The 72,089-nt window shown below is 37.9% G+C and overlaps 1 protein-coding gene across 1 annotated transcript; it reads right to left on the bottom strand.

Annotated features, from left to right (window-relative positions):
• Window positions 1-41,327: 41,327 nt before the first annotated feature.
• LOC145777488 (uncharacterized) lies at window positions 41,328-67,167 on the bottom strand. The gene is made up of 15 exons (XM_082588868.1): window positions 67,100-67,167; window positions 66,024-66,368; window positions 63,276-63,470; window positions 62,065-62,181; window positions 61,657-61,725; window positions 50,576-50,783; window positions 48,861-49,057; window positions 48,682-48,748; window positions 48,215-48,478; window positions 47,701-47,832; window positions 46,414-46,578; window positions 44,581-44,883; window positions 43,663-44,012; window positions 43,259-43,476; window positions 41,328-42,053 (listed from the first exon to the last, which is right to left on the bottom strand). Exons 1-15 carry the CDS (start codon window positions 67,165-67,167, stop codon window positions 41,722-41,724), a joined length of 3,030 nt encoding a protein of 1,009 aa, XP_082444994.1. The 3' UTR covers window positions 41,328-41,721.
• Between the last annotated feature and the right edge of the window lie 4,922 nt (window positions 67,168-72,089).

Raw genomic sequence — 72,089 nt, 5'->3', positions numbered from 1 at the left:
GATTAAAATCATGGGAAACAATGCAAAAGGCTAAAACATTTGAAAATATTAGACTTTTGAACAGGTCTAGCAACTTTTGCACATGTAGCTGTGATACTTCTTGGCATCTTGTTTATTCATTTTAGGCATTTACAGTATCTTTTTTAACAGTATAAAGTAGCATAAGAGTTGTAGCTTATGAAGTAATGACAAACACATTTGTATTTGACAAAGCACATTTATACACTGCACTACTGATTTTAAACTTTCTGTGAACTGCACTGCCTTGTGGTTTCAACACAGTTTACCAATACGGAAAAAACATTTTAAAACCTGGCTACATGTGTATCTGTGTAGCTTCATTAAGTAGCTTCGTATCTGAATGTGTAGCTTCATGTGTAAAAATGTCACACGAAACTACTGTTCAGTGAGAAGTTGCAAGTATTGTATGATAAGTCACAGAATTTATAAGGGCACAGTTGGTTATATTTGGGAAATTTTTTATTTGCACATCCCCTAAAACATAATATTCCCTTACACGTATAGTTCAGTATATTGGTGGCATTGTTACCTCTAAAATATCGTATTTTTCTTCTGTTTGGAATGACTGAATCGTTAATTTGACTTGAAACTCGTTTGGGGCATTTAAAATCCACTGACATTCCTGATCGGGTGGATATTGAAGTGGCCATCCAGGGGATGTTAAAAGTTGAGCCCCATCACTTGCAGTTGCATTGAATCCACACGTTGCTAAAAGAAAGATAACAATAATTGAGTGAATATGAGCAAAATCAATTCTCGTTGAGCTTCTTAGCTTCGATTGTGATAAAGAGACCAATAGTAATTTGGCCGAAACATACACAAACTTGTCTATAAACGAAGTTATTGATACAGGTAGCATTCAGATATTTGTGCAATCCTCACGTCATAATACATATGGCTCAATCTTAGAATTAGATAATCACTGGTCAACAACCAATCTGTTTTTTAAACGAATTGAGTCAATCTTATCTAGTTTCGTTGCACTGAACACAAATATTAGGTTGAAATTTGTTGATTAGCTCTGGTTTTCGACATATGGCACCATGCCAAAACGTGCATTACTTGCCGATGAGGTAAGCAGCTTGCATTATTTCTCTTGGAGTTTTCCTTGGTCTGTTGGAATTGGGCACTTAATATATTTGGTAAAGATAGATGAAGCACCTGCTCGTATTGTTTTTGTTTTGATATATGTTTGAGTTGGGTTGTTGGCTTGTTTGTCTTGTTAAAACTTCAAAATAGGCTTATTGTGTTTAGCCGTTTCTGCACTTTCCGTAGGTTACTCGAAACGGTATAAATAAAACGGATAATTTCCACTACTTTTGTAGCACAATAACGTTTCTTCATAAAAGCATGGTATGACACCGGTTGACTAAAAAGCATTATGCTACCCCAGTTATATTTTCTTTGCAAATTCGGTGATTAGGATAGGAGTTGAGCCCTTCACATATACTGTAATTCTTTTGGGGCAAATCTTCAGCAATGGCTCAAATGGAAAATGTATAATAATGTTCCAATGGTTTGAAATGAACCCACTGACCACATTAGCAATTGTTAGTTCAGTTCAGTTTTTTTTTTTTTTTCTGACTATCACAGCGTAAACAATACACGTCAACATAAAAACAAACAAGAACAAACACTGTATTTTATTTTCTGGTGAAGTTGTAAAGCTCAATACAGAGAATAAGAAACACTACTTTGAAAAAAGATAGCAAACAAAAGTTTATTTTTTATCGTTTTGAATCAAGCCGAAGTCGGATTCGGCCTTTTTTTTAATGAGGTTGGTATTTTTTAACGACTCCGACATGCCGAAATTCTTCCGACTCCACTGATTTTTTTCCACCAAAATATAGTGATGTTAGTGATGAACATGGTGATCGATTTTACCAAGAGTATCTACACTAAAAAAGGGATACAAAAAAGCCTATCTGCAATAATGAAGGGATAACAGAAGAAACAGTACCAACTAATTCTTACTGACTTCTGCTGGATGATGACTGAAGGAATACTCTATTAACCGCATAGAAACAATAGGTCAAAAAGCGAAGAATAAATAAAATAATAAATTAAAAATTTCTATATAAACATGATCATCCCTTGCCGCATATGCTTTTCTGAAATCGAAACACATGTAACAGTGAGGTTATAGTTGCAAATTGTTACTGTTGTGTTTAATAAAGTGCATCAAGGCTTGCGATTATGTAGGCTATACCTATAAATCAGCATGCAAAAATGATAAGTTGCTTATCTTTTAAACGAGAGCTAATCAGCTATTTTAACCAACATTTTTGGATTCAGCGTCCAAAAATACATAGAAATTGATTCTTTTCATTTCAGAAGCAAACAACTTTTGAAAAATTGTTAACCATAGATAGCATAGGTTTAGACTTTAGAAAATAGATATTGAACAATGAACATGTCAAGAGCCAAGAGCTCCTGCGTCAAGAGCCTCTATAAGTATGCAAAATTACCAGGAATAACCTATTAAGGCTTTGTCAGTCCGAGGATAAAGGTTCAAAACTAAAACCAAACAAACCAAACCAAAACGTAGTTCATTGATGCTAAGGAAGGTAAAAGTAGAAGAAAGAAGAAGTATTTCAATGTGCCAAATTGAAGTTTTAGGTATAATATGATGCGTTTTTTTCCACGGACAGTCGCAAGGAAAGTACAGACTTGATTGGGGCAAGTCAGTCAAATGCGATTATTTTGGCGTTAGAGGTAACCACCAGACCTTTGTTTCTTGTCCACTTACACGTGAAACCTGAAAATAAAATTTAAACGTTGAAGTAGGTGTTTTCAAATAAAATATTACAAAAGAGTATAGCTTTGGTAGAGAGAAAAATTTTAAATAGCATTGACAGATAGCAAATTGATAGGATTGAATTGCATAATTCATAAACAATAAATAAAGTAAGAAGATATCTACAGAAATTCGAACGTTTTTGGCAAATCCTTCTGATTTCGTCAGAGAAATAAATTAATTCATTTAACCCTATCTTTAAACGAACTGTTTTCGTACGCGGAAAGTACGTCATGGGCTATCTTAGTATCTTAGTCCCGTGCTAATTAATCGCTAATAACGGGAGCTATGAAAATCACAGAGCCAAAATATTTTACAAGATAATAGCCATGTGTATTGTGCGTATAGAAATTAAATTTTTACCTAACAAATTTATTGAAATAAATTGTTTGAGATGAAAAAACGTCAGAAAGTCGGTTTTTAATCTAATTTCCCGAAAACAGCTTCAAAATTGAAAGTTTTGAATTAAAACATAGAGTAATGCTAAACTGAATAAAAAATTACTTTTGCTCAGAAATATAAACCATTTTTAGGCGTTTTTACATTTCAAAGTAATTGCACTAACATTTATATTGCACTAGCATTAACATATATATAACTAGCATTGCAAGAAAATGTCTAGTCACCTGAGACGAAATGCTTATTGTGAAGGGCAGGAAGGTAGAAAAATTACCAGTTTAGGTTTAAAAAATTCTCAAAGAATAAATACTAAATGTCAAGAAATTTCACATTTCTGGCATATTTCCTTCTGTAAAATATTTCACTGCTAGAGTGGGGCGTCCTCATAAAGCTCCGTGTCGCTACAGATAGGGTTAAACAAAACAACAGATATTTGTGAAATGTTAATTACAAATGACTGAAATTAATTACAATATGAACTAAGCTACGTACAAACACAACTGGAGAACAAACTCAAAAGTTGTCAACATTCTATTGTAAACGATGCGGGAGAGTGATTACAAGACAAGATAGCTAGCGGGAACAACATTAAGGCGGTTAAGGAAAACTAATGAACAACATAAAAGAAACGCAATTTATTACAAAGTAATTTAATTCAAAAGAATACATATAAATTAACAAAAATAAAAACTTTGCAGAATTGGATATATTGTTGTTAATGTAGGCTACTGTGACTAATCTAGCCTAATCATTACTTGCAAATGATGCATTTATTCTTGCTTGTTCTTCAAAGTTTTTCGTAGAGTAAAACTTTATTCTCATCACATCAGTAGCATAATATATTTGAGGGTTTGAAAATGATTCAAGACGAATCGGACCCAAATATTCATCATATATCTACATAGAGAATAAATTGTGAAATAAGTAGCCTATTGTTTTGCCACCACAGCTCTTTCATCACCAATTAGCAGAATACTATTGCTTTCTGAGTTGCTCCTGTCTTCTGGAGTTGAAAATCTTTACTTTGCTATTCTAAAGGAAAGGTAATAACCGGATTACGTTAAGAGACTGCTGATAGAGAGTATCCAATTTTTGGCAGCTAAAATAATAGCAAAGCAAGCAGATTATTGAACGTTTGACAATATACGACCTGTAACATTTGGGCAGTCCTATATGCCAGGTGTTCATAGAATTTTGGGCTGCTCTCTCTTTGCCGTCACTTTTGAAACTTGTATTCCCTTTTTTCTCGTTTAAGCTATCAATAAAAGTCAAGCTACATAACTTTTACATGTTTTGGATTTTCAAACAAAATTTATTTTCTATTTTCCATTATATAGTAATTAAAAAATCAAGTGGATCATGATCTACTTTTTCTCTCTTTTAATGTGAAAGAGATAAATGCTGTAGCTGTTATTTCGAAGGTAGCAGTTTAATTCGTCGCTAAGTGAAAGACTACGCACATTGCATGTCAGGTTCACAGTGGAGTTTGTTTCGAGCTTAAGTGTCTTCACACTTGCAAGGGCAGAAAAGAAACTTTACACAAAAAAACGTTAAAAACAACCAGTGTTACCGAACAATGGACTAAACAACAACCGCAAAACTAGGCACTGAAAAATAAAGTTAAAAATATGATCACATTTCCAGTCAATAATCGTGACACAAAGTAAGGTGGTGCGTTACATAACATTTACCACTTGTACAATCAGGGCCGTTGACAGGATTTCTCGGGCCCGGCACCAATTTATTTTCGGGCCCCTTTCATCGACAATGTTATGAATATAAAGGTTGCTCTTAAAATGAGGATGACACATGCCGTTCAAAGTAAAAAAATTAAGAGGAATAGATCTAACCCGATATGCCAAAAGCATGGTTGTTTAACAGATCTTGCGCAATCTTAAAATTTCCCGAACCGCGAAACTTACTATCTCTATTTAGAGATTGTTTTTTTAAACTTTTATTTGTCACATGGCGCTAGATTATTACTTTCCGATTCCATTGATGTTTCACTGGTCATTCTAGGCTCACCAGAAGACAATTTACAGCAAAGTTAATGCAGATGGTCAGAAAGTTTTCAAGTTGATTTGGGAAAGGTTAGGCCTAACTCAAACATTTGATGATTGCTGCAATCTGAAAAGCGGGTTTGGTCTAATTTTAATTCAGAAAGAGGGATAGAAATTTTCTTACCTGTGCCATTTCAGCTTTTGAGTTTAAACAAACATTAATATTACTCGTGGTTAGGGAAATTTTTGTGGTTGGGGAAATCACTATACAGTACCGTACTAGACTAAATTAAATTCTTATTTTACTGTTTGGTGGCTGAAGTGGCTATTTTAGCACCACAGAGCTAAAGTGGTCCCGGTGCCCAGAAGAGGGGCCGGTACTTTACCATCTGACGGCTTAAGGGGCTGTTTTAACCTCTGATGGCAATTCCTTTAGATCTGATTATGTTAAGATCTTGATAATGTTTAAAGTCGCGGCAAATATATTAAATCTGCGCCCCTTAAATATTCCTGGCCCTGGTCTAAAAGTACCACCTAGACCCCCTGTCAACGCCCCTGTGTACAATGCAGTAGTATCCTAGTGCAATAGCCTACCACCTTCGCGCCCATTTGGAGAATCTTTATGCCACAAGGTAGGAACGCCCACCAGTTTAAGAACTGTTGCGCTATGCATTGCTGCTTGTTTAACCCTCTGTCTACCGAAAAAAAAATCTACAAGTTTTACCGTTGGGGTCCATTGGACCCCAAATTTCCAAGCACTTGTTTTGGACAAAAAAATCAGCTCCGATGATGAAATTAAAGCTCAATAGGAAAGGACGTAACAGACTTAAAAAATCATAACTTATAAACACTGTAGAAAAACTAAAAATACTCGAAATTTAACAAACAAGTCATACAGTAATCCATGCACAAACCAAACTGATAAGGAATTGGTCTATTCTTGAGCAATGGTCAAAGCATTGAGAGATTTGGCTTTTGGATTTGGCTAAAAAACACATATTAGGCCTACATATTAGGTCACAAGAAATATTGTGAGTTTATGTATTATCGCATTCATTGCAAATGAATTGCGAATGTTCTTGGCAAACGTTGAGTTTGCAAGTAGTACAGAATTGTTTGCATTTTTGGCTTTGTATCTTTCCCAAAAATAGCATCTAGCCTTCTTTGATTTTGGCGTCTGATCTTCAACAGCTGTTTCTTTTATTTTGTTGCGGATTTAGATGTCCTGTTGATATTGAAGCCAAAGCTGGTAATCCAGCAAGCTCTTTTCCTAGTTGGATCTAAAATTTTCTTCTCTTTCATGCATGCATGCTTCAATGTTTTGCTGCTATTTTCGCCTTGCAATTGATGCATATCACAACAGCATTGACAGCAGTGACATCGATTATATTGTAAAATAGAGCTATCGGTCATCTTCTCGTCATTCTTTTGGAACTGTATTTCCTAAAAATTATGTCAATAGTGTCGACTACTCTGTTAGTGCTGTTGTGATACAAGATTACTTCGAATGCAGCAGGCTTGGGGTCCGTTGGACCCCATGGTACAAGATGCTATTATTTTTTTCTATGCTACCAAATTTTGTTTGAGATCAATAATTATTACATCGTCCTAAAGATCAAGCAAAGCTGTGAAAAGTCAAGGTATATCAATATCGCATCTGCTATATGTCCTGAGAAATCGCAGAGCGAAATTTGTTTTGGGGTCCATTGGACCCCACGGTAGACAGAGGGTTAAAAAATTGTTCCTGTGGAATCATATTTAAATCACTTTTTCGTCAATATGATGAATTATTTCTTGGCAGATTGAATGAAAGCAAAGAAATCGGATGGCACCAGATAAAACTGTATTATGTTGCACACCCAGAATGAATGATGTGTAGGTTGTTCATCAATTACGTGATATTACTGCAATTACAAAGGTTGTTATGGCGCTGCAGAAACCCTGGTAAACCTAGCCTACATTGATCTGGTCAACGGCAAGTTGTGACAGGCTTTTGGTTAAGAGCATATTGTATGTAGATTGATAAAAGGCACTTATAATCGATTGATTTTATTGGCTGTTGCATTTCCACTATTTTGTTGGTCCTTTCAGGATTGATGCTACAATTTTTGAAGCTATAGTGCGTATTCTATTTTGGCAAGTAGGCTATTTTAGAAACTTTTTCATAAGTTTAATAAGAAGCAGTCGTGTGCCGTTATTAAGAAAAAGTAAATGTCTGCCACGTTTGTTTTCTATGGATTTAACATTTTTCAAATGAAATTTTATCAGCATTTTATGTAATTTTTTACATTACCACGCTACGGTACGTTATCGCTTTAGCAAAGGCTGTCGTGTGCCGATATTAGGAAAGTTTAAGTAAGGGTCTGCCTTGTTTGTTTGCCATAGATTTGGCATTTCTCAATTGAAATTTTATCAGCATTTTATTTTATTTTTTACATTGCCACATTGTGTTATCGCTTTTGCAATAGCGTGCCAACTTTAATAACTCACAGATTGAGATTAAAAACATAATAAAGAGTTTGGTTATAAGTTTTGTTTTCATTCCGCCTATTTTATCTTGTTTTTTTCTTGTCTGAAATGACATAAGTAAAATTACCGTAAATGAGTCTTGATCGTCGTTGATGTTCAGAAAGTCAATCATAAGTTTAATTTCGAAACCCTCTTGAGCTGTCAGAGTCCACAAACACAGCAATTCATGTTCATATGGTTCTGGCCAACCAAGCGGTGTAAGAGCTTGTGATTCGTTGTTTACAGTAGTGTTGAAACCGCAAGTTACTAGGAACAAATCATATCACAAATGAAAGTATCAGAAACTCAAAGGTTAATAAAGGTTTGATAATTTGAATTGATTTGATTAGTTAAATTTTAGGTTTTTTTAAAGTAGGCTATCATACATTAACTCTTAGCTGAAAAAAAAATTAAGTTGAAATACTGCTATGTGATACATTGCCATTGGCTCCTACTTGCAAACAAACCCTAACATTAAAGTTACGGTAGTTTCCGTTTTATTTGAAATAAAATGATTGATCTTAATTATAACTTTATTAAAATATTTAAGCCAAATAGTAGATAGACAAGTTAGAAGTTAGTAAAATAAATTATTCGTTGTTTAACAACGGCTAAGTATCGTATGACCAGCAACCCACCATTACGTCACGAGGAAAAAAATAGTCAAGATAAAGAGACATGTAGGCCTAAGATTCAGCAAGGTTCTTTTATGAGTCCTGAATGTCGTATACAAGAATTTTCATTTGTACTCACCAGCCACTTCTGAAATATAAACATCAAGAAATTGAAAGTCTTATCAACTGTAATCATCTCGTAATTGTACTGTATGCAATTCAGCCAAACATGTTATCCAAACATCAAATAAAATTTGTATAAAATTGAACCGAATATACAAAAAAAAAGACAAGTCAGTTGTTATATTAGGCATGACTAACTAACTAATAAATCTAAACAATTGTGAAGAAAGGGGGCGTTCTTCCCGGCTATCAGCACAAGGCTGAGCACTCACTAGTACAGCGAGCAGCTGCGATTCGCCAACCATAACGGTGTAGCTTCCACGCTAGCCATTCAGACCATCCAATCAACAATATGTTTCTCGGCAGCCGATTTGTAGCAAGAATTGACAGCGATAGACACGTGTTTCGCCCATGAGGCTGGGCTTATCAGTATCGCACCGTATTCTGCCACAAATTTATTCGACCACCGCTTTACCAGTCAGTTTAACTCTTATCTTTGTGGAAACAAAGAAATCGGCTGCCGAGAAACATATTGTTGATTGGATGGTCTGAATGGCTAGCGTGGAAGCTACACCGTTATGGTTGGCGAATCGCAGCTGCTCGCTGTACTAGTGAGTGCTCAGCCTTGTGCTGATAGCCGGGAAGAACGCCCCCTTTCTTCACAATGTCCTCTGCCCTGGCGCCTGCTGGTTTTGTTGGCTCTTTCTTTGTTTCCACAAAGATAAGAGTTAAACTGACTGGTAAAGCGGTGGTCGAATAAATTTGTGGCAGAATACGGTGCGATACTGATGAGCCCAGCCTCATGGGCGAAACACGTGTCTATCGCTGTCAATTCTTGCTACAAATCGGCTGCCGAGAAACAAATCTTAACAATGTAATGAAACTGTATGCTTGTGTGGTTCTCGGATTAACTTCTACAACTGATCGAAGATTCGGTCTGTAATATTTGCGACAATTTTTTTTCTATAAGCCCAAAGATCTTTGGAGTCAATTTTGTTTAAATTTTATGTTAGTCATTGTCACTTACTTGCAAAAAATGCCTTGAATCCACGTTGTTGCATATTATGATCTGACGTAAACTTTACCATGAGGAATCCGTTCAAAGAATGAAACATCTTCTGCTTAATTTTGTTTCCACTCATTTTGATTGAAAAATTTATATTTTCAAATATCTGTAAAGTAAACAATTAATAATTAGTAAAAATCTAGTATTTGTCTAATCATAGTTGACTGCATAGCCGAGTGCCCTGGTTCAACGATCGATAGGGCAACGGTTCGACACCGCTCAAACGCATGTGGCTTTGTCTTAACAAGACACTTAATAGCATATCCTCGATTGCGAAGTGGCGCATCTTCGAATATAGCCCATGATTTCTCTCATGAATATAAACCGGTAGCTTAATATTTTGTTTAAACATAACCCCATCATTGCGTTGTTGAGTAGACCATAAATATATTAAATCCTAGGCTTCGCTGGCGCAAAGCATGATGCTTCGCCTTCATGTGTTATACATTATCCTAGGCGTCTTACAAGACATTGAGTGTAATTGTGGAACCAGCAACAGCTCTCTGAATAGTTTTCAAGCCAATTTTATACGTGACGCTGTTGTGTATTCACAACCTCCAACTGCAGAAAGTAAGCCTCCAAGATAACAAAACGAGCTTACAACTTGCAATTTTTCTTGACCGACTTGAACGTCAGTTTGGCTTCTGACGATTGGGCGGCTGTTTCCAGACATCGCAATTGTCCAAAATCAGTGTCCTCAGACAAGTGTATCTAATTAACTGTTTTTCTTATGTACCCATTGCAACGAATATTGTTAGAGGCAGCACCCAAATTATTTTCACGTTTCGAGATGCAGCTGTCATTATGAAAAAACAGATAAGTTTTCTGAACTTTTGCTAAAATAAGTTTAGTTTTTGTGTTTTGGTCTTTTCGTATTCTAGTCAAGTTGATCAACCAAACTTTTTTTCCAACAAAATATCGACTAGCAGTTGGCCAATTAACTTCAACTTAATTTTGCTATTGGTCTTTATTTTGTAGACGTGCTTGGAAACGAATGACGACACCGAGTGGAATCATCATCATCGTTTCAGCCCAGTGCTAAGCAAAGACCTTTACCATTTTCTTGTCAATTCGGTCGATCATGTGTTTTTGTAGGTTTGTTGTTCCATATTCTTTGTTAATCTCGTCTCTCCATCTCATTTTTGGCTCTCCTCATTTGCGTTTGTTTTCCAAGGATGTCCAAGTGATTACTTTGTTAGTCCGTCTGTTGTCCTGATATCTTGCTATATGACGTGCTCATGACCATTTTATTGTTTTTGATCGTTATTATAATATCTCGTAATGTTGTGTGATGTCGAATCGATGCAGCATTTTTTTGTCTCGTCACGTTAAACCCATCATAACTTGTTCATGATCTCGAATCAAGATTGCTAAAACAAGTTTTTTTATAATGCTGGTGAGACGTTGCAACAATATGTAAGGTTTTTAATACAGTAGAATTCGCCTATAGTAACTTTGGCTATAGTGACACTTCGCCTATAGTGACACCTGTTGCAAAGTCCCGTTTGCATACGCAACAGTTGAGTAGAATTCTTCTATAGTGACACTTCGGTTATAGTGACACTTTTTCCGCGGTCCCTTTAGGTGTCACGATAGGCGAAGTCTACTGTATATTCAGAGAGTTTTTAACTTTGTAGTAAGTTAATTTTATTTTGTCTTTGCCGGCATACGTTTTTCAGTCGTAGAGTGAAAGCAATCTCTGCAATCAGCATTTAAAGCAGCTTGACAGCACGAGAGAAAATCCTTTCCGCTGGTAAGACCTCCCGCAAATGTGCAACTCGAGTGCTTTGCGTTCACAACCTCAGCCTATGTTTACAATAATATTGATGGGACAAATATTATAATGTATAATTGTTGTTTATTTGTTTGAAGAATGTAGCCACTGAATGAAACGTCTGTCAAACATTTATGAAACGTCATCCAGCATGTAATACAATGTCATTAAATCGTTGTAATAGTGTTAAAAACATTTTAAGTATCAATAGCATTAACACATTTTTGGGCACAATCGCTCCCCCTAGTACACCCCCTTTTGTGGTTACGTCCCTAACGAAAGACATTGGGTTGTACTTCAAAATGGCGTGTTCGGTTGTCTGATACTCAGCATCATCGATGCACTGTGGTGAGGTTCGTGTGGTTTCCCAACATCACATTCACGTCGGTTTAACGTTATCCGAAGTTTTCTCGGGAGATCTAATCTGTGATGTAGCCTGGTACGTGGACGTCTATGTAATAGCATCATGGACTGGAAGCCAAACGCTGCCGGGCAAGGTGGGCTCAAGCAGGACTACAATCTTGACACTTTAATTATTCTTAGCACTTAAAATAGAAGTTTAACCAGTCTTGTCTTATCAATTCCCAGTATTATAAAACATCAAGTTTGAAAAGGCGACCTTTTCCGAATCCTGATGTTGTTCATAATCTAATGCATTTTGGACTGATATTGTCAACACCATGATTACTACTATTTTTTAATTGTTTTACTACCAGAATTGTTTAAACTTCTATTTAAAATTCTAAAAAAAAGTTGAAAATGCTAAAAAATTTGGCATTAAATCCACCACTGTTGCAATCCTGTTTGAGCCTGATCTTGCACGGCAGCATTTGGCTTCCTGTCCATGATGCTATTATAAAGACGTCTACGGTTGGTAGGCTAGTTAATTAAGCAGGTAAGGCAGGAATCTGTTTCCAATCAGCTCATCACTTATTGATAATGGAAACTTATGATCTATTGAGCTGAGAAGGGTATTGCAAAGTTGGAGGACGTGATTTTAAATGGTTACAAGGATAATTTTTATCTTGTGGCACAATAGATTCCAAGAGTAAAAGAGAATCTTTTTGGATATGGTGGAAGACCTGTTAGGATTGTTTGCCAGACAATGCTAATAATTGCGAATCCCTGATTCATTGCATTCTTACCTCCAACATATCGTATGCTTCTTCCGTTTCGAATGACTGAATTAGTAATTTGACTTGAAACTCGTTTGGGGCTCTTAAAATCCACTGACAAGTTTGATCGGGTGGATATTGAAGTGGCCATCCAGGAGATGTTAAAAGTTGAGGTTCATCACTTGCAGTTGCATTGAACCCACACGTTGCTTAAAGAAGGTAATGAAACATTGCTAAAACAATTCATAAGAAGTGTTTGCTTCTATGGAAATAAATGAAACAGTACTGCAATTAAAAATAAGCCAAAGGCCAAATGACTGATGAAACGAGATAGAGTAATATGATTGGCTATCGTGTTTCGGGAGCATCACAAGAAGGCTGAATTTCTTTTAGTCCAAAATATTAATTTACTCATTTGTTTTTTCAATTAATACACATTAAGAAGAACAGGCGATACAAAATTTTCTTGTGCGCTTAACCTCCCGTTAGTTGAGAGGTTAAGCGCCTGACTCAAAATGGAGGGAGCCGGTTCTGCTCTCGGGGTGTGCGCTTGAGCAAGCAATTTCAGAACTGCTCTCCATTCAGAGGCATCCAGTAAATGGAATAGTTCCCCGGCAGCAAGACTTCAACAATCTGAAATTTAACTCAACTTTAACACACTTTTGACACACACTTTTAACACTTTCAAGTTGACTACGATTACAAAGGTTACCTATTTCTCCATTGGTTGTCCAGCATTTTGTGTAATAGAACAGCAGAAAGAATACAATCGAAGTTCTCATTATCTTGTAAGCATTTGATCAAATTATATTTTTGAATACAAACGGAACTCTGCAATTACAATTTCAACCTGAGCTTTGAAACAGGCAACTAAATATCTCCAGAAATAAAACAAAATCAACCAATGATATTTCAATAACAATTTTGATAGTTAGAATAATACTTATCCGGTTATATTGTATATTCTACTCTGCCTGAGTTAAAACTGAGCTTGTCTCCCATGCGTGATGCTTTATGCTTATCTAGGTCTGAGATCGATTCCAGGTCGGGTGATACCAAAGACTTTAAAAACGGTACTGATGGTGTTCTTTCTTGAAAAACGCAGTGAGAAAAAAACAGTAGGGGAATATTGTGATGACATCGTAAATCTGATATAAAATTAAAAATGAGTCCTGCCGCTGAAAGATCTTAGCTTATTGTAGAGCGACAATAAATAAAACCATAACATTATTATTATGCTTGTCTATCACTAACCTCGAACCAAATTTAACATGGGTATTGAAATCAAGACGTCAGTTTCATCCTTCACATCAACACATTGTTTTTACAAAACTTTTGGATGTTTCAATTTATAATGGAGAAGCTAATAACTTACCCTAACTCATCACATCCCGTAATATGTAACTTACATAACAAAATATTTAAACCTGTATATTACAGTAGAATTCGCCTATAGTGACTTTGGCTATAGTGACACTTGCCTATAGTGACACCTGTTGCAAAGTCCCGTTTGCATACGCAACAGTTGAGTAGAAATCTTCTATAGTGACACTTCGGTTATATGACACTTTTTCCGCGGTCCCTTCAGGTGTCACTATAGGCAAGTTCTACTGTGGTTTGTTGTACGGAAATGATGTTAAAAAACACGACATTACTATATAATGCACCATTCTTCGAGCAAAACAAAATTATCAGAAATTATTGGCCCGCGGGTAGGCTACTTTCGTATTATCAAATTTAGCCTGACTGGAGAAAAGTTTGGAGACCCCTGGGCTTTGCTTGCTGTTGTGTATGCATTTCCAAATCTTTATGCAGTGACTTGAATTTCTTCACCCACACGTCTGAGGCCTTGATGTCAGCAAGTTCTAACTCAAAATCTCTGACGGCGACATCAGTGATGTGACGTAAGTTGTTTTTATCCACAACACATTCGTGGATGAGTAATCGAGTGCACTCACGCAATTTGCCAAATCGTGCTTTAAATGATTGCAGAAGATCAGATGTGAAGTTACTCGCTGTCGGAGATTAAAATGTAGATTGGGATTACTTGCTGTGTAGTCATCTGTAAATTTTTTCAACCTTTCAAAATGTAAGAGACGACCTATTTTAATATCTCCATTAAATAATTTCAACTTTTTTTAAATGCAAACACTGCTTGTTGTCGTCGTGTGAGTCTCTGGGGCTGAGGATCTATCCTTTTACCGATCCAGATTCACGATATTCCCGGACTACACTGGAAGGCTACAAGAGAGCAGCTAATTTTTTGCATAGCCGTAGGAGAGTAAAACATTTTTAAGAGAGGCGAACATAATTGCCAAAATTTTTCAATATTTGGCTTTGCATATACCTTTTCAAAAACGCAAAATTACTCACAATCTCTAAGGTAGAGCAGTCTAATAACTCCACTGTAATCAAGTTGGACGTGTACAAACACAGTCAACAAAACGTAGGCTACAACAGCAAAAATCTACATTCATAGACTTGCGTGTGTCCCAATTAAATAAATCATTAAATTGAAACATTCTTGTGTGGTACAAAAAAATATATACAGTATATTGCCTAACTGGATTTAACAACAATTTGAACTGAGACTTCATTAATAACTGGATAACAATTGCTGTATATCCATGTCGCCGTGTGATTCGGCATTGACGTACATCGGTATGTCCACCAGACATTTGACCACGAGAGTACGGGAGCATCTGAACTTTAGAGACTTAAAGAAAAGTGCCATCAAGGACCATGTCATGGATTGTTCTTTTTGCACAGATCAAAAATTCTCTGCTGACTCATTTAAAATTTTACGCAAAGGCAAATCCCAATTTGACACAAAAATTCAGGAAGCGTTGTTAATCAAACGCTACAATCCAAATCTAAACAAACAATTATTTGCCAGTGGCGCCTCCATTCTCCTTAATATTTATTAGCCTAGTTGTATCACGTACTCCGTGGTGCAAATGCGTTTGTAACTTAATCATGCAGTTGCCTTTTCTTAATGTAATTTTTCGTCTGTCTGTATGTTTTCCACTCCAGTGCTTTCAATCGTGCGTGTTTCTCGATGCTTTTAGTTAGTTACCGTAGTCACTGTCAAGAAGTGAAATTTATTGTAGTTTATAATTATTTACAGATTCCTGATGAGGACTTAAGTTAAGTCGAAAACGTTTGATATGTTGAACTATTTGTAAATATGTAATATACTGTTGTAATGCTCAACCCTGTGTTATTGTTGTGTCTTGCCTGTCTTTGGTATAAAAAAGCAAACTCTCTCCCGAAACTATATATTTGAAAATCTCCTGCCCAACCTCAATAAAAGGCCAGACCAAACGTAGCTCAATCTTTTCATGATAAAGATAATCTAAAGACTCAATATTTTTAAATGTGAATTAAAAAAAACTAAAATGACAATCTATTTACTTATCAAATCGGTAACATAACTAATATAGCTCTTCTCCAAATTTTTGGGATTGTGATGTGATGCAGGCAGGAACAAAGGAATCTAAGTAACCAGGACTTGAAAGCAGTGCCAGCTTGGAGCACAAGCTCAGTTAAGATTTTATCCGGTCCTGAAACTTATCTGGTTTCACTAGGCGGTGGCGAACTCCTCTGGAGTGAAATCTCCAAAGATTCTTTCTTCTTGTAGTGTTTCCACTCGCCACAAGGCATATACTTCCTTGGCGACAAGCCGGGATACCTTGCAATCTTTTCTTGTTGACGCCGTTCTGCACTAGCGGGGAAACGATAGCATTTGCAGAAACGAGGCACTGGCGAGGGGAGTTTTCTGAGCGCCCAGTGAGATTGTTGATGATGCTCCAATCTTTGCGGCTTGGGTGTGAGAAGTCGATGGTTTGGACGGCTTCCTTCTATCGCTCAAGCTTGTTTGCGTCCAGTCGCTGGGGACAAACCCTGAGTTGGCCTTAGCGAGTGTCAGCAAGTCTCTTCCAGACAGACGTATGCTTGATACGTTCCCGCGGTACCAACACCGTCTGTCCCTCATCATAGCCCCAAAACTTGTGGCTCTTGTCCCGAGTTCAACGGTGAAGCGATGGAACTTCAATAAAGCCGATTGGAATCAATACAGCCTCTTGACCAGTCAGCAGTAGTAGAATGTGCATAGTAGAACAAGTAAAAGAGGCCTATCCTCAGAGGATCCCAGAGGACCAGAGGTAATCTGCCTGTTTTTCAAGCCTTCGTGGGATTGGAAATAAGCAGCGCTGGTAAACAATGACGTCAGAGACAATGCATGGAAAGAACTAAAGGAAGCTTCCCATTGGGGTAGGCACTTTAACATCACCCACTCGTCGAAGAGTGCCTGCTTTTCAATGTGAAATTGCTTTGTGTTTTAGTCAGAATTTTCCTTATAAACTCCATTGATTGCAGTCATTAAGATCCTTCTTGCACTCAGTTCAGTTGCAGAAGAAAAAATAGTATTAGCAGAGGGTGGGAATCGAACCCAAGAAATCGAAATTACTACTCCTCTGCCCTAACCATTAGGCAACGCTGGTTGTAGCGAAGCATTCAGTTAAATTTCTTTGTATCAAAATTTTTCGATCAGAATATCACGTCACGAGTCACATGACTGAAGTCACCTGAATCGCGAGTACGCTTTTCGACGAGTGGGTAATGTTAAAGTGCCTACCTCCCATTGGCGACAGTCTTCAGCGCTGTCAAGGAAGTTTACTGCAATCACGTTTAGCAATTTAATTCTGTGTAGACTATGCTTTGTAAGTGGACTTGAATGGGAGGCAAAATTTGATACAAGACTCTTTGTAGCAGAAAAACGTTTGCTGGACTCCTTTCATTGTTTACATTCTATGTTTTTTAAGTCTCGCTACATTGTTTTGTACAAGGCGATGCTCATGCAAAGCGAAATAATTGATAAAGTAGCCTGTTTGTTTGTTGTCAAGATCTGCTTTTGCACGCAGTTTTAACTTGCTCACTAGAGAAGGCTATCCCAGCTCAAACCTTTTCAATATTCTGCAGGAAATGTGTACGTAATGTTTAAAACTGCACAGTGGTGCGATTTAAATAAATCCGTGATTGTTTTATACATTTGCATTGACATAACCAACTATCAGAATGAAATACTAATTTGCCTTTTGAAGATAGGCCAGGCTTTTCAACAAGTTGCACAAGGTTTTCGACGCTGCATTTCTAGATAAATTATACTATTGTCTCTGTGAAATTGATTGATCTGTCTTACGTAATTTTCGATTGGAACTATACATGTCAACATAGCAGAGGTCTAGAAAAAAAGTAGACTAGAATTGAACCACCTCTTTTTAGTCCACTAGTTAACTACCGAAATAGCTCACAGAAAATAGGGTCACCTTAAACATGCCTTAACCAGATCTCAATAGTATTTTTTTGCCGTCATTCTCTTCTTGTTCCGTGAGCGGAAGCAAAAATAATGTGCCGCTTTTTTGCCGGCTTTCCCGATTTCCGCCATTCCGTGTTGATGCGCGTTGATTTGTGATTTAGCTAAATATTTATTGGAAGGAATTGTTGTTCATTTTGGTTTGAATCACCTTATTGCTATTTACACGTGTTTTAGTTGTAACATATAGTCTTTAATGACTTCAAAGATTTGACTCCATTTATAGCTTAATTAATACAAACAAACAATTTATGGACGCAATAACGAGAGATGACATCGAAGCTGTGATTTATGCAATGCAAATGCGTCATAATTTTGTTAGAGATAAAGCGGCTCTGTTTGTTGTCCCATAAATTGAGACTGGAATGACATTCACGCAACGTGTTTTGTGTTGTGGTTTTTGTTCCTCTCTGTAAAAAAAAAGCTAGTTATGTTTCTTATTTTTATTCCTGTGAGATGTGGTTGTGTGTTTGTTATCATAGGTAACGGTTCGCTTTTAGACCATTTCAAATACTGGTTATAAATTTCATTCTAATTCTTTGTAGGCATGTGGGGTTTCATTGGTTTATCCATTAGTATAGAGCAGTGGATCAGTGGCTTTCTCAAGTTTATTTGGTGGTTTTTATTGTGAAATCAATGGATTCGTGTCATAATTATAGACTAGAAGGTTTTCTTATGATTAAATCTTTTAATCAATGAGTGGATTTTAGCTTATTGTAATCAATAGATTTAAGTGTTTCTTAATTTCTTATTAGATTGTTGTTGGATGAAATGCTCTATGTGTTAAGTTTTTGGTTCGCTTCCATGCCACTGAACAGAAGACATAACGAGTGATACATTATTTCCTCTTCGTTTCGATAGGCAATCAATTTAGTTGATCTTCGTTTCGGTTTATTAAATCTTTCTTTTGCTAAGTCTCTACTTCATGATGGTCAGTGTAACAAACAGTTTTAGCTAAAGATTGAAAGTTATCTTCCAAACCTGTGACGTCACAAATTTGCTACCTGACTGCAAACGTAATATGATGAATGTTTTGTGGTTAAATAAGTATCTGAAACTTCTGCGCCATAACTCTGAGGTTCCGGTAAAAGGAAATGAATTGATGCTGACCTAACGTAATTTGCGCCTTCATCGTGGTGTAAGCTGTTAAGATAAGTTTACTATGTGCGATATACATAAGATTTGCCTGCTTACTTGTGATGCAATTGAGGGGAGAAGTTATCCTTTGAGCCTGGGTAAAACTGTCTAGAGCGGCGTTTGTGTCTAACTGGTGGTTGATTTGCCAACTTATACCATTTTTACCAACAAATTTGTTTTGAGTTCCGTCAGTTTCATTTGCATCTACTTGTACGGTTGTAGGCTACCACTTCGCCTTAGCCTCAGTCTTGTACATGACTATCACGGTTTATTTTTCAACTACTCTGATCTTCATCATCAATCATGGTAGAAAGATCACGGTTTACATCTTTCCAGTCACTGTAACCAGATAATTCAGATATGCAATAGGGTGGCTCGTTTTTGAACTTTTTTTTTAAATTCTTTCGGGGTAGTGGGGAAATGGTGCCAATGAGTGAGAAAACGCTCATGACAAAATTTGAGATTCGTAAAAAATTGTCTTCAGCCTCCTCATGGGGCCCAAAAATCGAAAAATGGGGTCAAAAACGCAATTTTTTTCAAAAATATTTTTAGTTTGGGTAGATACAATATTGTTTAGATATACCTAATTAGCCTAAGAAAAAAAATTGGAGTCATTTGAACTATTCCTTCAGCTTCCTCACAGCTTCTGAAAATTTCCATTTTGCTGAAAATTTCGCATTTTTGTGGGTGGTTACATGATACATAATTGCGTTAGACATTTTGCCAGCTATAAAACGTCATTGTATTTCTCTTTATAGACCTGCCCTGAGCTGTTGCGTCATTTTTTAATGAAATTGGGTTAATTGGTAGGAAAAAGTGACGTATTTTATTTGAATTTACGTCACTGACGAAGTTTGTAGTTATGTAACCACAAATAAAAATGCGAAATTTTCAGCAAAATGAAAATTTTCAAAAGCTGTGAGGAAGCTGAAGAAATAGTTCAAATGACTTCAAGTTTTAGGTTATTTAGATATATCTAAACAATATTGTAACTACCCAAACTAAAAATATTTTTGAAAAAAATTGCTTTTTTGACCCCATTTTTCGATTTTTGGGCCCCATGAGGAGGCTGAAGACAAATTGCTACGAATCTCAAATTTTGTCATGATTGTTTTCTCACTCATTGGCACCATTTCCCTACTACCCCGAGAGAATTAAAAAAAAAGTTTATAAACGAGCCACCCTAATATGCAATCTTCCTCCTCATTTGAAATGTCAGAATCTTTTACAGCAGTCTACTTCTGAGCGTTGTTCCGAGTCCTCTACCCCTCGAAAGATAACATTTAGTACATTGGAAGCAACATCTTGTGCATGTCTATTTCTCATCATCATCATTTTGTTCCTTCCTCGTCTGGAGGGTTGGATACAATGCGCCATTGTTCTCGATCATGAGCTGTGCGTACTGCACATTCATAAGTTAATTTTGTCCATTTTGTGATGTTTGTTGTCCAAATCATTCTTGGTCTGCCTTTACTTCTTTTACCGTTTATCTTCCCTTCTATTAATGATCTTTGTAATGAATTTTGCCTTATTGTGTGTCCGAAATACTTCAATTTTCTTCTTTTGACTGTTTGTAAGAGCATTTTGCTTGAATTGAATTTGGAGAGTACTTCATCGTTAGTGATTTTTTGTTTCCATGAAATTTTTAACATTTGCCTGTATGTCCAGAGCTCGAAGGCATCGATCCGTTTCTCGTTTAAACCCGATCGGACAACCAACGGTAAATCAAGATGGGACAAAAGCGTGCGATTCACACGAACTAGAACGTCATTGAAACGTCATAATCGTGGAATTCGTAGAAAAGATCATCAAGCAGCTACAACCAACAAACAAAGTTAACATGGTTTAAAAACCTATTCAATTGATGAAGTTTTGGCGTAAAGTGTCTGTCTATTTCTATTAGCCCTTTTATAGTTCAAAGCAATTTAAGATACTTGTAATAAAATTAAACATATAGCGGAAAAAATGCTAAAATGTACAATAATACTAGCTGGGGTCCAAGCGGACCTAAATCAAAAACATATCTCAGGGTTTTATGACAGCTTTCAATCTGAAACCAGCACAAAGACTAGAAAGGGCTTGCATACCGGTAGTCAAACAAACTCCTGGGGTCCCTAACTCTTGGAAGCATAGTAATTAATTTTTTAGCGTGCATTAATATATTGCTGGGATACGACAGGACCTCACTTGGTAGGATGAAAGTTATATTTGCTACACTCAACAGTCACCCAAACTGTTGTAAACTGATGCTAGATTTTTGTCAACATCATTAATACTAAATCTGAATATTCCGGCTAAACCGTTTCAATGTAAAACACATGGCTAAAAGCGCTGTAATTTTGATATGTTTTCTTTATCAACTGGATATTTTTAAATTTTGACAGCCAGATGGTTTTATGTCAATTATTATGACGTGGATCAAAACAATAAAATACAGTTTATTTTAAAAGAAGCTATGATTGATAGGATAGACATTTATAGTTTGTATTTAGTAAAGTCTACAGCGTAAGTTACAGAAATAGACGCACATCATAGCTGCTGTACTGTACAGTACATATCTTAAATTTTTCTGAAGGTGTTGCGACCGTGCCAAATTTCTTTCTATTTAATAACGTATTGCTTGTTGAAACATTTAAGTCAGTGGTTTCCAACTTATTTTGTTACGTTCTTCTCTTTGCCCAATGCCCATGTTGGACGTATTCATTCCTCCACATATGACAAAAAAACAAATAGAACATAAAAATTTGTAGTAATTTAAAAAGTCAATTTATTTCACATTACAATTCAATGCGAACTTTGCTTTTGTTTTCGCTCTGAAAGTAGTTGTATATGTGGCACAGTTCGTGACAGTGCACAACGCAAGTCATCCTCAACATCAAGTTTATTTCTTTGTTTGCTCTTAATTTGCAACAGAGCAGAAAATCCTGACTCACATATATAAGTCGGGACAAAAGGAATAGGAATAAGGAATCCTTTAAGCAATTAAGTAACAACCCGATTGTCAAAAAAAATACTTATGAAATTGTTAAAATGATGGACTTTGTTACGATAACAATCGATTAATTTAAAGCGTCTGAAACGTAGCATATGGTCGTACATACAAGTAGCCTAGACCATACAACTAAGGATGTCCATTTCAGAATCCTTTACAACCGGTTTCAAATTTGAATCGGATCCAAATTATAATGGAGATCCATGATGTATAATTACAAAAAATGTTGTAACATTTTCAATGTGATAACGGACATTTGTCATACAAACGAATTTATTTTCACACAAGTCAATTTAATCATAAATTTTATTTCATCATAAAGTTTGGATTTTTGGCAACATCACTAAATCAGAACATTCCGGTTAAACTGTTTCAATATAAAACACATGGTTAAAAGCACGATAATTTTAGTAATATTTTTTCTCTATTAGTTTGATATTTTTAAATCTCGACAACCAGATGGTTTTATGTCAACTATTGTGACGTGGATCAAAATAATAAAACTACAGTTCACCAATTACCAATATTTACTAAATACAGTGATTTTGTATTTACTAAAGTCTACAGAGATAAACAAACATCATAGCTGCAGTATAACCAGATATCTAAATTCTTGAACATATAAATCACAACCAAGCGGCATATACCTAAACGTGTATTGTTAAAACTTACACTTCCTGAAGCATTCCACCCAAGATATTAGTCATTTTTTACACTGATTTAACGTTTGCAGAAGTTGAATCAACGTAAAAAAATTAATAATTTTCTTTCTGGGTTATTGAAACATCCAAGCAATGAAAACCATCTGTCTATGTGTAAATATAAACAATTTCATATTGATTTCCAGAGCTTGAATTTGACATTTAGATCAAATTTGAAAAAAAAATCAAATATTTGAAAAATATATAAAATCAAACTTGTGTCACTGGTTTAGTGTAGGCTATATACTTATACAAGTTGCATAATTCGAATATGTAGGCTACTCTTGCTGTTTCTAGAAAATAAACCACTGGTTGAATAATTGCTTGATTGATTGAATAGCTTCTACGGAAAGATTTTATACATAAGTTACAAACATTATCTGACAAAAATTTAAACTGGTCATTTGCAATCCACCAAATAGCATTGATAACTATATCGCATAGCAATAAAAATCTAACAATTTTTCTAACGTGCTTTAAACTGTGTCTTCACACCCAGCAGCAGGGCTGGCCTGTAGTAATCGTAACCTGTAGGTCTGCCTACAGTGCGGTCGAAGGGTTACAACTTTTTCAGAGGCTCACTCATTTTTAATACGGTATGCGCAATATTTTTCCGCTGTTTCGACAAAGATGAAATGCTGCTATAGTTGTTTGATATTTAATAACTTACATTACGCAAGTTAAACGGTTCCCACGCCCTCTAGCTTGGAGACTGATCAATGTCTAAAGCAGTGGGTCTCAAACTTTTTCATTCTTGGCCCATTTTTATTGCAAAAAATCTGTGGCCCATTAACTTTTTATGCAAGAAAACGACTACTAAATAGTCCTTAAAAGTATGAAAACTTCAAGTTATAAATTCCTCCTTACGGAGCCAAGTGATTTCCCATGAGAACCACACTGTTGTAGCAGCTTAAAATCATCGCCTGTAGGCCTACAGTATAATTATGGTGCAATAGAAGGCATTGATTGATTCACATCCCTACAGTAAAACTATCATTTCAATAATTAGAATGAAAATGACCGCTCTGTAGCAGAAAAGCACCATCGTTCATTGTTACTACCCAGCCACTTCATCTGGTCCAGATCTTTAGCAGATCGGGTACGGATCTGACCAGATCTTTGTCACATCTGGTTCAGATAAAGTGGCTGTCTGGGTACAATCAAAACCAATAAACAAACACACAAGAGTAGACTAAAATTGATTACTGTGACAGACATGAAACTACAATTTTCAATAAATATAGCATTTTTTTAATTAGGTCTGTGGCCCACTTCAAAATGTTTTCATGGCCCACCAGTGAGTTATGGCGCAATGGTTGAAAACCGCTGATCTAGAGACCAGTAATGCGTACTGTGACCATTTTTTGGGTGTTCACATTTTTTCAGCATAATTTAAACACACACTGAGTTTACAGTTTGCTCAATAGCTGTTCAGATCATATCAAAATAAACAGATATGACATCATATAGTCCGGGAGCCTGTGACGTATTTGTAACATCATAAAATGCAAAAGGTGTGAGTGTTTAATCAAAATTAAACCACTGTAGGATTTTCAGAAACCCTCATCCGAGGTTTCACTGCTGGGGCGTTTGGGGGCTACGGCCCGATGAAAAACGCGTTTTGGAGCTCAGAAAACATCATAAGGTACGAGAACAAAACATTCGCCAAAATTTATGCCTTTACTTGTAGACTTTGAAATTTGACAAATTGTGTGCCCCATGCAGGTGGAGCTTTTCCAAATAAGGGGCACCCAAATTTGGCCCAAAATTCGTAAATATAATATCATAAGGTACAAAGATAGAAATTGTATCATTAGTTCGAACATGTTCCATTGAATTCAAAACAACTTTTTTATGGTCCAAAGGTGGAGCTTAACCTCATTTTCAGCAGTTTAAACCTCCCAACAAAACCACGAAATTATCATCATAAGGTACATAAGTGAAACTAAGTGTTGGTGATAGTGCTTCACTTACAGATTTCAGAACATCCAAAGTTGGTCGCCAAGGCGGGGCACACCAGAGTGAGAAGTAAATGACGTCAAATGACATCATAAGCAAACAAAACAAAGTAACCTTAGCCGGTTTAACATGATGTATTACACACAAAAAATATATAACATAGTAACTCAAACGTTTTCGACACGTTCGTGTGTCCTCATCAGGAGTTACTTAAATCTGCAATATACATAAAATGAAAATTGTAAGGTAAGTTTGACTTTACACTATAATTGTAGCGACACTCCGGACTGAAAAGCAAACACTAAACAAGTGATACAAATATGATTACGAGTAAATTATACGGTGGAAAGCGGATCACATAAGGTGCAAACTACAGGCATGTAACAAACAATTAGAACACACACGAAAGGATTGATGAGCCACAGGCGAATAACTGCCGATTTTGAGACGGATTATTACGTTTGATTCTGGCTTCCATGATCTTAGTCTGAAATTCAGATCTGCCTCGAGAGATGATTCTAAATTGGTCGATCGAGACATTGTCAGTGCACGTTTCACAAGAAGCGATGTGCTCTTTAATTGGACTTTTGGTTGTTAAGTTTTGGCTTAAGTGCTCCCCGGTCCTTGTCAACAAATTTCTGGTTGATATACCAATGTATGTCTGGTTTGCGTCACACAAACAACTAAATTTATACACAACATTTGAAGAAAGAGCATTCGAAGAAAGAGCTTCAGTTGAAACTAATGGTGCACTTTAAATGTGTTTATATACAGGATGAATGTCATATGAAAATTTCTTTTTTTTTTATAAGTTTACTGTAGCTAGTTTTTTTGCAAAATTTGTTGAATCTTTTCCTAAAAAGGGTATACTGGTAAAATAACTAAAATCTACTTCTTCAGGCGTGTCCTTTGGTTTATTAGCCACGAAGGTGTTTAAAACTTGGTTGAGAAAATGAAAAGGATATCCATTAAAGTAAAACATGTTTTTCAATTTCTTGATTCCTTCTGAAACAACTGATCATCCGAAAACACCAAACGAGCAAAAGATGACAGACAGACAATAACAGACTTTCTGTTTTAATCTTGTGTCTGTTATCTCGTGCTCGTTTGGTGTGTTTTTCTTTTAACCCATTTATGCTTAGCGTCCTACATGTAAGACACTTACTCAAATTAAAATTTTTCTTCGCACGTTCAGTTTTTAGATTTAGATGAAGTCAAAATATGTTTATGAGTATTTTTGCAGCATATATCACAACTTTTTTCAAAAATTGCTTGTTTTGTTGAGACTTGACATCATTATCAATTTTCCCGATTTTGCTAAGTCTGAAACTTTGAAGATGCATGTCGAATTATATCAATAAATCCGCATGTGCAAATAAGCTTCCAAAATTATTTGTCATTGTCTTTATTCGTTATGTATCAACATATTTTACAGCAAATGTTTAAATTTAATTGGCAGCAAAATTTTCAAGAAAATTGGTTCAAAACATTAATGTCCTATATGTAGGTCGCCAGGCACACGTGTTAGCAAAATGAAGCAAAAGCGCCAATCAATTCCCACGCATCAAGTGGTATCAAACAGCAATTCCCTATGATATCTACGCTGTATAACAAAGTAGTTTGTGTTTGTTTTTAGAACAATAACATAATTATCGCAATTTACTGAAATTTTTGACAATTTTTTAGTTTTCTCTTGGCATTTTTAGATGGAGGGCATCTTGACGTAGGCGAATTCGGCCTCAAAGCAATTTCGATCCGCTAAATGACTTATTTCAGTGATGTGTTAGTTTGCTAATTTTCATTTTCGTATTTTGTGAACTTTCCTTTCAATAAAATGCTCGATGACAAGAGATTTCCTATTTATCACTTTGAGCGATAACGATTAGGCCTACGCATTACGCATAAGAAACTTGCGAAATTTGATAGCGGATTTGCCTAGCGTCCTATATGTAGAACGGTCTTTTTCTCGACCGGTACTAACATAATTCAGAAAAAATTAATTGTGAAATGTTTTTTAGGTCATGATTATGCAATACTTAAATTTTCAAATTTTTTTTTTAAGTACTTTCACTTTCGGCACAAATGGGTTAAAATTTCAAAAATTTGAAATTTAGAAATTTTGAAAATAATACTTGAAAATTGCGCATTCAGAGAGTACTTTCAGCCTAAATCAATAGTCAAACTTTGTCAAATGATGCTGTAACAGAGTGTGAAATTTTTATTGAAAAACAAAAGCAATGAAACTCACAGAACCAAAATATTTTACAAGATAATAGCCACGTGTATTGTGCGTATAGAAATTAAATTTTTACTCAACAATTTTTTTGAAGTAAAGTATTTGAGATGAAAAAACGTCAGAAAGTCGGTTTTTATTCTAATTTCTCAAAAATAGCTTTCAAATTGAAATTTTTGCATTATAACTGAACTATACAAAAAAAATACTGGTGCTCAATAATATAAGGCATTTTTAGGCGTTTCTACATTTCAAAGTAATTGCACTACCATTTATATTGCAGTAACATTAATATATATACAACTTTCATTCCACGAAAATGTCTAACCACCTGAGACGAAATGCTTATTGTGATGGGCAAGAAGGTAGAAAAATGACCAGTTTAGTTTTAGAAAATTCGCAAAGAATAAAAACTAAAAGTCAAGAAATTTCACATTTCTAGCATATTTCCTTCTGAGAAATATTTCACTATTGGAGTGGGGCGTCCTCATAAAACCCCGAGTCGCTATAGATAGGGTTGAGGGTGAGGGCAATTGCCTCTGATTGTGTCTTTACAAAATGGATGTTTTAAGGAGAGGCAGATTAGCCAAACGGGAATTTGAGAACTTTCCAGGTTGGCCGGTAAGGCGATCACTGTCCTGTACGAACGAAAATTTTATTTGAAGTACAGTACGATAGTCCTTTCGCTATATCCTTATTCTCTGTTTGAACAACACTGACAATAATTTAACACTAGAATGGCCGAAAAAAAAGTATACCTCCAACGGCCGCTGGTGTCGAAATCGACACTTTTCACAAAACCTTATTTTTCCGCAAAATTAACAGTTAAAGTTCGTTTTATTTTACAGTGATAAAATTATCTGAAGCACTTATTACTTTTGTCACCAATTTGCGCTGTTCATTTTTTGGTTTTAGACAAAAATTATCACGTAGGCTACCAGGTTTTGATCAGTTCGAAGCTTGACTGTATCTGTATCTTGACTCTAGTCTGTACGATGATTTAAAAATTCAACAGAGCGAAGACATAATTATCATAAAAATAGCACAAAGTTTTCTTATTCAGGAGGAAAAAATTCAAACAATCCAACAAACACTTTACACAGTGCAGCCTTTGCACTCTGTGACTTTCCAGTCACCATTATCACACTTCCCACAAGTTGGCTTTCGACAGTGGCGGCAAATGGTCACTGTATTGTTTTTGCAATAATGTCCAGCACATTTTCTGCGTTTTCTAGATGGTCGTCCCTGCTCTTCTTCTCTCTGCAGTGTCAACTTTCGTTTCAGCACATGAGCAGTTCTCAAGCTCTCAATGAGCTTGAGGATAAAATCACTTCGGTTGATGTTGCTGCCGGAACGTTTTCTAAAAATAAACCAAGAGTTCAAAGCTGCAATATCTAGCCTATTTGTCCAAACTGCAAGAGGCCATCTTCTGCTTGCTGCATGTGTGGTGTATTTTCTTGCCGTTTGGTCACACACATCAACTGCTACTTTGTTCTCGCTATAAAAATGGATCACAGAGGGTTTCTTTTTCTCTGTTGCATCGATACTGGGGCTGTCATGCATAGTGGAAAGGACATTTGCATTTTTCTTTTGTTTGCACTGATAGTTTACAAGCATGCAGCTATTCGTTGATTTGTAAAAGAATTTACTGGAAAAGCTTTCTCCTTTACCCTTGTTCATCTCCTTTGTCAGTCCTTTACTGTTAGCTCAAACAGTTCCAACAATGGTTATATTTCTTTCTTGTAGCAAACCAGCAAGATTCACCCTAGTATAAAATTAACTGTTGTGACGTTGTACCCACCTTGTTTGTGTAAATTGGTGGTGATCCTCATCAGTACATCCTCGGGGTGAAGCCTTCCATTTCGTTGTTCTTTCTCAATAGCTCCGAGGTACGATAAGTACGGTACGGTATTGCATACGTATTTGGAATAAACCTCGGCTAACACCCAGAATTTCATGCCAAATTTGTCTGGTTTGTTTGGCATGAACACGATAAAAGGACATTTGTTTTTCATTGGAAATAGCTGTTCTTCGATTGGTAGGCTCCAATCCGGAGTGTAATTGTTGATGCAATTAGCAACAAGTCCTTTCACTTTTACTTTCACTGCAATAAGTCCTTTCACTCGAATATAAATAAACTTATCTGTTGCAAATCGCTGATAGATTTGTGGAAGGTATCTGTAAACTCAGTAGGATGACCTAAAATCAAGCCGAGCGATGACACGCATCAAGCCGAGCGTTGGACAATTACCATGAGAAACGCTATAAGTAATTGGGAAAACTATTGAAATAGTTTTTTTCACACAGGAAATCTTTTACCTACTTTACTAATCTTTCTATACAATTAAATTTGTATGAGGTGTCGATTTCGACACCTCGGCCGTTGGATTTATATCCGCACATTGTAGATAACATAAAAAGATTTTTTAGAAAAATAATACTGAACTGTAAAGTGTAAGCATAATTGGGAAGCTACTGAAAGTTTGAAAACGTTGCGATAACAATGAAGGCCCAAAATAGTGCACTAAATTTCTAAAAGTGTCGATTTCGAAACCTCGGCCGTTCGTTTTAGTGTAAATTCATAAATGCTCAACTTTACACATAATATTCCGTTAGCTTAGTGGTTACGCTCCCGACGCAAGATCACGCGGCGCTGGTTCGACTCTCGGGGAGTGCGCTTGAGCAACGCACGTTAAGGACTGCTCTCCATTCAGCGGCACCTAATGAATGGAATAATTCCGCGGCAACAAGACTTCAACAATCGGAAAGCTACACTCTGCCCATCTCGGTAACCGGCCTTGCATCAAGAGCCTCTACAAGTATGCGAAACTACCAGGAATAACCTATCAAGGCTTTGTCAGTCCGAGGATAAAGATTCAAATCCAACCAACCAATATTACCGGTGAAAGATTTTTTCTAAAATGGGCTAAATAGTTTGTGAAATGAGCATCTTTCTTGCACAAAATATACGTATATAGTTTGATAAAAGTGGGACGTTATTATTTCTAAATTCCCGGGTTAGCTGGGTTTGCTATATCGTCTCTGATTGTACGTGCCCAACTTTACATCACAATTCTCAGACTGAACACTGAACAGAAACAAATCACACCTTGTGGTCTCATTTAAACAACTAAAAAGACTTAGACTACTCAAATAACTTGTGATTTACGTTTATTGAGGACTGAACACTGAAAACAAATCACACCTTGTGGTCTCATTTAAACAACTGAAAAGACTTAGACTACTCAAATAACATGTGATTTACGTTTATTGAGTTCCATTAAGGATAGGAGATCTCCTGACTAAGAAGCAGCAGGCCAGCGATTCTCCATCAAGTATCAATTCAGTATTTTTTTTATTATTAAATGAGCTTCAGTAATTTAATTTCCGCAACTACAATAAAAATATTGTTGCTTGGACCCGAGTCCAAGGAACAATCTAAGCATAGTGTAATCAAACTACGGCAAGACATTAATTGTAGCGACTACGGCTATATGTTGCCTCCTGCAAACTTTGCGCGGAACAACATGTTGGCCAAACCTCCAATCGATTTTAGACCAGGTGGTCCGGCCATAGGTCCATATGGAACACTTTTGACACTAGTCCGGGGCTATCGCAGACTGTTTTACAGTGACATTTGTTGAAAAGCCACCCGCTGCAGATTTGGACATGTACTAAGACAAATGGGCTTCATTGATCAAATCTTCTACATCAAGAGAATGATTTTACCTCTTGTCAAGTAGAGGTTTCGGTTCGCTGGTCCTGCTTTTCCATTTTCATTTAATTGTGAATTTACCGCTGCTCTATCTTATTGATTTGCATATTCCAGCTCACCTCGTTATCACCTCAGTAGAGCTTGTCTGACCACTTAACACTTAGGTCCTGGGCTCATTTCCTTTTGCCTTGTTCTGTTGCTTAGTTCTATCATGACGTGCTGTCTTTACACATTCATTTTATACGTATTACATTTTAGCTATTCGACTCTCAACTTTGCTTTTGCGCATTGTCTCTCATCATTATTTTGTCGTAGTAGTTAGGTTCGTGTAGCTTAGTTTCAATTTTCCGTAGCCTGTAATGTTTTACGCGGTATTGTATCAGTTAGTCTTTGACAGTATCTTAGTTAGGCTACTGCAGATTCTTTTATTTATATATTCAGTAATAGTTTTAGATAATGCTTTCGTATCTTTGCATTTTAGGCACTAATGATGCTCTACAGTAGTAGAGCGAAATGCACATGCCATAAATAGAGCTCTGCATATTTTTCATGCATTTTTAATAATAAAAACAAACTGAACATGTGATTAATGTTAAAAAGAAGGGAAAAAGTGTTTACTACAAAAGCGAAATCTGGCAAGGTGTGCAAAAGTAACGTTAAATTACAATATAAAACGAATACGTGCACATTGAACTATTTGAAAACGCATGGCATGTTCATTAGGCTTTTTGAAAAAGCATGCCTTCTTCATAATTTCTCTCGAGTACGCATTATTGGCCCCGGTTTGGCAGCCATGTGAAAACATCAAGCCTAACACTTTGTTCCATGTTTTTTTTTTAGTTTTGGTGGAAACCGTAAAGTTCACATCCTTGACTTCATCGTTTCCTTCATATGGCACAATGACAGTGATACAGGTGTGACAGGGTAAGGCAGCGTCAATTCTTTGTCTACCTTGTGATCTACGTACCGCTAAACATATAGAAGCCTTCCAATCAAACTGCGTTCCTTTTTCAAATGAAAAAATTAGCTTTTGTAGGTTATGCTTTTCACAAAAGCAGCTTCAGAATCTACAGTAAGTTGCAGATTTTGTTTCTGCGTATTGGCTTGTTGAGAAAATGGCACAGGAAAAAAGGCAAATGTAAAAGTGAAAAAATGGTGCAATGACATTTTCTTGCTCAGTTTGGAGTTCAAGGAAGCACATCATTGAGTTCAGACATTTCTGTAGTGAGATGGACTTTTTTGCTCTACTTCTAAGAATGGACCAACTGCTTTGGCCGTTGACGTCATCCAGAGCAGGGGTCCGCAAATAGTGGGTCGCGACCCAAATTTGGGTCGCGAGACCATCCACAGTGGGTCGCAAAACGGTTTAAACTTACTATAAATATAACTTGTATGGCAAAAATAAGTATAATCATATAGTCTTTGATGCTTTTCGTGTTGAGTTTCGTACAATTTACAAAAAAATTTATACTTTCGATTGCAGTACAGTAGTTAAGCCCACGGTTATAAAGCCTGGAAGACACCTTGAGCCAGGGCATGAAAAATTTCTCAGCTTAATACCAAAACTGGCGACTGAAACTCAGCGAAACCAAAACTGTGGCAGCAGCTTTCCACCTCCACAATCGGGAAGCTGGTCGTGAGCTGCATGTTCAGAACAATGGAAAACCTCTGTCTTTCTGCCCCGAACCAAAATATCTTGGGGTGACACTGGACAGATCGCTCACATACCGCCACCATTTGGTGTCACTGCGCAAGAAACTGACATCGCTCGCTGCGCAACAAGCGTCTGGCAGGCTCCAGCTGGGGGGCGAGGGCTGACAGTGCGTACGGCAGCCTTAGCCCTTGTCTACTCTTCAGCAGAGTACTGTGGACCTTTTGGTGCTGCAGTGCTCACTGCCACAATATCGACACTGCCATAAACAGCGCCCTCCGCACAGTCACCGGATGCCTGCGTCCCACACCATTGGACAATCTCCCCATTCTCGCTGGCATCCAACCAGACTCCATTCGTTCATCCCCGACGCCGACACACGCCCCATGGGCCTGACACTACAAAGACAGGCATGGGTGCGTCTCAACCGACTTCGTACGGGCGTCGGGCTTTTCCGCTCAACCATGCATCAATCGGGAATGGCCTCTTCCTGTTCTTGTGAATGTGGTGCCGAGGAACAGACCGCAGACCACAGCATCAATGACTGTACCATCTTCAAGCCACCTAATGGAGTTGAAGGTCTACCCGTCATGGATGATGAAATCAAAGACTGGCTGCTCTCTAGTAGCCTTCCAGTGTAGTCCGGAAACATCGTGAGTCTGGTGTGGTAAAAGGATAGAATAGACCTTCGGCCCCAGAGGCTTGCACGACGCCCACGGTTAATAAGTCCACCCGCTTAAGCACAATTTGGTCCGTTTCGGAATTACTGAAGGTATAGCCTAGGAGTGGTAGAAAACTGTCCCACGCTTAATACGCCAAAATCGTCCGGTCCCGATGTTGGCCTAATAAGCGGGGACGACCGTATTGAAATTGATATTAATCTGCCAAGTGTTTAGCACAAAATTACTTACTTCCGAAACGTTTGAGTCGCGAAGATTTCGAACGATTGCTTTTTGGGTCGCGTCAAAAAGTATTTGCGGACCCCTGATTTAGAGGATGCTTGGGTCAACGTGGGCCTCATACTTCCTCATTATCCTCCTGAGTGCATCAGGCAACTGTCAACGATTGCTCCAGAACTAACCCCCAATGTGAGGGATGGAAGTGCCATTTCTTCCATCTCGTTGGCCACCATCACCCTTCCATCTAATTGTTTTTACCGATTCATTTTTTTGCGCGGTTTTCAAAGTTAGCAGCCAATTTTCGCCCTCCAGGTCCAAACCTAAACATGCAGTACCCTTGGTCAAGACACACAATGTAGCTTACCGTATAAGCTATACCTGTTGGTTGTGACACTGAGTTAAACTAAAGAAAAGTAATAAGATTTTGGCAAAGTGGTGATTTATACCAACTACTGAAAATGATACACTGCAATTGCAACTACACTACACTGCAACTACTGAAAATGATACACTGCAATTGCCAATCGTGTGCACCTCACTGTAGTTGCCGAAGATATGGGCTACCATGCCATGCTGGATGTGGACCATGCCAAACTGGTTCATGTGTCATCCCATACAGCAATCACATAATTACAAAAGATGACATCGAGAATGACAACGATGAGCTTTAGTAGCCTAGTACTTGATCTATGTGCTTTCTTTACACTGATTATGTCAAGAGTCTACGGTACATGACCACGTCGTATGGACTCTTTATGCCTGCTTAATTTACCTAAATATATATAGAAATTTAATGGGTTCTTTAATAAGCAATACATTGCTATTGTTTATTTTTAATTGTTTTGGCAGCCATCTTGGATTGCCATATTGAATTTATAAGGTATCAGAGAATTCAACAATTATAAGAATGGTCTCATTGTCTTAACAGGGTATAAAAACCTAGATATAGACACCAAAACAACATGTTTTGGTCATATGATGACCGAGTTATGGTCAATTTACTGTTATTTTAATGGTTTGGCGGCCATCTTTGAAGCCATCTTGAAAATAACCACCTTCCGGAAGTTGGATCCCTTAACCCTATCTTAATACAAGCTGTTTTCGTACGCGGTAGGCATGTCACGGGTTATTTTAGCCCCGTGATAATTAATCGCTAATAACAGGAGCTATGAAAATCACAGAGGCAAAATATTTTACAAGATAATAGCCATGTGTATTATGCGTATGGAAATTAAATTTTTACCCAACAAATTTGTTTAAATAAAGTATTTGAGATTTTTTAGAAAGTCTTTTTCAGAAAGTCGGTTTTTATTCTACGTTCCCAAAAATAGCTTTAAAAATCCTTCCGCATGATAACTTTATAGCGACAGCTGTAGCAAGTTTAGTTTCCCAAAGTCGATATTTGCGGGGGCGACCACGTGGAGGTACTTGCTTTCGTCCCCCAAAATTCCGCAAATTGGAAACAGTGCAGAACACCTTGACTAAGGATATGGATATTCTATCTTCTTATCTGCACCAATGGCGCCTCAAGTTGAGTGAAGCGAAGACCATGACTTCTGCCTTCCACCTACAGTATGTAATAGAGACTCAAACAGGGAAATTAACATCCAATATAACGGCCGGACACTTCCTTTTGAAGCCACACCCACATACCTTGGGGTTCGACTTGATCGGTCTCTTGCATACCGCAAACACCTAGAACACTTACGCGGAACAGTGACAGCTCGCTCTGCTCTCTTGAAACGTCTTGCTGGTACAAGGTGGGGTGCTAGCCCCTCAGTGCTGAGAACAAGTGGTTTAGCCTTAGTCTACGCCCCTGCTGAATACTGTGCTGCTAAGTGGTGCAGAAGCGCCCATACTGACCTTGTCGATGTGCCAATCAACAACTGCCTGCGAACTGACACAGGTTGCCTCCGTCCAACTCCAACAGACTGCTTGGCTGTCCTTGCAAACATTGAGCCAGCTGCACTACGGCGACAACGTGCTGTTCTTTCCCTGAGCCGTAAAGCCCTAAACCCCGGCCATCTGCTACACGCAACCACGCTGAGATATCCACCAAAGCAGCAGCTAAAATCCAGCATTGCACGACAATATCCAGCCACCTAAGACGAAATGCTTATTGTGAAGGGCAGGAAGGTAGAAAAATGACCAGTGTAGGTTTAAAAAATTCGCAAAGAACAAAAAATAAAAGTCAAGAAATTTCACATTTCTTGCATATTTCCTTTTATGAAATATTTCACTACTAGAGTGGGGCGTCCTCATAAAGCTCCGTGTCGCTACAGATAGGATTAACTCGTCCTGTTATCAGACGTGGTCAAATGGCCACGTTCTTCACTAGTTTTGAAATTTTATATAGAAGAAATTTTCCTAAAACGCTGATATTTCTTGACTTTTACTTTTTATCATTTGAGCATCGTTTAAACCTAATTTGGTTATTTTTGAAACACTATGTGGTTCACAATAAGCATTTTGTTTCAGGTTGTTCAGAAATTTTGTCTAAACTCCTAGATTTTGGCAATCGGCATCGAAATGATTCATCGCTTCTGCTATTGTATACACAGTGGCCGCAGTCAACCGCGAGTCAAGTCCTCAATCGCACATTAAACCTAAGAACGAAACGCAATGGGACTCATAGTACAATTTATCATTTTATCTCAATGCAGGCAGTTTTTGCTGCGTCATTGCAAAGCAAGTGAAGTTGACCAGTTTTACGAAGATAAGACGTGTTCACAACATGAAAAGCAAACTTTAGCAACTAGAAATGATCCGTTACTTTACTTTAGTATTTACACTTTGCTACTTCTGAAAAGAAAAACAGAGCTAATCACAACCGAATCATCAACCACAGCCATCCACAAAGCGTTTTGTACCATATGTGTAGACCAGTGGTTCTCAACCTTTTAACTCTGGGGGACCGCAAAAATTTTAAAAAATGTTTGCGGACCGGCAACCAAAGATCGTAGTGAATAGAATGAATATTTGTAACATTTTGTTAACCAAAGTTGTTGTTGCGTACCATAATACAAGGTTTTAGCCTATGCTTTTTATTCAGGACAAAAATTGGAATAAAACGGCAATCAAATCAACTCAAACCGCAAAATGTCAAACCATTTGCATAGAAAATCAATGTCAGTGGGAAATTTGCTGCCAGTAGCCTATTTGCTGCCAGTAGGAAATTTGCTGCCAGTAGCCGTTACGCTGCCAGTAGCCTATGTGAGGCAAACGAGATATCAAAGAAGTTTCTAAAACACGTAACTCTGTTTCGGCATCCAGGCGATTTCTTTGCTATGTTTTAATTAAAGCTAGAAATGAAAAAGAATTGTTTCTAAATAGCTAGTTGAAACAATTACTGAACAAAGACGGTTGTTTTTCTTGAATGTATTAACAAAAGAAAAATGATCGAATCGCAATTTCTGCAATAAAACACACAACGTAAGATTGTTAAACTCAACACTGAAACTAGAACAAAAGAAGCTGTTGTTCGCTAGCCTGCCAGAATGAAATGATACGAATGAAAAATAGTACTGCCTCGCGGAGTACACGTGTACACCTATACACGTACATATCAATTCGATTGTTTTGAAAGTTAGGCACGAATTCGTTTGCAAGAGATAACCAGAAGTGTGATAATGATGTTTTTCGAATCTGGACTGCAAAGTAGAAGCATAACATATTGTAATTCAATCAGACTTTCTTTTTCATGAAGAGATTAAGGTCGCATGTGTTGACATCATCGATGCATGGATTGTTTATCCAAAAGTTTCCATGTCGAGGATCTTCATGTTCCGCAAAATGATCGTCACAATAATTGTTAGCCAACTCTTTCAAGTATTGACTCACACTGTTCATTGCTCAGCAACTCTTTTCACTATTTGCTGCGATCTTGAACAACGTCAAGATCCTGGGCATCTGGCTAGGCAAAAACAAAACACAACTTGACAAGATGAACTGGCAGACCGCCATCAAGAAAACTCAAACGATCGCCAACATCCACAAACCACGAAGACTCTCCCTCTATGGAAAGATCTCCATCATCAACACTCTCTTGGTACCCGTCACTCTGCATCTGAGTAGAGTCCTGATGCCAACACAACAACACATCAAAGAACTCAACAAAATCCTTTTCAACTTCCTCTGGTATCCTTCACCATTCGAACAGCTCCAGAGAAGCAAGACGTTTCCTCCTGTCAAAGATGGAGGCATCAACATGGTGGACATCCAATCAAAAATTCAAACAAGCCGCATCGACAGAATTCGCCACCTCTTCTCACTAGAAGACGCCACCGAAATCTGGCACGAATGGGCCATGTTCAATTTGAGCTACAGAATGAGACACATTAATCCTCATCTGTTCTCCAACAGCATTTCGCATGCCCCAAATCCAAACGAAATGTATGCGGACATCTTCAAGTCCTTCTGCAAACTCAAAGGCTTGAAACACGACTGGGAAAATACTTCCTACAAAAACATCTATCTCAATCTGAAAACGCAATATGAAAAGAAAATTGACAAGATTGATCAAAACGGAAAGAAGATTCCTTGGAATGAGATCCTCTTGAAAAACAAGGGAAACAAACTCCTCCTTCCACCTTACCTGTCCTCCATGTCCTTTCGGATTGCACATGGAGGATACAAATGGGGAGACTTTAATAGATCAATACATTCCGACAAAATAACAAATTGCAAATTCTGCAGAAAACCAGAAGACAATGTTGCTCACGTCCTCACCAAATGCTCTTTTGCGCTAGGAATATGGGAGCGCCTGAAACAACAATATCTTGGCCTAACCAAAGAAGACATGGAGATAACAAAAGACATGATCCTCTACAACCAAATCCCTGACGGACAGAAGAACAACCCGATTCTTTTGACCATGATGAATGTCGCCAAGCACACCATCATCCAAAAGAAGATATCTCTGGACATCGGCGACACATATATACAGGACACAAAACGGTCCACCATTCAAGCCCTGTGGGTGATCATGACAAAAACGAAAGACATAACACAAAAACATAACATTCCTTTGTCATCTGACATTTCTACTCCTTCCAAACCTCCTCCTACGGTCAGACGAAAGAAGAACCAGTCGAGATCCACTCTTCAACCGCCCTCTCAGTCGTCCTCGGTGGTAAGGATGACTGATTGCAGCGGTGGATCTCACCAGCACAGTACGGTCGTAGATCATCTTTGAAGAAGCTTAGACAGCCAAGGGCATAACAACCCACCTTTAACCCGTCCCTCTCACTCATCTACAACGGCCTGATGCCGGAAGAGTGATTGCAGCGGGAGATCTTTAACCGTCCCTCTCCGTTGTCCCACTCGCCCTGGGATGATAGGATTGCAGCGGCCCATTCCAAGATGACTCTGGGGTCAGCGAAAGCTACCCTCCCTCTGGCCGCTCCTCTCTGGCATCTCCGCCAAATGAGGTGTCAGACTGCAGTGGCCCGTCTCCCACAAGCAGGTGCCCTTCTTCAAGCGGGCAACAAGAAGATACACACACACAAACAATTTCAAATAAAATTAAAATTAATTCTCTACCAAAATGCGCTAGTTCTTGAGCTTGACCCGCCATCTCCTAGACTGCTCCAAGATCAGCACGAGGAAAGTTGAGACAGGCAGATCAGCTTGAGGCAGCCACTAACCAAACATTTACATCCACAGATTACCATCTACCGCGGTGGGTCCCTTCGGTCGTAGTGAGTCCCTCGCCTCCCTGGTAGGTATCTCCCATGTAAGTATGGTGTGCCTGCTGAGTGTTTGGGTGTGTGGACGGCTCCCGGAGCGGACGCACTAATGATGAGACAGGAAACAAATCCATTCCATATGGACAATTTGTAAACCTGCAAGATGTAGTGGTATCCATCTTGAACTCTGAGCGTTGCGTGAGGAAAAAAAATATATATATATTTTCGAATCGCAATTCCATTTCAACAGCATTTTTCACAGCAAGTAGGCTAGGCTTTATTCCATTTCGAACGCTATTTTCCACATAGTCTTTGAAAAACAAGATCTTTGCTTTTTCAAACTCCTGGCAAACTTCCATTGCAGGCCTGACTTTATTCCAAAACTTAAAATTTATCTAATTCCGAATTTTCGTTCTAACGACTTTGAAAATTTTCAAAATCAAGGATAATATTCTCCATTTGGTTATGTATTTTTGTGTTTCAAAACTTTTTGAAAACTAGTCGCAATTTGTCACAAAAATATTATCAACCGTACAGAATTAGGTCATCAAAAAGCTCACCTTTATTATCAAACAATTTTGCGTGGAGATATGTCAGTTTTACAGCTGTGCATGTTTCACGGTGCGATCACAATTTTACAATATGCTAATGACTCCACATTAAAATAAGCTTTGCAGAAAATAAGATCTTCTGCGGACCGGCAAAAAATTTACACGGGCCGGCACCGGTCCGTGGACTGGCGGTTGAGAACTACTGGTGTAGACGACATCAGAGGAACAGGTTATTCCAAAAAAAGAAATAATCTCGGCAAAGTTTCTCATCGTTGCTTCAAATGCAACATGCCTTTTTGCACTAACCACATATTGAAACTATGTATGTTATTGCCATTCATGACATGTACAGTTGAGAAGGAGCGATCTTCCTGGCGTCAGCACTACCTGACTGCTCACGACGAAACAGCGAGCATTGTGTTTTGCTAAACTGAATTTTTCATAACTCCACGATCATTCGATGTGTGTTGATCCAGAATTGTGGTACCGTACATTTCGTTTTGAATCTTGAAAAGTAAAATTAACTTTTCTTACATTGTCTCGACATTGCCAGACTCAAGATAAACAACCCAGACAGAAAAACCCGTCAATTTCACATTGATTCAACGTCTGAAAAATGAAGAGTTTTGTTGTCTGGGAGATTTAGCAAAAAGCAGGCAGCCCAGGCAGAAAAGTTGGTTTTTATATCGTTTCAACGTTTAGCTACATTAAAAAGTATCAAAAAGAAGGTTTTTTTCTTTTGATTCTGAAAAATTTTGGCAGGTTGTAATGAAACCTAAACTCTATGAAATGAAACGCCTGACAAAACAGCTGACTGGAAATCGTGTTACCTATACTTCTAACCCAGCCAGTAAATCAACCACTTTCAATCATGATTCGACGTCTGCAGACGTTAAATAAATGTAAAAAGGACCAATTTTGCTGGCTGGGAAAGAATGTGATAAACTAGAGTTATTTCCACCAGAAAATCAATCTGCCAACGTTGAATCAATGTGAAAAAAATGATTTACTGGCTGGGATCGCAACAACTATCTCATGCTTTCATTTATATTGATTTGTCATGAGAGATACTACGATGCTAAGCAGCCATGACCACCTGCGAAGAAGCAATTCATCACATTAACCTCAAAACCGCTTGATGTAGTATGAATATGAAAAATACTGCATTTATTATAGGAAAAAATAATTTGTTTCAAAGTATTTTTTTGAGTGTTTACAAATCATCAAAATTAAAATTCAAACGAAGAAAATCGGACATAAAATGACTAAATGCCAGCAAAATTCGCGTTTATAGAGCTTTTTTGCAACATATGTTTTCAGAATACACAAACTAAGCATTTATTTCGAAAACAAATAATTACAATAAAAAATAAAAGTATTTGACTATGTACATGCAAATTTTCTCAAATGTGCGATATTTAGCGGCTGAGTTATAAGCCATTAATCAGGGCGGTAGGACTACGGAACTTGTCGAAAGTTTTGGAACTGCCGAGCTCTGAAAAAAGCGGTTCCCGTGAAGTCTTCTAAACTTTCTGGGTCGAGGTTCCGTTTCGATGATCTTTGTTTCGCATTTACATGCTACTTATAGTGGGACCATGTGAATGCTACTTATAGTGGGACCATGTGAATGTGACTGCTATTCTCCCACTTACATCTTCCTCAAGCCAGAATATATTAGTTTTATCAGAAAAAATGTATTTGTACTGATGTAAAATATGCCTATAACAAGTATATAAAACAGCTGTAGGAAAAAATGTCTTGCCTGTCTTACCTATTTACGATAAAAGAATAATTCAAACTTGTGTTCCGGCGGGTCAATTGCCTTCTTGATTTTTAATTGTGATGAATTTTGTAACTTGACTGGCTGACTGATTTAAATAACATTGAATTGCTTTGTATCTTTGTTCTCCGTGACATGGCTTGCCTGATGGCTAAGACCTTTCACCCTTAATTGTTGCTTTGCCACGTGCCGTTGTGTCTGGAGACCATTTACCTTTTTGTGTTAAAACTTAGCATCGGTAAAGCAAGAGAGAGGAATGCCAGGACAACTTTGCGATATGTGTGTACTTCGGATTTGAGTTTAATCGTTGTGAAAAATCATAAGTGTGGGCAAAAGTCAGGTTTTTATCTCGACTCAATCGATCGATTCACACTCAATAAATCAAAACACAATGTTCGATTGCAAGTATGATTGAGGCAAACAGAGGAGGGATAGTAGGCAAGCAATAAGCCCCTACTCTTGTAACCAACTAAAAAGTTACATATTTCTGCTTTAATACATTCACGTAACTTAAAAACCAAATATACAAAATATATACATTCATAGCTCTCACACAGCAACATTTTTCAACAGTATCTTTTGCAGGAAATTGTTTCGTTTTAATGCGGTATAGTTTTCTGTGGTTTCATGGACTAGAACTATCGAGTAAAGTTTCGATTTTCGTGTGTTTTTGGAAACTTGTGCCACCTTGAGATGTGGTTATTTCTGAAATTGTACCGCGTGATGACGCCCTGCTTGGTTGGAGAAACTTCTTCGTTTTCGATATAACTTTGTCAAAAACATCCGAGTAAAGTATGGGATTGAGTGCACTGTTGATGGGCAGTAGAACAATGGCAGATACCACGTAAACCACACCGGGGAATGGAACCCCACCAGCGTAGAGAAAAGCCATCACTGAAAGCGGAACCCAGCAGCAAAAATCCGTTGTCAATAGTCGAAAAATCTTTTTTTGCATGGCTGTAAATAAACACAAAATATGATTTGTCACATCTCGAAAAAGTTTATGAGTTTTAAAAGTTTTCTTGACTTATGCCCAACTGCTTTATCTCCCTCAAAATCTGAATAAAACGATGAGTACGATGCACAACTAACATCATACCTAAGCAACAGCTTTACATGAAGCAGTTGCAAGTAGATTGTATAAATTACGGTACATGCAGAAAAGAACACTGTTTATCTCTTACAACCTAACCTCGGTCATAGGTTTAACGCTATCTGTAGCGACACGGGGTTATATGAGGACGCCCCACTCTAGCAGTGAAATATTTCACAGAAGGAAATATGCTAGAAATGTGAAATTACTTAACGTTTAGTTTTAATTTTTTGCGAATTTTCTAATACTACACTGGTCAGTTTTCTACCTTCCTGCTCTTCACAATACTGTAAGCATTTCGTCTCAGGTGGCTAGACGTTTTCGTGCAATGGTAGTTATATATATGTTAATGTTAGTGCAATGTAAATATTAGTGCAATTACTTTGAAATGTAAAAACGCCCAAAAATGCCTTATGTTTATAAGAAAAAATAATTTTTGTTTAGTTTAGCATTACTCTATGTTATAATTCAAAAATTTCAATTTTGACGCTATTTTCGGGAAATTAGAATAAAAACCGACTTTCTGAAGTTTTTTCATGTCAAACGCTTTATTCCAATACATTTGTTGGGTAAAAAATTAATTTCTATTTGCACAATACACATGGCTATTATCTTGTAAAATATTTTGGCTCTGTGATTTTCATAGCTCCCGTTATTAGCGATTAATTAGCACGGGTCTAAGATAGCCCGTGACGTACTTTTCGCGTACGAAAACAGCTAAGATAGGGTAAGGCCTTGCGAGTATGTTAATTGTCCACAATATAGATTCAGACAATAATTATTCTTCAATGAATTTTTCTTTTTTGTCGTATCCAGGGTTACGCCCGGTAGTTGAAGATTTAGATTAATTGATCGGGAAGGCAACGAAGCCAATCTGCGTGTCCACATTCGGGCATGCCTTTGTCTTGCCAAAGACACAACCACATGCTCTTGAGCGGTGTCGAACCGACACCCTTACGAGTGCCGTTCCCAAGCTCTCACCACTCGGCTATGCAGTATGGATTAGAAACATTCGAGCCATCAATATTTTTGCTTAATTATTTCAATGCGTCGAATCTTAACAATTTACCGGCATTTCTACTGTCGATCTTCATTTTGCTATCTGATGCCATTCCAGCTGCATTCATGGATGTACGTTTCGTGTGAATGACAACGAAAGCGTACGCAGCTGCGATGTACACGAATGCCAGAAAGTTGAAGGTCGCAGTTGCAAACGAGAATGCAAATGCGCCATCTTCCGGTGTCTGGAAGAGCCGAGGTATACAGACGCTATTGGCGCTGTAATATCTAAATTGAATTGAGTTGTGTTTATACAACAGATACTATTACTATCGCATTACAATAACTATTACAGATACTATTACCAAAGCTCGCTAAATGCCAAGCAAAAAAACAGAGACTTAATTTTTATTTCATTCACTAAGCATTCTGCTTAAAAAAAAGCAATTGTTAAATATTTAAGTTACAACTCACCCCAAATGTGTGATGAATTTGAACGAACTGGATAAATTCAGATTATGCACAACGCTTTGAAATTCTTTCCAAGAAACAGCGGCTTGGATTTGTGTCAAAATTTCATCGGAGTTTGTGGCTTGTTGGCTTGATACATACGTCACTGATCTCATCGCCCAGGACTTAGCGGCATTAAAACTGACAACTGAATTGCTAAAGAACGATTTTTGCGAAGTTAATGCCGTATTGGCGAAGATGTATTGAAGGTTTTCAGTCAGAGGAACAAGAGCTAAAACAAAAGACAGAAGCCACCCAATTCCAATCAAGAGGTACATTGTGGATGCTTTTGGCTTGGTGGAGGCTTCAAACGGCTGAAAATACAAGTAACATTATGAAAGGTTTTAATATTATGTGCTGTAAATCATACAAATACATTATAATGGAAAGTTGGGCAGAGCGGAACAATTTTCCAAATTGTTATATAACTTTCGCTATATGCATGATACGAACATTGTAAAGTAAGAATCATTACACCCCATGTGTAGTATCTTCACACATCATCTCATATTTTTTGTTTTTACATACAGCACAACTTTAAAATAAAAGGTTTGTTCCACTTTTCCCACCATTTGGACATGCGATGAACTTCAGTTGCTCGTTAAAATTGGATTGTTTAATATTTTATACCTTGTATAGCACCTTGTAATTCATTTAAAACATACGTTCAACTTATTACAACAAGTCAAGTCATTGGCGAAGAGACGAAGTTGCATAATCACTTGGTAAGAGTCACAGCTAGTCAATTATCATAAGCCTATCATCAGGACTGAAGGGTGATAACATAATTCAACAACAATGACTGATTCAACAAATGCAGAATATTGTCATATACTGATTGTCATAATCTGAATATTGTCATAATCTGAATTCATTACATACCTTCAAAACAACAAACAAGCGGCATGAGGTTAACAGGATCATAGTGATCACTGATGCTTCACTTGAAAGCACAACAAGCACGCCCATCGCTGTGCAAACCGAGCTAGATAACCATTCGAGCTGATGAAGGCAGAATACTCCATCATATACAACTCCAGCTATGCCAAGCATGATGAGGTATATTCCCATAAGAAGATCTGCGATTGCCAGATTGAGTAGCAGCATGTGATTGGTACGCAGTGAAGTAGAGCTTGATCTTTCGAACATTTTTGACATAGTCTTTATTTTTGTACATACAACAACCTAAAAAGTATAATCGGTTATTTCAACATTGACAAAAAGAAACAAAATAGTCATCAAACAGCACCAGCTTATATATTGGTGGCTTGGAGCAGCGGATAAGGAACTTGCTTTCTAGTCATACTATCATGGTTCGACTCCCGGCTTATGCTGATTGTTGAAAAAACACCGCTCACCTCTACCCTCTATCAATTGGTGGGTAGTTGTTGAAGTAAAGGCGGCAGAGGGAAAGGAACTGATCACCTTACTCTTGTTAGTGTCGAAAACTTGATGTAATGCTAACCTTATCTTTTCATCCTCAAATAAATAAGGTTATAAAGTATCTATTATAAAGTCAGTCGTGCTGACTGACAAAAAAGTCTAGAAATAAAGCTAGTTACCATTGCTAACATCTTGTGGTAGTCGGGTTTGTAGTCACCAGAAAGACACAAGATATTTGTTCATAAAAGACCATATTTTGCATCTTTTGCATTCGAAATATTGAAATTGAACATATTGTAAATAACACATTGGTGTTGACAGATTAGAAAACAATAAAAAACATGATTGAACGAATGTTAGTTGTCATATCTCGTGCTGTTTATAGCCTATGTCACAGCATGGTCACAGTTATCTTGCAATTAAATCGTATTATCGTGCTACATTATATTTCCAAATAATTGCATTAAATTGCTTCTTTTTCCTGTCAAAATAAACATACATTCCCTTAACTCAAGGGTTTGCTCACTCAAAAGTAAGGTGGACAACTGGAGGGTCACAATGTTATTATAAAATTTGATGCAAGTACAGTTTGAGGTCTAACTGCCATATGTCGCATACTCAGGTGCAGTTTATATGACCTGCCCACGTGTGTACAAAATGTGTATCGCCAAAATAAATGTAGGAAATATGTGATTGTTGTATTTATAGACATTATAATAGAAATGAAGCAAGTAAGGTCGCAAACAAGTAATAATAACTCGTCAAACAAGTAAATGAAAACCACTGACCTCTTGTACTTACTCAACTGATTGTACAAAAGTAACGCAATATATAGCAACAAAGAAACGCAAGGCATGCAACTGAAAAACGTGATACAGAACGCTAATTGATTACGACGCGCAGTGCAGTGGTAATCAATTCCAACGTCTGCACCAGAAAACGCTGAATGTGATTATGCAGTGAAGCTGGTCACAAGTTATATAAAAACAACGTAAATTAAATGGCGACTATAACAGTGATATCATGTTTATTCAATAGTATTCAAATCATGATAATGCAGGGGTAGACTTTATACAACATCGGTAACGGTAGGTAGCCTCACACTGCTGCAGTAAGGTTTTGCCGATTTTCTAGTACCCAAAATTTTAACCAAATATAGCAATTCATTTGATGAGAATGAATTTACCTAAAAGCAAAGAAAATTTTGTGCAGTTCTGCCAATTTGTGAACTTTTTAGTGACCCTCCAGCTGTCCATTTCGTAAGGAAAAACAATAAAGTGAGTCGTCCCGGTAACTCTAACTAACTTATTGCAAGTCAGTCGATCAACATACCATATTCCCTGTAAATGCCGTTAGTCCCATTACCCATACAAGACCACGAAGAATCGGGTTTGCTATGAGTTGGTATCTGGACGAAAACAAATCTTCGTTTCTTGCTTCCACTGTGGTTGGGCATTCATCACTTGCATCACTGCAATCTTGATGACCATCAAATATCTGTTGACAATTATAGAAGCGTGAAATATCAGTTCGATTCCTATCTGTGTCACTTTCTTACATGAGAACTATATTGCATAACAAACTATATTGCAGTTTATAGACCAGAGTAGATAGTTGCTTTTACTGAGGGATATACTCAATAAAGTAATTTTTTATAGAAAAGTATTTAGCTGGGGGATTTTTAGTGGATAATTCTCATCGATAACCACATCATAAATTTACATCGAACATAAAGCTTTCAAATCTAATTGTAACAATTTCTTACGTGAGAATACATAATCCACAAGAAAGAGTAATTTTTGCACCATAAACCAAAACTCAAATGAAACTATATTGCATTTTCTAGACCAGAGGGATAAGTTACTTTTACTCTGGAATTTTTCTTCTGTTTTATAGAGGTGAGAAACCTACAATTGAAGAGTCCAGGTGCAAAAAGATCAAACTACCAAAAACCATCTTTTCGAGTAAACTGAAAATTAAGTTTGAGATTGATTGCTTTGTGGCTGAACTATGTATTTTAAAGCCTTATTTTGAGATATATTGATCGTTTTGCCGCAAAAAAGGATGCTACATAAAACTTTCGATGCTAACACAACGGGAGATGGTAAAATTTAAAAATCGCAAAATGGAGTTTGATCGTTATGTACCTAGACTCTTCATTATCATTGAGGTGAATTTTTCCAAGAGGATTTTTGCTGTTGAATATTTACCAGAGTAGATTTTTATAGAAGAGTGTTTAACGGGGGGATTTTTAGTAGAGGATTCTTACCAATAACCTCATCTTAAATTTACATCGAACATAAAGCTTTGAAATGTAATTGTGACGGGTGTAGGTTAACTAGAATAGGGAACCAGTAAAATGTTAAAACTTTGCATCCAAGCTCAAGAAAATGCTTACACAACCACTGATAGTTGTCAATACAGCATCCACAACTTAACACTGAATAGTTTAGATTTGTAAATGCGGCTTGGAGAAATCTTAACTCTCCCTTTTTTAAAATAAGAGTTTCAAACGGGAAGTATGACATTGGTAAGTGGATGAAGCTTTTTGGTATACTTTACCATAATTTATCATAAAGATGAACACCCTAGCCTTAGATTAAGATTGGAAATACTTACTTTATCTTTTGGTACGAATAAAGGACTTTTACTTTCGCAGTAAAATCTTCCATCGGAAAAGCATCTCATTTCGTCAGAATCGTCATCACAATTGATATTCAAATCACAAACAAATTTATTTTCAATTGATATCTGCATGATATGTTTTGTCACTGAATAGACGTTGCAAACATTTTAACAATTTTAAATATTATAAAAGCAAGATTTTCTCTCCCTGGACGCATACATTAATGCAGCGTTCCAACCGTTTTTCTAGTAAACCAATTTATGCTTTTAAGTTTAGCCAAATTGCAAAGCAGGGTCTTTTTACCAGCTTTAGCTACATTATCAAATAAATGCATTTCGCTTTTTAACCATCATAAGACTTTGACATCATGGGTTAAGCTTGAAGTACCAGAAAGGCTTCACTTATCTTTTCAACCTGTAGCCCAATAGCGACTTTTGTTGTGGTTTACTTAACAGTCCAGCGTTTTTCATACGTTAGTTTGGAACGAGAAATGTAGTAATGGCTCACTTTTGTTTTTTGGAGAGCAGGACAGTAGAACCGATGGGTGCAAACATCTCTGTCTTCATCTGATTTGTCATCGCAATCATAAACGCCATCACAAACTTTGTTTGCAGGAATGCTGATTAAACCTTTAGCGAGACAACGAAATCTGTCATCGCAAGTTTCCTCGTCCGCTTTATTATGAGTGCAATCAATCACTCCGTCACAGATTTGCTTTGTAGTCAATTCGACAAAGAGTGCTAGGTTCGACGGCCAATTTGAAGATGCAAGCTAAAAATATTGCCAAAAATTGTTCTGTAACACACTTAAGGTACTACCTGCAATAAAACTGTGTATTTAGAAAACATGTTGATGTGCTTTTCTGACAAACCATGTACATGACTCAATCTATTGTTTAGGACGCTTGTATGCCACCTGCACCAGTGAATAAACCTATGTTTTATGCAGCAATGCAAAAGAAAGTGTCAACATACTGCTATTCTTCTGTGTGTCATAGGAAAAAGTGATGTTGAGTGATAACGATTAATATAAGATGGGAAGCTAAAATGAATATGCATAAAAGATTAGATAGAACAGCTTGAAGTAATGGAAATCCAATGAATCTAACAAACTTCAATAATTAGTTGTAATCAGAAACCGTGCGGGAAAGTACAATGCTGCTGATTGAAGACTACTGTCGATTTGCTCGGCATTCTTACGAGCACCTTCTATGACTCGCGCCTTGTCAAACAAACGTTGCAGCTCCAGGTTTTCGCCTTCGAGTAGTCTTTGACGAATCGAAGTCGAGTATATTCCCGCGATGGATGCATCTCGTATCGCTGCATGTCTATACTGAATTGCTGTGGCTGCCTGAAAGTTGCAGTCATTGCTCAGACTTCTTAAATTGTTGCATGAACTTTTCCAACGATTGTCCTATCTGTTGTTTGCAGGTTGCAAGCAAATATCGAGCAAACACTTCGTTCGACGACTTAACATTGGTATTCGTAGCAGTGGTATAGCGTCATTATCCCCGATAGCTCAATTGGTTAGCGCGTCACTTCTGGAACGAAAAAGCTTCAAGATCAAGCGGCGCTGGTTCGACTCTCGGGGTGTGCGCTTGAGCAACGCAACGCACTTCAACAATCGGAAACTTCACTCTGTCAATCTCGGTGACCGGGCCTGCGTCAGTGATTCAAAGCCTCTACAAGTATGCGAAACTGCCAGGATTAAGCTCTGCAAGAAGCTTTCCCAGTCCGAGGATAAAAATTCAATCAATCAATCAAAAATTATAACTTTCGGCTTCACTCATAATTTCAAATACAGAAGCATCAACATGGTTGATTAGTACGCTTAGTTCATCTTATGTAGCTAGTGAATGTCCGGTGCAAGTAGTGCCACTTTGATATTGCTAAATTTATGTACCAGTCTAGTTTTAACTCATTACCCGACTCTTTTCAAAACTACTTTAAAACATGCAACAAAATTCACCACTTTACTACTCGAAACTCGACCAACCTAGATTACTATTATTATCGATACACAACCACAAAACTACAACGCTCAATAAAATACTCTGGCGCAAAAAATTGGAATAACATACCAGATGAAATTCGCAAATCCTCCTTCACAACTTTTAATAGAATGTACAAAAAGAAAATTATTGACACATATTAGGCAAAAGCTAAATTACTAATCTGACTTGCAAATGTAACACAGGCTACGTTGGCCTACCTGAATTGTTTTAATTTCTTATCATCTTGGACAGCTTCACTGTTATTTATTTATTTTTCTGTCTTTCTCAATTAGCCGATTATAATTAAGTTATCATTGATGAGTTAAGGGGTGGCTGCTTGACTTGAAGACCTTGAATGGTCACTTCGCAGCCTCCGCTGTTGTGATGCTTTCATCATTTTCTTTTTTTAATTGTAATCATTTTAACAGTTTTGCTATGTACAATTGTACATTGTGTTTTGACTTGTTATGCATCTTTTTCGCAGCAGCTAATAAACATCTATCTATCTTTCGAGACTCTACTAGATCAGGATCAGCGTCGAACTTTAAAGGTCTAAGACACTTGTCCATTACTTTTGATTCTAGTTGGTAAAATATTATAAACTACACAACAAAACTTATTGTAAGGTTTAAAAAGCTACAAATCTGAAGAAAACCATAAGAAACAAATCTATAGTTAATGCAACTCTAGATGTACTGTTCTAAACACAAAAGCAACTACCTCAAACACCGCCAACCTTACCCTAACTATGCATTGTGAAATGAAAGAACTTTAAGAACACAAACAAGCATTGGCAGTGCGTGGCTGCCTGAGGTGAACACGGCACCAAACTAAAACGTCTTACGTAACAACAAAAAAGATTTCACAACACTTACTTTAGCTAAACAGACCACATCGTTTTGAATAGGTTCTGTTTCTTCAGTCATATCGCAACGATCAAACGAAGCATTCATGCACTTTGCAAAACACTCCTCCTCATGGCATCCGCATCCCTCTGACGGACTTGTACCATTAAACAATGAAGTACATTCCTCTTTTCCACCACAAAGTACGTCAATGTTGTTGGAGCAAGAAGTCTGACATCTTAAAAGTTGCAAAGGAAGATCTCATGCAGTGATTTGGGAAACTTGTTTTGACAATTTTGTTTGCAAATTTTTCATAGATTAATGGTAAAGCGGGGAGGTTTCTATTTCATGCAGAAATGCAATAATTATCATAGACGGACGGAGCTTTGTTTCCTACTATCCAACTGAAAGCAGTTAAAAGACACTCTAACACCACTACATGTGATCATGTGCAGCTTAGCAATAAGATTTAATTCTCTTCATGTTTAAGAGACTAAATAAAATATTGTTTATTTAAATTCTTCTGTAGTGTTTATTTAAACATTTTTTGGTTGTAATAATATTGATGTCTTTGGCCATTACTGTATTTATGAAAGATTATGTAGTAGTCGTTGTTGTGTGAGCCTCTGGAACTGAAGGTCTATCCTTTTACCAACTCAGATTCACAATGTTTCAGGACTATGCTGGAAATCTACCAGAAAGCAGCCAGTCTTTGGTTTTATCATCCAAGACACGCTTGAAGATGGCGCATTCGTTAATGATGCGGTCTGCGGTCTGTTCCTCGGCACCACATTCACAAGAAAAGGAAGAAGCCATTCCTCATCGGTGCATGGTAGAGCGAAAAATCTCGACGCCCTCACGGAGACGGTTGAGGCGCACCTACGCCTGTCTTTGTAATGTCAAACCGATAGGGCTGGTGTCGGCATCGAGATTAAACAAATGGAGTCTGGTGATGCGCGAGCTCCATTTATTGTCCTCCAAATAGGCTGCAGGTATGTTTTGGCCATCAGGTTCGTTAAGTTAAGCGGCTGGCACGAATGGATGTCTAGATTTCAGTCGACTGGGTTGCTCGATTGGGGAAGCAGTGATCTTGGAACGAAGAAAATGGTTGGGCTCCAATGTTCGTCGACTGAGTGGTTTCTTTGTAACGAAGCTCAGTAGGTTGGATGCAAACAAGAATGGGAAGATTATCAAATGGTGTGTGAAGCAACATAAGCGTTGAAAAGGGGTCCAGGGAGTATTTTTCAATCCGTACTCATGTGAGCGGCCCGGAATTTTTTAAAAGGCCGCGTGCTAAAGATTTAACATTACACTGTGGCAAAAGAAAGCTTCTGGCACTAGTTGCAAAGTTCATCTGATGAAAGTGAAAGTATAAGCAACAACAAACAGATTGATTTATTGCTTCACTGACGATTTGTTGCATCACTGAGTAACTGCTCACACATCTTTGGCCAATCTTTAAGTGTGTAATGTGTTTCATTTTTTCTTGCCTTCACCGTACTGCAGTATATAACTTTGTAAATTTTATTTTGCATGGTATTCGCTCTGAGGATGAGCATTGCCATGGTGCCCGAAACGTCAGTGAAGCAATAAGTCAACCTGTTTTTGTTGTTTTTACTTTCACGGTCATCTGATGTAAGTTGCAACTAGTGCTAGAAATGATAATTGTCCTGATGAATAGCCAAGCGTTTCAGTATTCAAAAGAAAGCTTGTTCTTTTTTGTATTAAATTACCACGTCATGCCATATGTAAGGTTATAAAATTTTTAAATAAAAATTTTATGGGGGGCGGATCTTTTCAAAACATTGTTTTCCAAATATGTAACATTGCAGTGTCACAACAAAAAGCAAGAACTTCAGTCTTGTAACAACTACTGTATATTTAGATGCAATAGCCTACATATTAGGCCTACATTCCAGCACTAAAACTACCAGATTACCCCATTTATAGGCCTATGCACTTTTGAAAAAATAACATGTAAAGGGCCTTCACTAATGATTCTAGTCTTCTCTACTAGCGTGAGGAAATTTCATTTTTAGAGAATGTCACTTTAGCACCTGTCCATAGCCTATATCTTCGTGGCGAAGAGGAGTCGCTTGACATTGGACAGGGTGGCCTTCACAGATTGATCGAGGCCGCACCTTCTTTGTATGTTATGAAAAAGAGAATCGCTTATTTGGTTGCCTTTGTAAAATTTTTGTATTGTAAAACGAGAAAGCGTAGCTTTGTGAACCCAAAACTGGACGCGTCTTATCTGTCTTATCTTATCGTTTTAGAGTCGACTGTGAAGGTTCAGAAGAGCGTGTATGACGATGTGGTACGTCTGATGACCAAACGATCGCCAGATGCCCTTGAGGAAGTGATAAAGCGGTGTAGTGTTGGCGCTTCGCAAATTTGAGAATGAACGTTTAAAAGAATTGCGTTTACTTAAAAAGTGCAGACCTTGTGTAGATGGCGCTGGTGTAATTCGCATTGAAGGCCGCTTAAATAATTGTTTCGAGATCCCACTAGAAACAAAGCATCCGATCGTTTAGCTTTCGAAACATCCCTTCACAAGGCTTATTGTACTTTCGTATCATAAGCAAAATACGCACTGTGGAGTACAACACACTTTGTTGTCTACGCGACAGAATTTTTGGATTGCTAATGGTAATGCCTCCGTGAAGAGGTATCTTCATGACTGTGCTGTATGTGCGATTGAGAGAGCGCGGCCTGGCAGCTCATGTCTGATTTACCGTTGTCTTGTACAACTGCTCATAGGAAACCCTTTTTTGATTGCGGCTTAGACTATCTTGGACCTTTGACATTTGTTGAACGTAGGAGTCACAAAAAGCTTGGGGACTCTTGTTCACATGTATGCATCTCGCGCTATTCATGTTGAACTGGTTACGTCATTGTCACTGAGTGATTTTTTACTTGTCTTTACTAGGTTTACAGATTTACAAATAAGATTCAGGTTAATGCCATCTATTCCATAATGGAAGCAACTTTCAGGCGGCATCTAAGAAGTTGCCCGAGTTGATAAAATCAACTGAATTTTGCAACGCCCTGAGACAGAAGGAAATAATCTGGGAATTTATACTGTCATATGCTCCAGCGCAGGGTAGCGGCTGGGAGGCTATGGTGAAACAATTTAAAATTGCATTTTTCACATTTTGAACACTTCAATACACAAGCCAAATTTTATTGAACTGCTTACGTACATGGGTAGTGCTGTTGAAATCATGAACGAACGTCCTTTGGTATCTTTGAGTGACGACCCTAGGGATTTTACTGTCATCACCCTTGCCTCACTTTTGACCCCATATTTGGACCCATATTGTGCTGTTGGGCAACCACATGATCAAAACCAATTAAGCAGAGACTATTTGTTCAATTTGTCACTTTCTCAACAGTTTTGGAGTAAATGGATGGTAAATGGTAAATGGATAATGGTAAATGGATATCCGACGCCGAGGGATGTCCCTCGCATGTCCACCAGGGATGTCCCTCGCAAGGCTGGCGTGGGTCAGGCTTAACCGCCTGCGAAATGGCGTCGGCCGCTTTCGTTCGGACATGCACAAGTGGGGCCTGGCTCCTTCATCAGAATGCGAGTGTGGTGCCACTGAACAGACCGCAGACCATGTCATCCTCCACTGCCTAATCCACCGGCCTCCACACGGTGCGCATGGTCTGAGGGTCCTGGACGACGAGACTGCTGAGTGGATGAAGATTTCCTGCCCTCCAATCTAGCCTGGAAAGATCGCTCATACGCCATCATCATTGAAATGGCTTTTTGGTTCTCTCCAAACCATTGGCACACTAAAATTAAGATTTTTAAGTGTACCTTTAGTCTACTTTCTCAGGCTTTCTACACATGCTTTGCAGACAGTATGAGGTGCCCATGGCTTATCTTGGTCATTTAGCCAAAGTTTGAAAATATCGATATCTCAAAAACTGGAGCCAATTCAAAGAAACCGATGTTATTTTCGGATTCAGTGGCCCAAAATTTCCCAGAAACCGTTAAAATATCTTCGGCACTCGGAAAAAAGTTTTTTTTTTTGTCTGCCAGTGCAATTATTTTACTTCTGTAAAATTAGCCACTTAACTGAGACGAGTCTTTTAGGAACAGTAAAAAAAATCAGGAGAGAAGCGCTATTATCTTTGAAAAAGATGAAAGAAAAACTTCATTTTTGCAAGCTTTATAAATCTGGAGATATTACCCTAACTGTGTACCAAGGAAAGGTGAAAAACATGTGCTGATACTTAATACAATGCACAAGGACATTACAATAGCTGATAATGCAACAAAACACCGGAAACAGTTGATTCCTAAAATGAAACAAAATACGGAGTCGATATACTACACTGAAATAATGATAAGAAATGCACTTGCAGAACCGGCACACGAAGGTGGCCAACACACAGTTTCCAAAACACATTGGATTTTGCTGCTATCAATGCCTGGGTTTTCTACAAAGAGATTTCCCATGAAAAAATTTCTCGCAGAGACTTTATACGCGCATTGGCGGAGGAGTTGGCTAAGCCACAAGTGCAAAAGCGCAATGGCGTTTAAGGGCAAGCATCATTCGCCACCAGCAATGAAGATCAAATACAGCAGAAAACATTCTGTCAAGTGAAGATTTTGTGTAAGAGAAACCGCTCTGTTGGCGTGTGCACTCACTGTAAAAGATCTTTATGTGGAACTTGCACTGCAATAGTACAGCGTGTCTGCAAAACGTGCACTGTATAGTCAAGTTCAGCTTTATCGACAATTTCAGTTGAACTGTTTCAGTTGTACTGTATAGCAAATTAATATTTTTATGTGTCATTATGAGAGTGGACAATTTAAATAAAATAAATCTGCAAGAAAGAAAGTTGAAGTTAGCATAACAAATTTCATTTCCCAGTGCTACAACTTACAAGTAGCACAAACATGCAAGTGAAACTCTTATATAAACATGTTGACAATCGATTTAACTTTTAATAAAAAATTACAAGTTACTTACCAGAAAATAACACAATAAATTTTTATTTTATTTCACAGTATCGAAAGTAGTCAAAATGGCTACCGTTGGGCGTTTTAGGTAGTAAAAAAATTGGGCATTCTAGTGTTAATTGCACTTTTTCTGTTTCTCGGCAGCCGATTTGTAGCAAGAATTGACAGCGATAGACACGTGTTTCGCCCATGAGGCTGGGCTCATCAGTATCGCACTGTATTCTGCCACAAATTTATTCGACCACCGCTTTACCAGTCAGTTTAACTCTTATCTTTGTGGAAACAAAGAAAGAGCCAACAAAACCAGCAGGCGCCAGGGCAGAGGACATTGTGAAGAAAGGGGCGTTCTTCCCGGCTATCAGCACAAGGCTGATTAGTTACATCTAGGTGCTCCCTCACTCTCGTGGCCAAATGCTGCGTGGACATACCAATGTATGCACAGTGCGCGTCATGCGAGCAAGTGAACTTGTACACGACATTTGAACATAAGCAGCAGAGAGTCCAAGATTTAAGCTGAAAATAATAACCCACCTTTAATGTTTTCTCTCGTTCGTCCGCTTGAGGTGCGTATAATGTGAATCCAAAAAAACCCTGAACATATACCCTTACAACTACGGTACTGTGCATTTAAATTCTTTTTCTAATTTTTACGGTCATTGCAGTTAAGTTTTTATAACTACTGTAATTGCTTGTGTGTGTGTAACTGAATTTTAATTGCTAAACCCAATATTTAATATGTCTACACTCAGTGGCGACAAAGACTCGACCGCCGTCGACTCGATTGGTTTTAAACCTGATGATGTTCTTTGCGGTCGGGCAGGCCATTCTGGAGAGGGACCCACTAATGGTGAAGCTAAGTTAGGCAGGGAGGCCCGGTATCTTAGAAGGGATATTTTGACTCGAATTGGAGAACTTTCTGTAGCCCTAGGTTCTTTGGGTGATAAGCGGGAATTGGTAGTTTTTAGATCTAAGTTCTCTACTTTGGAAGAGGATTTACGGCATTTCCATGCACTTTTGTGTAATTTTTTAACTCTGAAAATTTGGCAGAACTTCGTGATAGGGTAGATCCCGAATTTAATTTGTTAAAAAATAACTTTGAACAAAAAGAAAGTGAGTACTCAGATATGTTGGATGCTGACATACATCCTGAGGATAGCCCCTCAAATGTAAGCACTAGGATGTCTAGGAGTTCTTCACGGATGGTTGCATCAATTAATCTGCAGCTTAAACGAGAGGAGCTCCAGATACAAGCCGAGGCCGAAGCAAGAGCTGCTGAGGCCACCGCGAGAGCTGAGGCCATACGAGCTGAGGCTGCAGGCGAGAGCTGAGGCCGAAGAAAAAGTTGCTGAGGCCGCCGCGAGAGCTGAGGCCGAAGCAAAAGCTGCTGAGGCCGCCGCGAGAGCCGAAGCGAGAGCTGCTGAGTTCGCACTCAAAGACGCCAAGTTGAGGGCTGAACAACGTAAGGAGGTAGCTTTAGCTGAATATCGATCACAGGTGGGCTCCCGGCGTAGCTCTAAGAAGGGTTTTTCTAGGCATTCCAGAAGTGATCATCAATCGCGGTTAAATTTACATAACCTTTTCCAGGCGCCTGTTCAATCCGTAAGTGGACCAGTACAATCCACATGTTTTCCAGCTGTTTCAGGAGGTCTCGGGGCCGCGGCTAAAGGTCTTCCAAAGGCTCTAGAACAAAAGGCCTGCGAATTAAAGCCGAACTCCTCCCCTAGAGCGTACAGGTCACGGGGCAACTATCAGAAGTAATGTTTTGCCCCCTTCGCAGTTATCTGCGCCACTAGGTTTTGATCGCCCAGCTACACGTAATTTGAGTGGCTGTGAGAGGCGTGTCGCGTCTCCTGATTTTAACGTGTGTGAGGATCGTGATCGGGCTGTGCATGTGACTGAGCCCCCTCACCCCCTTAAGGGATATAGCTTGTCTTCTCCCGCTAAATCGAGTTCTCAACAACAGGATTGCTTTTTTGAATACCAAAATAGTAGGACGTTTTTCGATAAAGCGGCCTTGATTGGTTACGATGGTAATAACATGCCGCTTGTCTTCTTTAAAAATCGTGCTACGGCCTTGATGGCAGCTTTTCCTTTTAAAGGGACTTGTTTGACTTTGTTACAAGCAGCTTGTGTCAGAACAGCTGCGCAAATGTTTGCTAATTTGGTTTCCGACACTCCTGGCTTGTCAGAGGAAGACAGGATAGAAATGTCGTTAGCTCGCTTTTCCCAACGTTTTGGAGTTCGTGGAGGTCTTTTTTGCCGAACAGGAAATTAGGAAGTATCGCTATGGGAGCAAATTGACTTCGATCTCTTCTAGTGTTTTGAAAGAGTTTAAAGATGAATTGTCTCAGTGTTTGCTTTACGCCAAAGCTTATGATCAGCGCGATAAATTGGAAGGACGTTTTGTTTTGGATTTGGCTAAGTGACTCCCGTTTGACGCTAAACAACGCTATCTTGACTTTTTAGGTGATCAGCATGGTAGTACTAATGAGCCTACTTTTCAGAGTTTATTCGATTTTGTAGTACGGGAGGAAACACACAAGTCGACTGATTTTTCTATTGTGCTAATGGGCGATTCTGTTGAGTCGCAGCATTTTAAACAGTTTGGCAAAGGAAAATTACCTTCATGTCCGGTTAGGCAGACGTCGGTAAAACCCCATGATAATGTGATGTCAGTGAGTTCGCAGTACTCGACTGCTGTTGGCGCACCGCGCGGTGGTGAGGCCAGACGTAGAGACCTACCGGCATGTATTTATTGTTTGTCACGGGGTCAAGTTGAATATCATTTATTGTCTAATTGTAAAGAATTTTTGCGCTTGACACCTAAAGACCGGAGAGATGTTATTGTGAAAGCTGGGAAATGTTTGAATTGTCTGCGCCAGCATATGGTTAGGGACTGTGATCATGCAAACAACTGTCGTAAGTGTGGGCCTAACAACGATAGGAAACACTTTTTTCTTCTGCATCATTTTTATGTGACGTAACGTGATTATCTGGATTCGGTCAGCAAAGATGATGCTTGTTCCAGAGTTCCTGTGCGTAATTTTAAGATTGGAAATGTTAAAGCAGCCTTTAACCGCATTACTGCTGCTCGTGTTTTGAATCCAATGACGGGTAAATCGAAGTTGGTGTATTGTCAGCATGATCCTGGTTCGCAGTTGACGTTTGTTTCAAGTGATTTGGTGTGCAAACTTGGCCTTAAACCGTACGATAAAGCGTCGTTTAAAATGGATACCCTGGCTGGTCAGAAAGCTACTTGTGCTGACCTTGTTAAACTCAACATCAAGTCGTTAGAGACGGAAGAACTGTTTTGTGATGTATCCTCGGTGGTTAACCCAGCTTGGGCTGACGATGTTAAAACTTTACCGCATAAGCAAGATTTAAGTGGTTTCCGTCATTTTCATGACGTGAATATGTTTCATTTAACTGAATGTAGTACTGTAGATGTACTGATTGGCAACGACAACGCTTATTTGATGTGGGCTAAAGAAGAGCGTCTTGGTGAAAATCGTAGTGAACCACATGCTTTAATCACTCCTCTCGGTTGGTTGGCTTGAATGAAATGCTTAGATGAAAGCGTTGCTAATGTGTGCAGAGTGCAGACGTCTTCAGAGTCGGGTGTCATCTCTAGCTTTCAGCGTAAAATTGAGTCTCGTGATATGGAAATAGCAGACCTGAATAAAGTCATTCAGGATTTGACATTGCAAAATGAAACCTGTGAATAGTCTCTGGCTAAAGGACTTGTTGAATCGAATATTGAGTTGAAAGATGGTCGATTTGAGATACCTGTACCGTTGAAGGAAGATATTAATCTACCTAAAAATTATGTGTTGGCGTTGGATTGAGCTGCTGCTTAATAAAAGAAGGCTTTAAAACAACCTGAACTTCGTGATTTCCTTACTGACACCATGAAGGATCTTAAATCTAATGGTTATATTGAGCGTGCTGGTGAAACAGGAAATGTAAAGGGAGTTGAGTGGTATTACCATACTTTGTGAAGTCACAATTAAAAAAGCGCATTGTTTACGATGACAAGTCTGAATTCCGAGGAACTTGTGTTAATGATGTAATGTTTTCAGGTCCTGACTTGTTAAACCCTCTGGTAGAATATTTTGGCTAGGTTTCGGCTTAGTAGATTTGGTTTCATGGCCGATGTGACTAAATACTTTTTTTACATTTTGGACACTTCAATACGCAAGCCCAATTTTATTGAACTGCTTACGTACACAGGCAGTGCCGTTCGGATCGTAAACGAACGCTCTTTGGTCCCTTTGAGTGACGACCCTAGGGATTTTACTTTCATCACCCCTTCCTCACTTTTAACCCCATATTTGGACCCATATTGTGCTGTTGGGCAACCACATGATCGTGACCAACTAAGAAGGGATTATCGGTTCAATTTGTCACTTTCTCAGCAGTTTTGGAGTAACTGGATAGATTTTTACTTGCTAGGGCTTCAGGGCCGGAAAAAATGGTTAAAAATGACCGAGAATTTGGAGCCTGGTCAACTTGTAGTGGTGGGTTCTCTCCAAGACATTAGTAAACGTGGGAAGTATCAACTTGGGAGGGTGCATGGGGTAGTCCCACAAATTAGGAAAGGGAAGCCTGTGGTTCGTAGAGCTAAAGTTGCCGTTTGCAACTGTGATGAGAGTACGTGGGAAGTGAAAGTAGATTACGTGTTGAGGACTATTTCGTGCTTCGCCCCCGGTAAAGAACACTGAAGATTTAGGATTTGAGCCTGGTTCTGTCTGCGGTGGTCGACCTTTGTCTGAGCCCAAAACAGTCGGGTATTATCGCAACCATTGTATATAGCGTGTACCTATGGTACCAATTTCATGTATCGTCGTGTATTATTCTTATTGCTGTTCATTATTTGCATGCCATTTGTATTTGTGTATTAGCCTTCTCGTGAATAATTCAAACAATTTGTGTATCGTGTGTTTTTATTTATTGGCTCACAATTGTCGTCAATTCTTTTTTAGTTATGCCATGTCGGACTGTCATAACTAGGGGCCGCTATGTTCCGGACAATCGTTTCCCAAATCAAACGTCACATAAAACCTTTAAGGTCTACTTAACCTGGCGTCTTACGTCATGGAATATTGCTAAAAAATGAGCAGAGATTGCCTCATTTCTTCGTAACACCTGTAAAACATTGCACAATCCTTTTGAACACCTGTGAAATTGATTAACAATGCTTATCTACTATTACGTCACAGTTACATGTTATGCGGTTTGAAATATCCCAAGTCAGTTTCGTCATTTTAGAATTGTCGCTAGAAAGGTTGGTCAAATATTAAGACTGTTTCGCTTGTGCTTACTAACTAGACAAAATTTCCGTCTTTTATCTCAGTAATCTGTATTGTGGTGACAAGTTTTAGTGCGTACAGCGTACCGCTCCCTTTTCGACAGCCTGTGGCTATTTTTTTTTAAATACAATTTGGGAAAAGACGTTTTCAGAAGAGTATTTTTTCGGTGTCCTTGCATACAGACGAAAGGATTCGGGAATTTTATGTTACAACTTTCCCACGGAGATATTATGGTTTTCCGCTGTGTCCAGATATACCCTCAGCCCAGATGCTCACACGACAACGACGGCAAGTTCCATGACCATATGGACCATATGTCGGTTTGGAAACAGGCGCTGCAGCGTGCAAGTTAAGCCGCAGTGCTACACGGTATCGTAGGCAGCTGTAAGATCTAGGAATACAACGCTGACTTTTTTTGCCTCAAATTCATCCTCGATGTATTTTGTCATTTGTCTCATTATCCAGTCCATCACAGATAATCTTGGGCAAGCTTATATTTTTCTAATCGTACCTATCTGAAGTGTAAAATATTCTAAAGTAATTTGATAACTGCAGACAGGACTTCACTGTTTTGACCTTAAAGTCTCATCAGTGCAGTAAACTAGACTTGAACGCCGTATTAGTACATAAGTAATTCAGCAGGGTGATTTTTCCATTGGTGGTAAGCAAGGAACCACATTTGGATACTAAACGATATTCTTGCATTGAACGTAAAGCAACAAAAAAAATCTACTGAACTTTACTATTTATTTGTTTGTTATTAAAATTAGAATGAGCAAAAACTCTCACATTGATCAATGTATTCACAAAAGTGTTTTCCAAACCTGCATTCTTGACCACTGTTAACTGCCTTGGCGTCCTTACATTTTAAAGTTACCCCGCAATATTCGGTTCTGTATAAAAGAAAACAAGGCAAAACTGAAAGTTTTCGATATGTAAAAATAGCAAATCATTCAATTTTTTTAATTTGTCATCCAATTTATTCACTTCACAGATTTTGCGTTTGATGTCCTGTACAATTGTAGCCATAACCATTTCAATACGTCTCCAATTATTACCAGTAGCCTATAATTTATGGTAAAACACAGTATTTTTCATACTTTTATTTTATTAAAGACGTTTTCATAAGACAGTCATTAATCTTGCTATTTGTCGTTCAGTACTGAAACGGCCACTGTTTGCCCTTCATATAACAGAAAAGGTTAAAGCATGAAATGTCAGACAATAATTACCTCTCATCTCTATTGTCTGGACAGTCAGCAACAGAATCACAAACTGAAGTGCGGCTTACACAACTACCATCTCCACATGACACTTGTCCAATGGAACAGGAATTTGTATCTGTCCTTCTAAAGGAATTGAAGACCTCAGAGTGAATTAAGTGCGACAGAAACACTTTTAAATCAAGTTTCATTTGTTCGGTTTGAGCTGACATGTATTGCGAGACAGAGATTTATCGGACTTGTACACAGCTTTAAACTTACTAGAAATTCGATGCACGTCTATAAAGATTAACACTTTGAAGTTTGGTGGGGGCTGTCCATTCAACTTTTTTGTATCAACAGTTGTATCTCTAAAACCACTGAGGTTGCGACTACGAGATTTCTTGACTTTTCCTAAGTTTTATTCACTTCTATTGAGCTGAAATTTTGAGCGAATAAAGGTTATAAATTGAGAGATATAAGGCATTTCTCAGCACATCCTCTGAAATATTTCATATTCAATTGTGCAAAATTTTTCCACCAGCTGGATGAAAGTAATTAATTTGGCCCATATCTCGTTAATCCTAACTGTTTCACAGCGTGAAGGGAATTGACTGTATGTAAAATTATGTAAAAAATTTTTATTCACATCATTGCAATGCATGTTCTTCATTACTCTACCAAAAAATAATGCGTAAACTCAAACTACAATTGCTTTAACCGCAAATTCATAAGTCACCTCTACATTTCAATTTTCGAATATGCTCAGCGTGAATAATTTTGAAAAGTGAATCCCAAATTTTAAACCGTGCCTTAAAAAATAACAGAAATATCACTCCTAAAGCATAAGAAGAATCGACAGCCCCCCCCCCCCCCAAACTGAGCAAGACTCCAGGAGCCCAACCTTCTAAGGTTAAAGTTTAGCTATTTTATACTTTAATCATTTTGGAGCTTTTATAAAGGGTTCACGTGTTGTACCACAAACTTATAAATATAAATAGAACAAGATTTACTTTTTATATACTTCATAAACAAAAGAATTTTGAGTTAAAGACATAAATAAATCAAAAATAAAATCATGATAAGCGACATGTCCAATTGTCCACGCGTCATGATCATTTTGATTAAAAGAAAAAACATAATAAATAATGATCATATGCCTTCACTGATCCATTGCCTTGAATACTTAATAAGCTTGAAAGTTGATGCTACAAATCTTACAACTCAGTACTGTAACTCACATGGTGGCTATACTTTTTAACACCACATCATCACACACTTTTGGCAGTTTTCCCTCACACAAGCACTCGTCGGTCAAATCGGCACAGTCTATGACTCCATCACAGACTTTACGATGCGGTATAATCATGGACCGATCCAGGCAGTAGAAACAAAGCGAATCGTTGAAGGTTGTGTAAGGCAGAAAGCGCACATCTCTGAAGTTTAAAAAACAATAATGATAAATAGCTAGTGTTTTGCATTTTTGTATTTTGTATGTTTGTTTTTTGGGTTTTGTGGCCGTGCTAACTACAGACATATAGATGACTAAATGATTTTCTATTTAGGCAGTTTTAAACCTTCAAGGTTTTCCCCCCTTTTCCCGTTCATTAACGTGTTGGTAGGTCTACAACGACTTTTGTAGTTAGTAGTATCTTTTTCGTCCCGGACGCGCGACGAAAATAAAATGATTGAAATGATTGATTGATAGTTCATTATCTAAAATTATAGGCTACAGGTAGAAGGTAAATTCTAGCCTGAAAATTTATGTAGGCCTATTATAGCTCTTACTTAGGCGTAAAAACTGTAAACTAAACCCAACTTGATTGAAAGAATATTTATAATTTAAAGCAGTGGTTCCCAACCTTTTTGTTGTCACGGACCCCTTTAGACAAATTATTAATTCTGCGGACCCCTACCTCAACTTTGCCTGAAACTCAATTAACATACTATTGCAAATAAATTTATTTTCACACGAGTCAGTTCAATCACAGTACTATTGACTATTGTAATAATTATTCTACTCAACTACTGTATGGTGTCATATTGCATTTCCGCTGTGACTCCTGCGGCAAATATCAGGTTAAGCAGTTGCTTAAATAAGAAAATGAATGGATTGTTCAAGAAATATCAGCAGCATTTGAACATTAAGGTGACCCAAAGTGCCATGCCGAAACTTTTTCAACGTAAGCAAATTTAATGAGATGGTTGTTGTTGCCTTTCCTGAACTAAACGACTGAACTGCGGTTGAGTTTTTGACAATGCAACACGCATGTCATCTTCAACGTCCACTGTCCAGGCGATTTCGATGTTGTTTGTATTGTACCAAGAGCTGAGAATCCTGCCTCGCAAAGGTTGAGTGGTTATACTGGTTGTGGTTGGTTATGAATGGTAACAAAACAATAATCGCTTGCTTTGCCAAGAATAGATAGGTTTGCAGTTGTGAGCACCAAAATTCTTCCACAGTTTTTGAATGAAATTCAATTCTTAATAACTCTTTTGATCTCAAATCAATTAGGTCATATTACTGAGATCGTCATCGCTAATGTTGTTCAAGTCAAAAAGAAAAGGATTTCGAATCCATGTTTCAACTTCGTTTGGCAGGTGTTCTAAATTAAATAACGTTGAAATGAGATTTGCAGGGTTTCAAGTGTGCGCAAATTTTTTCTCTCAGAAATCAAAAGAGTACATTCTCTGAGTTTCATCCATCAAGATAAGATCTTCTAACATTGGAAAGTTAGCATAATTACCTGCTTCCAATCTGCGTTTCCAAACCGGCAACCTGGCTAAAAACGCTTTCAGTTTTTCAGCTGCATCAATTATTGTCACACTTGGTCCTTGAATGCCACGATGCACATTGTTAATATGACCGAAAATATCGGCTAAGTACTCTCGAACAATTTTGAGAGGGGACTTCCTTTTGCTTTCAAAAGAGTTGATGCCTCATTTTTTAGCTGCTGCCGTCGTTTTAAAACTTCTCTAGATAACTAACGTACCTTAGAATGATACAAAAGTAGGCTACTACGTCATCTGACTCTTCTTGACTGAGCGCTTTAAAAGTACGGTGGTTTACAGCTCTGCTTTTGATGAAATTAACGACTTTCACGCAATTTGTCAGAATTTCTTTGAGACTTGCTAGTAAAGTTTTTGCTGCTAAGGCGTAGGCCTTCCTGTGCAAGAAGCATTGGGTAGCAACCACGTGAGGAGCTTCATTTTTTACTAAAGCAGCAAATCCGGATTTGTTCCCGAGCATGGCTGGTGCTCCACCCGTGCATATAAAACAAAGTTTTTTTTCCAAAATTCATCAAGGTAATCACGGACCCCCAAATTCTTTCTCACGGACCCCCAAGGGGTCCGCGAACCCCAGGTTGGGAACCACTGATTTAAAGGGAGTCCCCTACAGTTTTAAACCGTTTAAACCAGAGTTGCGCAATGTTTTGAAGCCACGGGTCGCATTTCGTTAGTCTTGGTGGGTGGCATCAATTGTTCACTCATTTTTCTGCCTAAGCTTTAAGATTGTATGTTGTAAGGTAACCAATTACGTGGCAATCAACAAGAGCATGATGCAAGAACAAGAAGGTCATTTTCTTTTCGAAGGATTTTCGAAAACTCTTTGAAATTCCTGGCATACAAATCAACATTTCAGTGATGCTCTGTAGTTCAAATCAATTTGCGTGGCTTTTTCGAATTTTTTTTTTTTGATAGATAGCCTACTTACCTTGATAGATACCAGGACAAAGGGATGGGCAATTTCGTTGCGTGCAAACAGGACTTTCTGTCAGACTATATTTATCGTTGTTTTCACTTGGAATATCGGCTATGTGCAATTGACAAGATTCAGTAGTTGTGAATCTTTTTGTCTGCTATCCGTAGAGGTTTGTTAAGAAAAAAACTGGGAAATTGCGTGTACTTATTTTACACTGCTGGAAACATTGGAAAGTATATTTTTTTAACTTTATAGCAATGCAAAGTTAAAAGCAGAAAATGACTACCTGGTTTTGCTGTATTCTATCCCTGAAGAAAAGCACAAGTCATTGCCTTGGTCGCAGTCTTGTATTCTATCCCACAACATCGATTGTGGAATTCTGCAAAATTCACCATTTCGGACACAACGAAATCCTACTCCGTCCTGCCACCCGTCATCTTCCTGACAGCCATTACAAGGATCTCCATCGCACACAGATGACCTCCTCACGCATGCATTGTTTTGGCATCGAAAGTACTCGGAACAGTCAAGATCACAGTAAGAAGTGTTGAGATAAGATATTGGGTTGCTGCACAAGAAAGTCGTACTTGCGGAGCAGGTGACAACGCTGTATGTGCCGAACACAGTTTGTCTAAACAACAAAAAAGTCTAAGGTGAACTTCGGCAATAGTTATAGTTGCAATAAAGATTTAAAAAATTATTGAAAATCTTAGGTTGACGGCATAACGGTCTATCTCCAGGGCCTACCAAACAATTTTGCAAAATTAGGCTCTCGGATAAACCTCACTGACCAACGAATGAGCCGCTTGTCAACCAACCGAAACAACAAGCTATGTGCAACCTGTTTAGACGCAACTGGGGATCATCACGGTATAATGTAGGATATTGGAGAAATGACAAACAAGAAAAAACAAGTGAATAAAAAATATCAGTAACCTCTCAAGTGCATGTAACTCAGCACAAAGTGAAAATTACTGTACATGACTTTTAACTCTTCATCTAATGATCTTTATCGATTATTATGTGTAAAAGTTCATCAGCCACTATATTTCACCGCACAATTTGACTGATGGACTAGGAAGCATTATCTGAAAGCAAACGATTCTTTTTAGTGCTGTACTGGTAAGAGTTTACCATGAACATATACGACAAAACTGATAAAAAAAAAAAAACTTCAACAACCCTATACAGTAAAGTTTTGTATAAAATATAACCTACCATGAGAACAAAATTTCTAGTCTACATTCTACAGTATCTCTACAACATACCACATGAAATTGAGAAGTACTCTTTCATGCTACTGTATGTCTTAGAAATGCAATATTTATATAACTATTTAAAAAATTGGGGAACTCAGCTCACATTTGTAACTTGTGAACGTTTTTATATTTTTGATACTGCTGATTGATTGATTTTTTCTTCATCGTCATGCTTCTTTGAGTGAACAAATATTCTTCTTATATTGTTGATCATTGACGATATATTGTCAGTAGCCTATGCATCAAGTTTGACACTTGCGTAGTTGGCATGCAATGAAAATCACATCTATTTGCTCATTATTAGATTTAACATCTGTTTGTTTGAAACCAATACATTTTAAAATTTTCACTGCGTAGTCTTTCTGGAGTAAGCTAAACATAGTTGGTACCTTAACTTCGTTTCATTTTGAATCCTGCAGACCGAGGAACTTGTGACAGCATTTGTGTCGCTTTGCGGCTCACACTTTACAGTCTTGTCACAAAAATCACGCTCTGGAATCGCTTCCTTCTGACAAGGTATTCCTACACACGACAAAAGGCCATTGAGGCAGAATAGATACTGCAACTACACCAAGATTACCTGATGCTGTGTTTCAAGTTAGATTTCGTTGGTGTCTTCAGTTTTGTACATAATTTGTCTGCTATGATTTGACTCAGATTTAATACAATGTTTCTACTTTAGTACAGTAGCCTTGGCCTATAACACTGGTCAACAAAAAAAAATTTTTTTCTTGTTGCAAGAGATTTTTTGATCGATTCTAAATGAGTTTTAGCCACTGATTCCATATCTGCAATCAGATTTTTTCTGCAAGCTCTAGTTTTTATGCAATACACCAGTGGATATTTTGAGGCTTGCAGCATTTGGTCTGAAATTTAAAACAAAATTCCAACTATTTAGTTCTAGTTACCACGGCAGTTAACCTCGATTTACAGTAAATTTACAGTTAACCTACGATTTATTCGTGAAGCAGGCCTACAAAGCTTATTTTCAAGTTCCTCTGGGAGATCAAGAGAAGAAATGGGCTCCACATATTGTGTGCCATAATTGCGAAGAAATGCTTAGAGACTGGACAAAGAAAAAACGTAACGGACTTCCTTTCGGTGTCCTTATGGTGTGGCGTGAACCGAAGGACCACTGCACTGATTGTTACTTTTGTTTGATTAACACCAAGAGCGTTGGCAGGAAAAACAGTCGGCAGCAGTGGCCAAGTGGTTAGCGCGTTGGGCTCGCAGTCGAGAGCCTGCACGTTCGACTCCAGCCACCCGCACTTGCTGTTGTTTCTCTGGGCAAGAAACTTTACGATAATTGCCTCTACCCAGTGATCGATTTCGAGTAATGGGTAGTACCAAATTTAAATCATAAGTAGAGTAAATAACCGGAAACAGACATTGCCGTCAGCTGCAGCGTGGGTGAGGTGTACGTCGGGAGGCGTACACCGATGCATAGCGCTAAAGCCCGCTTTCCCGCAATGCAGGATAAAGATATAACAAACAAACAAACAGACAAAATATTTCTTATCCAAATATTCCTTCCGCTATTCGATCTGTCCTTCACTCTGAAACGTTTCCACCTCCAGTATTTAATGGTTTTGCATCCTCCGATGATGAAGAAACAGACTCTTGAGATTTACCACGGTAGTATGGAATGCGAGTATACTAAGGAAGCAGATGCAGACTCAGAAGGCTGTAATTCTGAAACCATTCAAAAATTTAACCAGTCAGAACTAAATGACTTGGTACTAGACTTGGACTTATCCAAGCAAGCTGCTGAGCTTTTAGCATCAAGGCTTAGTGAAAAACGCGTATTGGACCGTTCCACAAAGGTTTCGTTTTTCAGGAAACGAGATGAAATGTTTATGTCTTTTTTTTTTAGAGGAAAAGCAGTAAATGTACTGCAATGATATTCCAGGCCTTCTCGTCCAACGAGGAGTTTTTTCATATGATTCAAATGAATGACGCTTATTTATAGACAGTTCCAGGCGAAGCCTGAAGTGTGTTCATTTGCACAATGGTAATGCATATGGAGGAGTTCCAGTTGGTCATTCAGCTGTCTTAAAAGAATCATTTGATGATATTAAGCTAGTCATTGACTTGCTGAATTATCATCAGCACAATTGGATATTATGTGTTGACCTGAAAATGGTTGGTTTCTTACTTGGTCAGCAAAAAGGATACACAAAGTTTCCATGTTATCTTTGCATGTGGGACAGCAGAGCTAATGACAAGCATTGGACCCAAAAGGATTGGCCCATACGTGAAACACTTGAAGCCGGCATGCCAAACATGTTAAACGATCCGATTGTAAGTAGAGACAAAAATGTTTTCCCCCCTCTTCACATCATGTTAGGGTTGATGAAACAGTTTGTGAAAGCTTTAAGCCCTGATAGCAACTGCTTCCAATATATTGTTCACACATTTCCCCCATTTCATACGAAAGGATTAAAGCTGGTGTCTTCAATGGACCACAAATTCGAAGCCTTGTGCGAGACCAACAGTTCCCCGATAAGATGAAAACCAAACAGAGAGCAGCGTGGTTGTCCTTTGTGGATGTCACTAAAAACTTTCTTGGAAACAAAAAGGCTCACAATTACGAGGTTCTTGTGAGCAAAATGCTCTTTGCTTTCCGCGACTTAGGATGCAGAATGAGCATTAAAGTTCATTTCTTATTCAGTCATCTGAACAAATTTCCAGAAAACTTTGGAGCTGTCAGTGACGAACAAGGAGAGCGGTTCCACCAGGATCTTATGAAAGTAGAAAAACGTTACCAAGGCCGATGGAATCGACACATGATGGCAGATTACTGCTGGAGCATTAAACGAGACTGCTTACAAACAAAAAGCTTACAAACGCAAGAACCTCAAACGCCAATTTTTGCCCGGCATGTAGTGTGGATTTTTCTTTCTATTGTCAGCCAGTGAACTTTTCTCTCAACATCAAACTTTTAAAGAGCTTATTTATGCTTGTAATTGCAATAGGTCTGCATGCAGTGCTATGGTTACTACTGTAGTTGTGAATATGATTCGTTTGTTATGTATATAGTAGGGTGGCTCGTTTTTGAACTTTTTTTTTAAATTCTCTCGGGGTAGTAGGGAAATGGTGCCAATGAGTGAGAAAACAATCATGACAAAATTTGAGATTTGTAAAAAATTGTCTTCAGCCTCCTCATGGGGCCCAAAAATCGAAAAATGGGGTCAAAAACGCAATTTTTTTTAAAAATATTTTTAGTTTGGGTAGATACAATATTGTTTAGATATATCTAAATAACCTATAAAAAAAAATTGAAGTCATTTGAATGATTCCTTCAGCTTCCTCACAGCTTCTAAAAATTTTCATTTTGCTGAAAATTTCGCATTTCTGTTTGTGGTTACATAACTACAAACTTCGTCAGTGACGTAAATTCAAATAAAAGACGTCACTTTTTCCTACCAAATTAACCCAATTTCATTAAAAAATGACGCAACAGCTCAGGGCAGGCCTATAAAGAGAAATACAATGACGTTTTATAGCTGGCAAAATGTCTAACGCAATTATGTATCATGTACCCACCCACAAAAATGCGAAATTTTCATCAAAAAGGAAATTTTCAGAAGCTGTGAGGAAGCTGAAGGAATAGTTCAACTGACTCCAATTTTTTTTCTTAGGTTAATTAGATATATCTAAACAATATTGTATCTACCCAAACTAAAAATATTTAAAAAAAAAATTGCGTTTTTGACCCCATTTTTCGATTTTTGGGCCCCATGAGGAGGCTGAAGACAATTTTTTACAAATCTCAAATTTTGTCATGATTGTTTTCTCACTCATTGGCACCATTTCCCCACTACCCCGAGAGAATTTAAAAAAAAAGTTCAAAAACGAGTCACCCTAGTTACTAGTATATAGCCTATATAGTTTTTGAAATTTTGTTTACGACGCTTTTCGAATGATTTTGTAATGTTTTTTCAAATATTTCGGTGCATTTCTATCAGTAAGTATAGATCTAAGCTATAGACAAAACAGTTAAGCAGTTACATTATTTCAGTCGTAAAAGATGTTTTTTTTCCTAATCATCAAAATATAATTTTTTTGAAAAATATTCATGTTTTTACTCAAAAAAAGGAAAAAATCAAAGTTTGCAAAAAATCTAGAGCTTCTAGACCAAAAATAACGTCATATTCTGTTTCATCACCCCAAGATTACTCAAAACCAAGTGAATTTGAAAATGCAACAAATTTTTTGTTGACCAGTGTAATTAACGTGCAATATTGTAAGACAAGCAGAAGTTAAGCCGACGAGATAAACGTTTTAGTTGTTTTTATAATACAAATCAAATATTTGCAATTTTTTGCAAAAATTGAGTGAAAAAATTCTGCTCCAAACTACAATTGATCTGCTATAGTGTTGCCAAAATGCTTTATTATTGTCAGTACTTCTTGTGAATCAAGATTTTACATAAGTTTCAAAGCGTCAATCTAACCTGTATCAGGCCCACCCGATATCTCAGTTGGTTAGCGCGTGACTTCTGGAAGGAAAAAGCTTCAAAATCAAGCGGCACTGGTTCGACTCTCGGGGTGTGCGCTTGAGCAACACACATTAAGGACTGCTCTTTATTCAGCGGCATCTAATGTATGGAATAATTCCTCGGCAACAACACTCAACACTTCAACCATCGGAAGCTTCACTCTGTCAATCAGTTCACTTCAGTTGTTTTTTTTTATTTCTGACCATCATATCAAAACAATTCACGTCAACATAGCAAAGGTCAAGAAAAAGTTAGAAGCGACAGGTGACGCAGGCCCGGTCTCGGTGACCGGGCCTGCGTCAGGGATTCAAAGCCTCTACAAAGTATGCGAAACTGCCACGATTTAAGCTCTGCAAGAATCTTCCCCAGTCCGAGAATAAAGATTCAATCAATCAATCAAACTGGTCGTAAATACGTTCGTGGCGTTCAACGTTTAACCTACCCATAAATGAAGCTTTAAATCCAGTCTTTTGAAGAAGAAACAGAAATTTTCCTCTACCAGGCGTAATTTTACCAGAGTGAAATTCTATGATTAGCATTCCACCAGCAGAGACAATCACTGTATCGTTTGTTAAATCTTCTCCAAGTGGAA

Source organism: Aplidium turbinatum, chromosome 9 (assembly GCF_918807975.1).
Source record: "Aplidium turbinatum chromosome 9, kaAplTurb1.1, whole genome shotgun sequence".
In the NCBI taxonomy this organism is placed as follows: Eukaryota; Metazoa; Chordata; class Ascidiacea; order Aplousobranchia; family Polyclinidae; genus Aplidium; species Aplidium turbinatum.
The sequence above is the reverse complement of the archived record's forward strand: the minus strand, read 5'-3'. Positions and strand labels throughout refer to the sequence as shown.

What these genes read in the sequence shown, in the direction of transcription:
- LOC145777488 (XM_082588868.1), bottom strand. Translation starts at nt 67,167, where the DNA reads ATGACGATGAAGAAAAAATCAATCAATCAGCAGTATCAAAAATATAAA. An exon ending in ATAGAATACAGCAAAACCAG is followed by an intron (nt 63,471 to 66,023) that starts GTAGTCATTTTC and finishes TTTAAACTTCAG; the next exon opens with AGATGTGCGCTTTCTGCCTT. An exon ending in TATTCGTACCAAAAGATAAA is followed by an intron (nt 46,579 to 47,700) that starts GTAAGTATTTCC and finishes AATTGTCAACAG; the next exon opens with ATATTTGATGGTCATCAAGA.